The sequence below is a fragment of the Trichechus manatus genome, unplaced genomic scaffold (assembly GCF_000243295.1).
Source record: "Trichechus manatus latirostris isolate Lorelei unplaced genomic scaffold, TriManLat1.0 scaffold00004, whole genome shotgun sequence".
NCBI lineage: Eukaryota > Metazoa > Chordata > Mammalia > Sirenia > Trichechidae > Trichechus > Trichechus manatus.
Window position 1 is genome coordinate 13,934,779 of NW_004443940.1, and position 72,089 is coordinate 14,006,867.

The 72,089-nt window shown below is 40.8% G+C and overlaps 1 protein-coding gene, 1 long non-coding RNA gene and 1 other non-coding gene across 5 annotated transcripts; 1 reads left to right on the top strand and 2 right to left on the bottom strand.

The window, feature by feature from the left end:
- Positions 1-11,803: 11,803 nt before the first annotated feature.
- On the bottom strand, positions 11,804-11,924 carry LOC111821155 (small nucleolar RNA SNORA32). Its single transcript, XR_002824614.1, has one exon. It is a non-coding gene; the product is annotated as a small nucleolar RNA SNORA32 (small nucleolar RNA).
- A 13,450-nt stretch (positions 11,925-25,374) lies between these two features.
- On the bottom strand, positions 25,375-59,998 carry LOC111820944 (uncharacterized). Of its 3 annotated transcripts, XR_002824444.1 has the most exons (4): positions 54,510-59,998; positions 31,527-31,665; positions 28,270-28,348; positions 25,375-27,287 (listed from the first exon to the last, which is right to left on the bottom strand). It is a non-coding gene; the product is annotated as an uncharacterized LOC111820944 (long non-coding RNA). The 3 variants fall into 3 exon arrangements; XR_002824443.1 differs by lacking the exon at positions 25,375-27,287 and having other exon boundaries at positions 27,939-28,348; XR_002824442.1 differs by lacking the exons at positions 25,375-27,287; positions 28,270-28,348 and having other exon boundaries at positions 31,463-31,665.
- On the top strand, positions 44,535-52,823 carry BMP10 (bone morphogenetic protein 10). Its single transcript, XM_004369249.2, has 2 exons — positions 44,535-45,764; positions 51,303-52,823. The coding sequence occupies exons 1-2, from the start codon at positions 45,431-45,433 to the stop codon at positions 52,241-52,243; spliced, it is 1,275 nt and encodes a 424-aa protein (XP_004369306.1). The 5' UTR covers positions 44,535-45,430; the 3' UTR covers positions 52,244-52,823.
- Positions 59,999-72,089: the final 12,091 nt, after the last annotated feature.

Below are 72,089 nucleotides of genomic sequence, written 5' to 3' on the forward strand. Positions count from 1 at the left end.
GACTGGTGCAGGGATTGTTTTTATTGTCTGTGCAATGGAACCCACTAGAAAGTTTTAGAAAGACTTTTTCTGGCTCATGAGGAGACTGGATTAGAATTCAGTAAGAGCTTGGTTGCTAACCAAAAGGTCGGCAGTTCAAATCCAACAGCTCCTCCTTGGAAACCCTATGGGGCAGTTCTACTCAGTCCTATAGGGTTGTTGTGAGTCAGAATCAACTCGACAGCCATGGGTTTGGTTTTTTTTTTAAGACTGATGTGTGGGGACCTGTTATTTCCAGGTGATGAGGTTATGAAAGGGGGGGCTGGGTTCCATGAGCTGCTAATCAGATTTATCCCAGGCCCTTGGGAAGGGGATGGGTTATTGCTATTTTGTCTCTTAGAGTTGGGCAGAGTCGGCAGACTCTGGACCTACCTAATTTCAGTTAATACAGGCACTTACCTCGAATTGCTGAGTGGGTGAGATCGGAGTGGTTGCTTGATAAAGACAAAGCTTATCAAGGGGGATTTCTGAGCCCTTTTCTATATCAAATCCATAGAGGTGTTAATCCTCAATCTAGATAACAGAATCATTCAATTGCAAACTTTGGCTTTAAACCCCACTGCAGATTACCAACTGTCAAGGACTTCAGCCGTCAGCAGACAGGCCTCCATGATGAAGAATGTCAGACTCTCTTGGTGGGGAACATGGAAATTCCAGGCCAGCCTCTTCCCCTAGGTGGGCATGGAAGGAGGGTGGATGGATAACACTCAGTGCTTCATCATCTGCCACCATCATACCCTAGAAGGCAGGAAAACAATGATTTTGTGCCAGACTGTAAGGTGGGAGCTCCTGGCCTCATCTAGAAAAAGAGATTGGCAGGCAAGCAAGCGTCATCAAAAACAGTCTTGTCCTTTTAAAAATAAAATTTTAAACAATATGACAACAGTATTAACCATCTTGAAAATAAAGCTTATCCTTCTACTCTTTTCAAAGCTATTATTCTTGTGTTATCCCTCCTGGAATTTCCCCATGGGAATTCATATATTAACATAGTTTCTATAAACGAATGTGCATATGATATTTATTATTATGTATTTTAATTGATTATCCACACTCTGATAGATGAAGAGTTTTTTTTTTTTTCTAATTACATGCATAACATTGCAATGAACATCTTTGTGGGAAAACATTTCTTTCTTTTGTATTCTTTTCGTAAGATAAACTCTCAGAACTAGACCTAAGTCAAAACATTTGAAACACATTATGATTTGTGGTACAATCTGTCAAATTGCTTTCCAAAGGATTGTATTAATTTGCATTTTCACCCATAATGTGGGAGCCCTGGTGGCACTGTGGTTAGGTGTTCGGCTGCTAACCAAAAAAAGGTCAGCAGTTCGAATCCACCAGCTGCTCCTTGGAAACCCTATGGGCAGTTCTACTTGGTCCTGTAGGGTCACTGTGAGTCAGAATCAACTCTACAACAACAGGTTTGTTTTTGTTTTTGTTTTTTTGGTACTCAAAATATATAAGCATACAAATTTTATAGTAATACATATTATCTTTTTCTTAAATTTTGTAATTTATCAAGTATGACATTTTATCTCATCTTCGTTTTAATTTTATCGCTGATGATATTGAATATTTTTCCTAAGATTTTTTTTCTTTTTTTGACTAGTTGTTTACTATTCGTAATTCTTGTATGAACCTCAGCTTCCTCTTCTGTAAAATGGGAATATCAGCATGTCATGGATTGAATTGTGTCCCCCAGAAATATGTGTCAACTTGGCTAGGCCATGATTCCCAGTATTGTGTGATTGTCCACCATTTTGTTATCTGATGTGATTTTCCTATGTGTTGTAAATCCTACCTCTGTGATGTTAATTAGACAGGATTAGATGCAGTTGTATTAATGAGGCATGACTCAGTCTACAAGATTAGGTTGTGTCTTAAGTCAATCTCTTTTGAGATATAAAAGAGAGAAGTGAGTAGAGAGACAGGGGGACCTCATACCACCAAGAAAGCAGCACGGGAGCAGAGCACGTCCTTTGGACCTGGGGTCCCTGCACTGAGAAGCTCCTAGACCAGGGGAAGATTGATGACAAGGACCTTCCTCCAGAGCCAACAGAGAGAGAAAGCCTTCTCCTGGAGCCGAAGCCCTGAATTTGGACTTCTAGCCTACTAGCCTGTGAGAGAATAAACTTCTGTTTGTTGAAGCCATTCACTTGTGGTATTTCTGTTAAAGCAGCACTAGATAACTAAGACACAGCAGTATTACTGTTATGGATTGAATTTTGTTCCCTCAAAGAGATATTCTGAAGTCCTAACTCCTTGTACCTGTGAACATGACCTTGTTTGGAGTTAACATGAGGGCATACTGGAATAAGGTGGGTCCTAATCAAATATGAGTGGTGTCCTTATAAAAGAGGAGAAGTTACACATACAGACAGACAGAGGGAAGATGGCTATGTAATGATGGAGGCAGAGATTGATCTACAAGCTAAGGAATGACAAGGATTGCTGGCTAATACCAGAAGTAGAGAGACAGTATGGAACAGATCCTCCCTCAGAGCCCTCAGAAAGAATCAACATGGCCGGCACCCTGATTTTGGACTTCTAGCCTCCAGGAACTGTGGGACAATAGATTCCTTATAAGCCACCCCAGTTTGTGGTACTTTGTTACAGCAGCCTTAGGAAGCTAATACAATTACTTTATTAGGTTATTGTGAGGATGTGTTAACGAAGATAACTCTCTTCAAAGCGATGTTGGGTAGGCTTATGAGCTTGAGCTGGGATGTCATCAGACTGTCTGGCTTTGCATGCTGGCTCTACCATTTGAAAGTTGATGGAGGGTGGCAAGGTCAAACTGCCAAGAGTGGGTAGGATGGGAGATATGGCTGAGGCCATCTTTGGAAAAACTATCTGCCACATTAATTATTTGTTCTTTAAATGTTTCTAATTACACAAATAGTGCATCCTATTAAAAAAATTAAAGCATGAAAGGTAACGCTAAAGCCCGTTTTGACCAACACGTCAATTCCAGTCTCCTCTCCAAGGCAACCACCATATGCTATTTGGCGGTTTTCTAATAGAACTTTCGGAATGCACGTACACGCATGCCCACACACGTAGAGAAAATCTGTTTTTGTGTTTCACATAAATAGTATCAAACTGTATTTCTTTTCAGCACGTTTTTCACTGAATATGTCGAGATTGTACTAAGCCATACACTGAGATCTACTTTCTCCTTTCACATTTGTGTGGAGTAATTGCATAGTACAGATATGACATAGTTTATTGAGTGATTCCCCAGTCCCCAAGACAGAATGAGTGTCCTTCTTTTCACACTGTCATCAACAATAATAGAAAACATTTAAAAATTTCCAACCACCTTGGAGAAAATAAAATGATTATGGTTTTACTTTGCATTTCCTTGGTTGTTTGTGAATATTTACATTTTTTTCATACATTTAATGACCATTTGCTTTTCTTCTGTTAATTGCTTCCTTTTATATCTTGCTCCTTTTTCGATTGGGTCATTAAAAAAGTGAATTTATAGAAGTTTATATAGTATTCCTTTGTTGCAAGAATTTTCTCTCATCCTCTCATTTATATTTTAATTTTCCTTACGATCTTTTATTGCCCAGAATTTTTGTTTTGATGTAAGCAATTTTATCATTAGTTTTCTTTAACGCTTAGTTTTTTTTAATTGTGTTTAAAAAACTTTTTTACCCCACAACATTTTCTTTAATGCCTATATAGTTTTATTTTGTAAATTTAGATCTATAGTTAATTTAAGATTTATTTTTGCCAATGTGTGACTTAGGTTTTAATGGTCAGTTAGTTGCTCCAGTACCATGCGTTGAATTCTTTCCCTGCTGATTTGGAATATCACCTTTAGCATATGCTGAATTCCTATATATACTGATCTGCTTCTAGATTTTCTATTGAGTTACATCAATCTATTTGCCCTTTCCTGTGACAATGCTATAGTTTTTATAGCTATAAGCTTTCTAATGTATTTTTCTCCCCCTCTTCATTCTTATTTTTCAAATTGTCATGGATATTCTTGGCCATTTATTCTTCAATATGAATTTGAGAATCATCTTATCAAGGGGTTCTAATTGGAATTACACTGCATTTATAAACTACTTTGGGAGGACCGAACAAATCATTTCCTACTTGAAAATTTTCAAGCCCTTTTCTCTTCTTCCTGCATCTCCTCCTCATCTTTTAACTGCAGCATGTTATTTGCAAAGCAGCCACAAGGCGGGTGTAGGAGCAAAGGAGGGGAAACTCAGACAGACCCATTTTAGTGCTCCTGAGAGATCTGGTAGAGGGTCAGAAGGGAGAGGAGAATGAGCCTGGTGGATAAAATGAGGTTGCAATTATCTGCAGATTTAACATCTACACTTACTTTGCATAGCTTACAAACATTTCATAGCCACGAAATTTCATATACTTGAAGATTTCATATTCATTTCATTCTTTTGCTTGGAATGGGTGAAGAAGGTGACGTTTTTGCATTTTATAGATGAAATGAAGAAATGAAGCCCAGAGAGAGTAAGTGACTCGTCTATGATAAGCCACCAGTCCGGGAAGGACTTGTCCTCCCTTGTCAGGTCGAATGTTCTCCCTACTAGGTCCCACTGCAAATTTCAGATTTCCCTTCTCTAGGCTCTACCAGAGGAATAAAAAAGTACTGGAAACTAAAATCCAAAGCAACAGCAGGAAAATGTGTGCAGGACCATCATCCCTATGCTCAAAATCTTGGCATCATGTTCTGTGTGTTTTTCACCTCCACTCGCTAATTTAGGTAGATACCAAGCCTATGCGTTTTCTCTTTTTAGTATATCTCAGTCTCACATCTGCTTTTCTCTCCTCCCCACATCATCCTCATCTCATTTCTGGATGGCATCCCTGACCCCAGGTTGCTGCTCCCAACCATCCCCTTCACTACGGCCCTGGAAATTGTTTTCATTGGTTAGAGATAGAGAATATGGGGACAAACAAGACTATTCCTTCAAGGTTGGGGTGATTGGGGTTAAATGAGAATCTAGTTGGCTTTAAAAAACATAGACCTTCCGAGTGGGTTGATGCCCAAGATGCCAAGGGCATGGAGAGCTCAGACATGCTTCAGGTAATCATCTATATGATTACCTTGGGTGGTATGAACAGTTAATGCATTCACCTGCTAATTAAAAGGTAGGAAGTTTGAGTTCACACAGAGGCACCTCAGAAGGAAAGTCTGGCGACTTAATTGCAAAAAATAAGCCATTGAAAGCCTTACGCAGCACAGTTCTACTATGACACACATGGAGTTATCATGAGTTAGAATTGACTTTACAGCAACTGGTTTACTCGTAGGGCTTAGGGGTGAAAGATGCAACCAGAGACAGGTTAGGGGATATCCAAAGTTAGGCAGGCATGGACCTATGGTTTTCCAGGAGATAAGATCATACCTCGTGGGGGCAACAGGACACCAACCACCCTCAATTCTCCCCAGGATTTGGAATCATTTTGTTCTCTTGTTATTGTTGTGTGCTTTTGAGTTGAGTCCAACTCATAGTGACCCTATATGATCTAGGCCATGCTAATCTGGGCCACCTCGAACCAGTGACTTGGTAGCTCAGCAGCTGTGCTGCTCTAACTCTGTTTCCTGGTTCTTGCTACTGAGCTCTTGTCACATTCCTCACGATTGGGTCTGGTCTTTACTTCATACCCTGACCCAATAATGTTCTTGTGCCTGAACAGCTGACTTAGCTCTGAGCTCAGCCCCACAGTACTTCCAGCTTCAGAGTCCTGACTTGTAGATCTTCTCAGGGTCTGCAGTCCTGGTCCTAGCAGCCTCACAGGCCCCCTGACTCTGGCCATCTGCCTCCGTGGATCTCCACCTCTTTTCTGTCCCCAGACTCACTGCCATCATACTGTGCTCAGGCCAGGACACCTCCGCTATCATCCCTTACTGGACCTTCCTGACGCTGGACACCTGCCCTGACCCACTGGGCTCTGCCTGCCTGACTGTACAGTCTCCCATCCCCATCACCTGCTGTGGAATTTGCCCAAAACACCCCTCTTGGTTCCACCTGGGTAATCAAGAAGAAGCCACCTTCTCTGTGACCTCAGAAAATCGGCAGAGCAGGCAAGCATGTTGGGACAAGCAGTAGGCAGCACAGAGCAGCACTGGGCAGCCCCTTTGTGCCTCTCACTGGGAGGCTGCTGGGGAAGGAACACCCTCATCTGGGGCCTGTTTTCCAAGATGACTCTCCCTGAGTCACTGTAGAAATGTGACCCTGGATGATGTCCCTCAGCACCTGCTCTTTTTACTTCCCTAGACTTATGAAGAGAAATTAGAATCCTCAGTTATGTCTTCTAAAGCAATTTGGGGCAATTCTTTGGAAGGAGTGGCTGTGACACAAGGAGGCCTGTGAAGAGAGAAAGAAGAGGCTGTGGTGCAAGCGCCAATCAGCAGTTTGCACACAGACATAAGCGGTGCCTTGGCCTTCATTGTGAGGGCTGGGAAACGGGATAGGATTCCTTCACCCATTACTCATCTCACACATACACACCTAAAAGCTAAAGCTCCCTTTTTGTCTTTTGTAAATTATTTTCCTCTTAAACTCCCAGAACCTGAATACACTGTGCGATATCGGGGGGTAAATGGGGGAGATTTAGCTCCACCCTCCAAGAGGCAGCTCTGCATGAACTGTGCTTCTAAAATGAAAATAAGATCTAAGAGTCCATCTGGAGAAAAAATTGACTTCATTCTACTTGGATTGATGTCCGTGGAAGCAGCAGTCAAGAAATTAAATTACATGTTGCATTTGGGTGAATCTGCTGCAAAAGACCTCTTTAAAGTTTTAAAAAACAAAGATGTCAAACTGATAACCAAGGTGTACCTGATCCAAGCCATGGTCTTTTCAATCACTTCTTATGCATGCGAAAGCTGGACAATGAAAAAGGAAGCTAGAAGAAGAATTGATGCATTTGAATTATGGTGTTAGTGAAGAATATTGAATATACTGTGGACTGCCAAAAGAATGAACAAATTAGTTTTAGAAGAATACAACTAGAATACTCCTTTAGAAGGGAGGGTGACAAGGCTTCAGCCTATTTACTTTGGACACGTCATCAGGAAAGACCAATCTCTAGAAAACGACGTCATGTTTGGTAAAGTAGTGTGTTGCTATAATGCTGGAAGTTATGTCGCCGGTATTTCAAATACCAGCAGGGTCATCCATGGTGGACAGGTTTCAGTGGAGCTTCCAGACTAAGACAGACTAGGAAGAAAGGCCTAGAGATCTAGTCTACTTCTGAAAATTACCAATGAAAACCCTATGGATCACAGCTGTCAATAATCATGAAGATGACACAGGACCAGGCAATGTTTCCTGGGATCTGTTGTACATGGGGTTGCCATGAGTCAGAGTCAACTTGATGGCAACTAACAACAATTTTGTTCTTTGCCCAAGCCCTCTTGTGGCTCCTTGTTAGTGTGTTCTTCCTCTACCCTCCTCCATCTCCAGGACTGCTAAGTCAACCTTTGTACCTAGTTAGTGTCCTTGTTTTAAAGGATGCTGTTTAAGCCCTTCACAATCACCTACCTACTGCCCATGACCTACAGACTAATTGCTAAATGGAACAGTTAATAAGATGGAAGGAATACCACCAACGTGGATCACCAGCTATTAACCATAAAACTCTTCCACCTACCTTATCATGACATCCCATTGTGCCCACCCAGCCACATCTCCCCTTTTCTAGTGTTAGGAGGCATGATAGACTATGTTATTGCATTTTATCTCCCTCCCCACCCCCCAGTGACAACAGTTTTGCTTATGTGATTTGGTCTGGCCAATGAATGTGAAAGAAAGTGAGGTGTGTCACTTCTGGGCAGAAGTTTCAGGATCCAGCATTTACTCCGCCATATTCCCTTTTTCCTCTATCACCATGAACAGAGATGTTAGACATGAGGTTATTCTGTCTTCCTGGGTCCCAGGGTGAAGATGACAAGGAGTAGATCTACAGCTGACACATATGTAATGGACACTGTGAGCAAGAAACACACCTTTGTTGCTGTAAGCTTTTTGGGTTGTTTAATACTACAGCATAATAGGCGGGTGGAAGCACTTAACTCCCACTTTCCATGTAGCTGTTATTGTTATTGCTGTTGTTAGGTGGTATGATGGTTAAGATTGTGTGTCAACTTGGCTGGGCCATGATTCGCAGTGTTTTGGCAGTCATATAATGTGATCACTTCCCTGTTGAGATTTGATACATGATCATTCCCATGATGGGATCTGCTGTGAGTAGCCAATCAAGTTGAAGGGGAGTTTCCTTGGGCGTGTGGCCTGCATTGAGTGTGGGAGGACATTGAGGCATGGCTCCGGGGCTTTTGCTTGTTCTGGATCCTGCAGCTGGCTCCTGTTCGTCTGACCTCTGGTTCTTGGGACTTGAGCTAGCAGCTTACCTGTGGTTCTGCCTGCTGGTCTTGGGATTTGTTGATCTTCACAGCCTGTGAGCAACAGCTGTGCTCCCTAGTCTGCTGATCTTGGGTTCGCCAGCCCCTGTGGCTACATGAATCAGAAGGCTGTTTCCTGACCCATAGACTTGGGACATTACAGCATCTACAACTGCGTGAGCCATTTCCTTGATATAAATCTTTCTTTCCATACATATATTTATATGCTTTACTGCTTTTGTTTCTCTAGAGAACCCAGCCTAAGACAGGTGGCATCGAGTCATTTCTGACTTATAGCCTATGTACAACAGAACAAAACACTGCTCGATCCTGCACAATCCTTACAATCATTGCTATGTTTGAGCCCATTTTTGCAGCCACTCTGTCAATACATCTAATTGAGGGTCTTCCTCTTTTTTGCTGCCCTCTACTTTACCAAGCATGATGTCCTTCTCCATGGACTGGTCCCTCCTGATAACATGTCCAAAGTATGTGAGATGAAGTCTCACCATCCTCGCTTCTAAGGAGCATTCTGGCTGTACTTCTTCCAAGACAGATTTATTCGTTCTTCTGGCAGTCCCTGATATAATTTATATTCTTCACCAACACCATAATTCAAAGGCATCAGTTCTTCTTTGATCTTCCTTATTCTTTATATCCATAGAGGGGAGGGTATTTCCTCCATTCTTCTGGAGGAAAACCACGTGGCAGAAATACTTGCAAATTTTCTCCACCTCTCCTCCCACTTTCCTAGAGGAGGAGATGTGCCTTATCTGATTGGTGACTGGGGAGAGGCAGCTGATCTAGGGAGCTCCCTCCTTTAAGTTTCCCACTAGGACCGTCTGCTCAGAGAGCCAGCATCTTCTGCACACAGCTGTATAGCAAGCTCCCCAGGCAGGCCCTGTGGGGGAGGCCTGGAGTTGTCCAGTGGTGCCAAAGAATTGATTGGGAAGTTTTTCTAATATGAGAGTAAAATACTAAAAAGTCCATTATGGACAAACATCTAAACCAATCCAGTTTTTATTATAGATAAAGATGACATTTTGGTCTCCATACCTAACTCCCATGTCTAACTTTTAAAACAGTAGTTGGAAAACAGTAGTGTTATTTATTTTCCCCTTAAGACTACATCACACATCTACATCATCTAATTTCATTCCCCAATCGTATCACAGTGCATCAGAGACACTCTCAAAGTTGTTCCTGGGGGATCCATGGGCCATCCAGAAAGACTAGAGGCACAGCCTGGCAAGCCAAAGATGATACAAAGAGGCCGTCACTGCGTTGATCCTAGGAGAGAAGAACTCACCTGAGTAGGAGGTTAGTGGACTGCTGCTTGTGCTACAAGAAAGTTCAGAAGCCATTGCTCATCCAACTCCATCTTCTCTCCATGAAATCAAACCAATTGTCTTCAGCTCTGTCTCTCTGCTCTGCTCAACCTACTGAGTCTCCATGCCACTCCTCAGTGATCTGCTTCAATGATCTAAAACAGGAACTTCAAATATATGGTTGAAGAGGTCCTGGGTTGCCAGAGATACAATTACTAGCTCCTCAGAAACCCTCCAGAGTTTACCAGGGCCTACTCTAACTTGGGGAAGCTTCATGCCTCCCCTCAACAACCACAGATGGTATCTATCAAGAGCTGTTCCTCTAACCTCCCCTACCAAGCCCATGGTCTCTGGAGAAGGAAATGGGCTAAAGGTTTTGACAACTACTCTCTCTCTTGTTGTTGTTAGGTGCCTTCGAGTCGGTTGCAACTCATAGTGACCCTATGTACAACAGAATGAAACACTGCCTTATCTCTCTTAGTGTCAGGAATTACTCCAGACCTGCTCTCCATGAACATCAAAACTTCTATCTCAAATACTCCCTTTGCCTCTGTCTGGTTTGATTCCATACCTAGTTATTGTTGCTGTTGTTGGGTGCCATTGAATCTGTTCTGACTCATAGTGACCCAATATGACAGACTAGAACTGCCCCATAGGGTTTCCTAGGCTGTAATCTTTACGGAAGCAGGCTGCCACATCTTTCTCCCATGGAACTTCTGGGTGGGTTCAAACCACCAACTTTTGGCTAGCAGCTGAGTACTTAAACTGTTGTGCCACCATGGCTCATTTCTGTACCTGGTACACATTGTTTTTGTCCAGGTCCGTTCACTTAAAAGATTCCACTTGAGTTATCTGCCTCACTCATATCTGACACTCCTCACCCCCCCTCCAAGGAACTAATCCAGGCAGATGGAGGGGGCAGTGATGGTGAGAATGGACCACTCCATCCCACCCTCAACTCCAAGCTACTAAAGCTATGAGATCAGTATAGCTGGCTACACCAGGAAGGAAAAATGGCTCTCAATAGACTGTTAAATACATGTTCCAAAAGATTCAGAACTGAGTCTTAAGAACCAAGATACCAAGATGAGTCTACTTAATAACCGAAAGTGACTTAGAAGTGATTTAAATATTAAGAGAGTTTGGAAAAGGAAAGTTTATCAAGGCACATTCTATTATAACAGCCATTTTATGGATACGAAAAATAAGAAGAGAGTTTATGTAACTTGTTGAAGGCCACAAAATAAATGTTTCTCTGTCTCCTTTCAAACCAAATAATAATCAAAACAGTAACCACTTCCTGAATGTTTTTTTATGGGTTCAACCTCATGCTAACACTTGGCCATATACATCATCTCATTACTTCTCACACTAGCCATGTGAAGTGGGCATTATTATTAATTTAAGAATGAGGAAACTGAGACTCAGATAATTTTTGTAACTTGCTCAAAATATGATTTCATAATTGATTCTATTATCCAGTCTATACCAAAAAAATAAAATAAACCAAACCAAACCGGTTGCCATCGAGTCAGTTCTGACTCCTAGTGACCCCACATGTTTCAGAGTAGAACTGTGCTCCATGGGGTTTTCTTTATCTTTTTTTTTTTTTTTAAGCAGGCTGAGTTTCTGTTTATTATGTGTAACATTAGGCAAAAATTATTTGTTAATAAATTTTATTTAATGAGTTTTACATGAGTCTTTCATTCCCCTGCCCACCAATCGAGGTCACCTTAGTTCCGCCAAAGCTTGATTCATCTTCAAGATAGCCCTTTTTATTAGAACCCATGCTAGTCCACTGCTATTGTCAATATAAAGTTAGATTTCCAGAGATCACTGCACAGTAATCAGGAAGTTTTCACTTGGATTGACTGTGCTGTCCAAGCCACTATCCAGACCAGATCTCAGACTTAGCACAAAAAAGAGAAAATTCTCTTTTAGTGAGTATAGATGATAAAGCTTACAGAAAATGTGTGCCATAACTTACATTTCTATTGGTGCTGATCTAGGCAATGGAAATAAAACAAGTAAGAGTATAAAATGTTCCCAGTTGGTTGAATGCTAGCAAGGTAGCAAAACAGAAAACCTAGTGGGAAGTTTTTTTATGGTCAAGTCCACAGCAAATCAGAAACTGCATTCTAAAACCTTGCGAATGACCATTTCCATGGGGTTTTCAATGGTTGTAATCTTACGGAGGAATCTGTAAATAGTGACTACTAGCCGAAAGTTCGGCAGTTTGAATCTGCCCAAAAGCGCCTTGGAAGACAGGCCTGGTGATCTGCTTCCAAAAGGTCACAGCCTTGAAAGCCCTATGGAGCAGTTCTAGTGTACACGCATGAGTCTCCATGAATCGGAATTGACTCAATGACGACTAATAACAACAGCAATCTTACAGATGCACGTCGCCAGGCCTTTCTTTTGCAACTCCACCGGGTGGATTCAAACCATTGACCTTTCAGGTGCAAACTGTTTGTGTTACCCATTCTATACAGCTGTATTACAAAAGTCAGTGTTCAAATACTGAGCCTGAGAGATATTCTCAGTATCTTACATGCAGTAATTCAGGTTTTATTCATCCAAAAAGAAATTTGAGGATGTTAGAATGTTAGAGCTAGAAGACATTATCAAGTGTCTGCCTTCGCTAGACCCCCACACGAGCCCTTCCTTCTCTACCATCTCCCTGCCTCCAATAAACACACACACACACACACACACACACACACATACACTTTCAGTGTCAGCTACCATAGAGAAAAAGATTCATAGGAGGCCAGCTATAGTCCCACCCTGTTCCCACACCAATCATTACACCGGAAGAAAAGGTCTACTCCAGTTGACTCACTGAATTGAGGCAAAAACCAACCACCACAGCTAGTTAGCTTCCATTGGAGTGTCTCGTTTTAAAAAAGATTAACAGTGTCAACCTACTATAGTCTCCTCTCATGCCTTTGTTAACAAGGTAAATGCTGGGACACTCACCTGTCAGGGGCTTTCACTGTTCAGAGGAACAACACAAAATCGATAAAGTAAGTTAACATCCCATTTTAATAGTCTCATTTGGCGGGAATGATGCCTTCACAGTGTAAATTAGCAAGAATAGACAGAACAGAATATGTCGTACATTTTGTCAACAAATCAGCACCAGTTCCACATTACTTATTTATAATTTATTTTTATTTGCAAACAATTACAAACTTATTAAACAGTTGCAAGTAGAGTAAAAAGAGCTTTTCTTTGTTTTCCCCCGACCCATTTGAGGAAGTTGTCAACCTGATACCCACTGCACCTGAATTCTTAATTGTATTTTCTACAAACAAGGAGGAGTCCCTGGGTGATGCAAACAGTTAAGAGCTCGACTACTAGGTGAAAGTTCGGTAGTTCAAAACCATCCAGGGAAGCCTCGGAAGACAGGCCTAGTCATCTGGTTCTGAAAGGTTACAGCCCTGAAAACCCAATGGAGCAATTCTGCTTTGCACACATGGGGTCACTATGAGTTTGAATCAACTCAACAACAACAAACAACCAAGGGCATTGACCTACATAACCATGATGTAATCAATGAAATCAGGAAACTAACATGGATAATCATTACCAAGGAGCCATTGTGGTACAATCATTAACAGCTCAGCCGTTAAATGAAAGGTCGGCCATTTGAACCCACCCAGAGGCTCCCTGGCAGAAAAGACCTGGTGATTTGCTCGTGTAAAGATTACAGCCTAGAAAATCCAATCTGGCAGTTTCACTCTGTCACATGGGGTTGCTATGAGTCGAAGTCAACTTGACGACACCTAACAACAACAACCAAGATTGTTACCACCTAATCGTTAAAAGCCCCAATCAAAGACTCAGTTCAGAAACATGAGTTACATTCAACTGTCATGTCTCTTGAGTCTCCTCCAGTTTGGAACAGTTCCTCACTCTCTTCTTCACTTTAATGACCTTGACAATGTTTGGAGGTTATAAGCCAGTTATTCCGTAGAAGATCTCTCAGTTCAAGTTGATATAACGTTTCCTCCTGGCTAGATTCAGGTTCTACATTGTTGGCAGCAGGATCAGAAGGGACGCTGGGTTCTTATCACTGCATCCCATCAGGTGGTACACAATTCTGATTTTTTCTGTTATTGATGATGCTCACTCTGATCACTGGATTAAGATGGTTTCTGCCAGGCTTTTCCACTGTAGTTAGTCTTTTTCTCCTTGTACTTAATAAGTAGTTTGTTGGGAGATACTTAGAAACTATGTAAATATTCTCTTTCTCATTAAATTTAATTAATTTATTTTTATTTATGTCTGAATAGACTCATGGTTTCCTATTTTATTCAATGGGGTGCAATCCATTACTGTGTTTTATTTTGATGCTCAGATTGTTCCTAATTTGGCCAGAAGGAGTGCTTCACATAGGCATCTGTTTCCTTTTGACGTACCCCATCCTTCTTTAAGCATTTCCTAATTTTTTGGCACAGCAAGATATCCCAGGCTCATTTTGTAATCTTCTTGCTCCAGCCCTGGAATCAGCCATTTATCCAGGGAACTTTTGTTCCTTTGACAGAAGAATGGTATCCAGAAGCCAAGTTCTGGGTTCTAGATGTACTCATTGTATTACTCCCAGCCTTCTCAGTGGACAGAAATAGGGAATACATATGTGTGTTATGGACTGAATTGTGTACCCCAAAAATAAAACTTGTAAATCCTAAGCCCTATACCTGTGTTATAATCCCTTTGGGAATGGATTTCTTTGTTATGTTAATGAGGTAGTATTAGTGTAAGGTGTATCTTAAACCAATCTCTTTTGAGATATTAAAGAGTAGATTAAGCAAGCAAGCACAGAGGGGAAGATAGACACCACATGATCACCAAGGAACATAGGAATAGAAGCTGAAAAGAGGCAAGTACCTTCCTCCAGAGCAGACACACACACACACACACACACACATACAGAGCCTTCCCCTAGAGATGGTGCCCTAAATTCTGACTTCTAGCCTCCTGAAATGTGAGAAAATAAATTTGTTTGTTAAAGCCACTCACTTGAGGTTTTTCTGTTATAGCAGCACTAGATAACTAAGACAGAATTTGGTACTGAGGAGTGGGGTGCTGCTGTAACAAATGCCTAAAATGTGGAAGTGGTTTTGAAATTGGATAATGGGAAGAATCTAGAAGAATTTTGATGTGCTTCATAGTAAGGCTCTAGATTGCCCTGGAGAGACTGTTGCTATGGACATCAAAGGCAATTCTGGTGAGGATTCCGAAAGAAGTGAAGAGAGCTATAGGGAAAGTATCTATAGTCTTAGAGAATACATATGGCACCATCAACACAATGTTGCTAGACATGTGGATATTAAATGTGCTTCCGGTGAGGCTTTAAAAGGAAGTGATGAACAAGTCATTGGACAGTGAAAGAAGAGCAATGCTTTTTATGCAGTGGCAAAGAACTTGACTGAATTATGTTCAAATATTTGGTGGGAGGTAGAAGTTGTAAGTGATGAACTTGAGTATTTGGCTAAGGAGAATTCTAAGCAAGATCTTTAAGGAGCTGCATAGTTTTTCCTTGCTGCTTATAGTAAAATGTGAGAGGAAAGAGATGGACTTAAAAATGAACTGTGCAAAATGAAAACAGAACTTCAAGATTTCAAAAATTCTGTTGTACAAAGTAAGGACAGGTGTCCTAGAACCAACGATATAGCTACGCAATCTTTTGTGAAAGAGTGTAGGCTTGTGACTGATAGATCTAATCAAACACCACAGCAGAAAACCCATAAGCTTAGGCTAAAGGGGACAGAGAAAGGATGAAAGGAAGGAAAGCTGTCTTTCTTTTGGAATTCTACAGGCAGGAAACAAGTCATCTGTTGTCCTCCAAGAAAAGAAAAGGACCAACTCTGGAGTAACTCAGACCTCAGCAGAACTGTTGGAAGGAACACGGGAAGCAAGGCTGACTCAGATTCAAAGGTGGATCCATAGCCTCCTAGGTTTCAAAGTGTGGAGCCAAGACCACCACCAGAGTTCAAAAATGTGGGGCAGCTGTTCATATGGGCCAACAGAATGGAGCTGCAGTCGAAAGTTGAGGGGCTGCCATTCCAAAGGACCAGAAGAACGGGGCCCACACCCACAGTTGAGAGAGTAGAGCTGCCATAGCCAAGGGCCAGGAACATGAAGTCACCTAGGGCCGAGGGGCTAGGGTCACCACTCAAGTGGACCAGGAGAATAGGGCCAGCCAAAGCTGAGGGGGTGAGGTTTCCATTCTAGCGGGCCTGGAAGGTGGAGCCCCACCCAGAATCCGGAGAGCATGGCCAATACCTAGAGTCTAGAGGGCAGGGCCATTGCCTAGATGGTCCCAAAGGACAGAGGATTATTTTCAAGCCTTGAGAGCTAACGTAATGTGTTCTGCTGGGTTTTGGACTTGCTTGGTGCCTATTATCCCTTCTTTCCCTTCGATTTCTCCCATTTGTAAGGAAATGTCTATCTTGTGCTTTTCCACCATTGTACTTTGGAAACAGATAACTCGTATTCACACGTTCACAGATGAAGAGGAATTTTTCCCCAGGTTAAAATACACCTAAAGTCTCTCACCCATATTTGATTTAGATGATTCAGAAGATGAGATAGTGGACTTGGAGTTGATTTGAGCCTCTTGGGATGATGTGATGGGGTGAATGTGTTCTGCATGTGGGAAGGACATGAACCTAGGAATAAAAGCTGAAAAGAGACAAGGACCTTTCTCCAGAGCAGCAGAGACAGAGAAAGAAAGAGAGAGAGAGAGAGAGCCTTCCCCTACAGCAGCGTCCTGAATTCAGACTTCTAGCCTCCTGAACTGTGAGAAAATAAATTTCTGTTTGTTAAAGCCATCCACTTGTGGCATTTCTGTTAGAGTAGCACTAGATAACTAAGACAATGTGTATATACATATATACATTTATATACGTTTAGAAATATATAACTACATATAGATGTAATTGTGTCACATTTTTATATCTATATAGAGATAATGTATTATCAATTTTTCTATCATTTATTTCTATATCTAATCTATCAACAACCATAGTTCACACCAATATCTCCAATTTAAATCTAATACCACAAGATTCATTTTAGTTTCTCACTTTTTTAAGTTTGTTAACTCCCTTCTCTGACAGGAAGAAACCTGGCTCCCATTGTCCTTAATATATTAATTTACTTATTTGATCAATCACCTGCATGGACCAACCCCCCATCTCCACTTGCCCTTGTCCTTCACATGAATGACCTCCTCACCACACACAGGTTCTGGTTTCCTACATGGGGCTGTTGCCCTCTTCCCATCATGTGGGAACCCTCCTCATCCTGCTCAAGCTCTGAATCCCTCTCCTCACCAGCTCAGACTCAGACATGCTGCTCTGGGCTACCATGGTTCCTGCTCTCACCCCACCCTCCCTGGCAAGGATCTACTTTGCTTTGCCCCACCTAGTGAATTTAGGGTGGAATTGTTACTAAATTGTCAGGAAGGGAAGAGAAGAGGCTCGAAAGAGCATATTTATTTAATATAAGATCAAGGAGGGGAAAACTCTTCCACCATAGCACCATATTATTTGAATGTAATAGGGACTGGTTTCGACTGGTTTAAAGTGGAAGGAAATAAATCTGGAAATGATATCTTGAAAGTTTTGCACCAAAAGGCTCTTCCAAGTAGATAATCTTTGTTCAAGGACATCCTCGACAGGCAGTGATGACCTAACCCAGAAATGAGAGGAGCGATTTGTGAACAAGAGCCCTGAGAATATCTCCGTGACTTCTCACTCACCCCTAGACTCATGTGGAGGTAGTGGGGAGTATATGGGTGGTCTTGAGCTGGGAGTCAGCTTTGGGTTCTGATCTGGGCTACACAACCTATTCATGGAGTGCCACGAGACAAGTCCCTAACCCACTGGGTGTCGGTCCTCTCTGAGTGAAACTTGCTAATCTCTGGGTCCTCTTACTGTCTGTAAACCCACAGCCCTGTGTACATTTATATCATTGTCCACCCCTGCCCTCCTCCAGGGTAAGTGCTGGGCCTCACTCATCTCCATTGTGACCACTCAGGTCTGCAGTTGTTGGCATTCCATTGGCCTTGTGGGTGAATGAATGCATGACCAATGGCCCACATGATCATCAGTCTCTGAGAGCATCCACTCTTCATCACAGACAGAGCTCCTCCCAGATGGTATTGCTGAGAAGTCATGCTTATTAGGACTGCTGTAGCCTGCAAGGGCTTACACCCACCCCATCCTCATAAAAAGCTCCGATTCCTCGATAAGGGGAGGAAGTGACTGCCATAGGAATTTGATCTGTGATAACCCGTTCTGCCACTCTTGGTGGACTGTGGTGTGTGTCTGCAAAGTGCGGCCGCTTGTCGCATGAGGCAGCAGCCACTGCAGGCTCTAAAAGAATGTGTGTCCAATCTTTGGTGCTGAAAGGCTGGAAGGAGAAGCAGAACCCAGGACGTGTCAGTGAGGATGATTCATGGTGATGGAAGGGGTGTGATTCCCATGTGGGCAGCAAGTGGAGGACAATGTCGTGGGGAAGAATGCAGAATTAGGAGTTCTGGCATCCCTGGGTCTAATGTGTTTTTTTAAAAAAAAATAAAATCTATTCTTTTTTTTTTTTGAACATTTCAGATGTTTCTCTTTAATCTTTCTAACCTGGCCTCCCTTAAAGTTGAGTGTTTAATCAGCTAGAAGTCGACAGTGCTTCTTGTGCTCATTCATGAACTGTGTAAAGAGCAGCGTCCCTTTGGAGATGAGGAAATAGACTCATCTTATCTTCTGTCTCTAAAGCAGCAGTCAGAGGGTCCCAGATTTTTCTGCATAGCAAGGTGGGGAAGGCACATTTTCAGAAGTAAAACTCCAAGTGGCAGACCCCTATTCCTGGAGGAGGAAGGGAAAGCTTACACTGCTCAGAAATGCCCCTGACAACATTTCACCCCTTCAGCAGGCCGTGTTGTTAGTGGAAAGAGCCCTGGGCTAAATGACAGAAGAGCTAGGCTCTAGCTCCAGCTTTGCCACTTGTGGTTCCGGACAGGAAAAGGAAGACTCACCTGAGACTCAGCTTCTTCATGTGCACAATAAGTATCATGCTACTGTGTGGCTCTGATGTGAAAATGGCTTTGTACAAGGCAAAAAGTCTTAGATGAGATACAGCAAGAATGTTCTTAGAAGCAAGGAGGTGATACTTCAGCTCACTTACTTTGGACCCATCATCAGGAAAGACCAATTGATATAAAAGGGCATCATGTCTGGTAAAGCAGAGGGTCAGCAAAAACAAGGGAAACCCTCAATGAGATGGATTGACACAATAGCTACAGCAATGGACTCAAACATACCAATGATCATGGGGATAATGCAGGACCAGGCAACATTTCATTCTGTTATGCCTAAGGTTACCATGAGTTGGAATTGACTGGATGACAACTAACAACATTTTCATTGGCAATTTCATCTCTTTTAAAACACACATGTTCCCAGGAGGATTAAACCTGTTCTCATTCACACCTTAGTGTTAACTGCATTAACAGATAGCTTTCTCCTAATTCCTAAGTATAATGAATAGTGGAAAAAAGCAAATTTTGAGTCAATCCAAGTTCCCACCCTGCCTTAGTTATCTAGTACTGCTATAACAGAAATACCACAAGTGGATGGCTTTAACAAACAGAAATTTATTTTCTCATAGTCTAGGAGGTTAGAAGTCTGAATTCAGGGTGCCAGCTCCAGGGGAAGTCTTTCTCTCTGTGTCAGTTCTGAGGAAAGGTCCTTGTCATCAGTCTTCCCCTGGTCTAGGAGCTTCTTAGTGCAGGGATCCATGGTCAAAGGACGTGCTGCCCTCCTGGAGCTTCTTCCTTGGTGGTATGTGGTCCCCTGTCTCTCTGCTCACTTCTCTTTTATATCTCAAAAGAGATTGACTCAAGATACAACCTAATCTTGTAGACTGAGTGCTGACTCATTAACATGACTGCCTCTAATCCTACCTCATTAACGTCACAGAGGTAGGATTTACAACACGTGGGAAAATCACATCAGATGACAAAATGGTGGACAATCACACAGTACTCGGAATCATGACTAGCCAAATTGACATGCATTTTTGGGGGGACAGAATTCAATCCATAAAATACCCTCACACTAGAAGTTAATGAGGAGAGGGGTTCTGGGTCTGGGAAGTTGCAGGAACATACCAGAGATAAGGGGTTAGCTGTGGGATGCCCATGTGATATGGTGGAAAATGTTCTGGACTCAGAGTTGGGTTCAAGTCTCAGTTCTGTTAGAGACTGAATATGCCACCTGGAGAAAGTCACTAAACATCTTTACGCCTAAGGTTTTGCATACAATATGAAGATGCAGAGCTTCAACAGATAATCTTACAGCTCTGGCATTGTTGGATTCTATGGTTTAAGTTATGACAGTAAAATACACCTTGTAACACTAAGTACTGTCTAGTATATTATATAGTAATATTCTGAATTACTACCTACATAGAGTTAGGAATATTGCCTGTGGAGCCATAAGTCAGACCTGAGCTAGGGATAGATAATTGCTGTCATTTATAGAATCCTGGAAGCCCTAGTGGCATAGTGGTTAAGAGCTACATCTGCTAACCAAAAGGTCAGCTGTTTGAATCCACCAGGCGCTCCTTGGAAACCCTGTGGGGCAGTTCGACTCTGCCCTATAGAATCACTGAGTCGGAATTGACTCGACGGCCACAGGTTTGTTTTTTTTTTGTGGAATCTCCAGCACAAAGCACAGTGCCTGTCACAGAGTAGGTGTATGTGTTATATAGACATGTTTGAACAATGCAAGCCCTCAGTGTAATGCAAGGACAAGTCAATTCATCTGCCTGTTCCACTGATAGTTTTTGTGTTCATTCAGTCTGCTTATCAGGATTCTCCCAGATAATTTTTGTTTTTAGGTACAAAGAAGAATTTTTAATAGGGAAACGAGTTAGATATACAATAATAAGAGATTGGCTAAGCAAATCTATGTATATTCAGTTCAATAAAGTGCTATGCAGCCATTTTTAATAAAGATTATGGAAATGTACACTGATATAAAAATATATTCAGGCTATACTGTCATGTTTAAAAAGCACATCACTAAATAGCATGCATAGCATGGAAAAATGTCCAGAAGGTTACACATGAAAATGTTTGCAGAGGCTATATATCTTGCTCGTAGGATGAAAGGTTCTTTAAAATAAATTCCTTCCTCCCTCCCTCTTTTCCTCCCTCTTTCCCTCCCTCCCTTCCTGTCTGCTTTTCTTACCTTCCTTCCTTCCTTTTTTCCTTCCTTTTCCTTCCCCTCCCTTCTCCTCTTTCTTCTCTCTCTTTCTAAACAACTTTATTGAGATATAGTTAACATACCATATAATTCACCCATTTAAAGCATGCAGTTCAATGGCTTTTGAATATACAAAGAGTTGTGCAATAACCACCACAATCAATTTTAGAACATTTTCATTACCCCAGAAAGAGACCTTACACTCCTTAGCCATCAGTCTCCAGTCCTCTCTCCCACCATCCCCTGGCAACCACTAATCTATTATCTCTTTCTAGATCTGCATATTCTAGACATTTCATATAATTGGAATCATACAATATGAGGTCCTTTGTGTCTGGCTTCTTTAACTTTGCATAATGTTTTTGAGGCTCATCCACGTTGTAACATGTACCAGTACATCATTCCTTTTCATGGCTGAATAATATTGCCTTGTATAGATACACTGTATTTTATTTATTCATTCATCAGTTGATGGATATTTGGGTGTTTTCATTTTGGGGTTATTATGAATAATGCTACTATAAACGTACGTGTGTAAGTTTTTATGTGGAAATATGTTTTCATTTCTCTTGAAATCTAGGAATGGAGCTGTTGGATCCTATGATAACCTTACATTTAACTTTTTGAGGAACCTCCAGGCTCTTTTCCAAAGTGCTTGCACTATTTTATATTCCCACCAGCAATGTATAGTCTGATTTCTCTACATCCTCACCAACACTTGCTATTCTCTGACTTTTTGAGTCTAGCCATTCTAATGAGTGTAAAGTGGTATCTCATTGTGGTTTTGGTTTTCAAGTCTATGATGACTAATGATATCGACTCTCTTTTCACGTGCTTACTGGCCATTTGTATATCATCTTTGGAGAAATGTCAGATCAGTAAATTGAGTTCTTTGTCTTTTTATTACTGAGTTGTATTTCAACAGTTCTTTATATATTCTAGATAGAAGATATCTGATTTGCAAATATTTTCTCCCATCCTGTGGGTTATCTGTTCACTTTCTTGATAGTGTGCTTCAATACATAAAAGTTTTTAATTCTGATAAAATCCAACTTATCTATTTTTTCTTTTGTTGCTTTCACTTTTGGTGTCGTGTCTAAGAATTCATTGCCAAATCTGAGATCATAAAGATTTACTTCTACGTTTTCTTTTAACAGTTTCATAGTTTTAGCTCATACATTTAAGTTTTTGATCTATTTTAAGTTAATTTTGTATATTATGTGAGGTAGGGGTTTAACTTCTTTTTTTTGCTTTTCAGTGTGGAAATCCAGTTGTTTTGGCATCGTTTGTGAAGAGACTGTTCTTTCCCCCATTGAATTGTTTTGGCATCCTTGTCAAAAATCACTTGACTGTAGATGTATGGTTTTATTTCTGGACTCTCAATTCTGTTCCATTGATCTATCTGTCTACCCTTATGCAAGTACCACATTGTCTTGATTATTGTAGCTTTGTAGTAAGTTTTGAAATTGGAAAGTGTGAGTCCTCTGACTTTTTTTTTTCCCCGAGACTTTTTTCGACCATTCTGGGTACGTTGCAAGTCTATATAAATGTTAAGATCAGCTTATTGCTGTCTGCAAAGAAGTCAAATGGGATTTTGACAAGGATTGTGTTGAATCTATAGATCAATGTGAAGAATAATGCCATCTTAATGATATTAAGTTTTCTAATCCATGAACATGGAATGTCTTTCCATTTAAGTCTTCTTTAATTTCTTTCAGTAACATTTTGTCATTTTCAGAGTGTTAGTTTTATATTCTACTTACTTTTTTAAATTTATACCCAAATTTGTATTCTTTTTAATACTGTCTTCAATGGAATTCTTTTCTTACTTTCATTTTTGGCTTGCACATTGCTACTGTATAGAAATATATTTGCGTTTTATATATTGATCTTGTGTCCTGCAACCTTGTTGAACTCATTGCTTAGTTCTAACAGTTTTTTAGTGGACTCCTTAGAATTTTCTATGTACAAAATTGTGCCATCTGCAAATAGATATAGCTTTACTTTTTTCTTTGATTTTACTTTTTTATTTAATTTTCTTGCCTGGTTGACCTGGTAGAGCATCTGCTGTTGTTAGGTGCTGTTGAGTCAGTCTGACTCATAGCGACCCTATGGACAACAGAACAAAACACCGCCTGGTCCTGTGCCATCCTCACAATTGTTGTTATGCTTAAGCCTATTGTTGCAGCTACTATGTCAATCCATCTCGTCGAGGGCCTTCCTCTTTTTCACTGACCCTCTACTTTACCCAACATGATGTCCTTCTCTAGGGACTGGTCCTTCCTGATAACATGTCCAACGTATGTGACACGACGTCTTGCTGTTCTCACTTCTAAGGAGCATTCTGGCTGTACTTCTTCCAAGATAGATTTGTTCGTCTTTTTGGCAGTCAATGATATATTCAATATTCTTTGCCAACACCATAATTCCAACACATCAGTTCTTCTTTGTTCTTCCTTATTGATTGTCCAGCTTTCACATGCATATGAGGCAATTGAAAATACCATGGCTTGGGTCAGATACACCTTAGTCCTCAAAATAATATCTTTGCTTTTTGACACTTTAAAGAGGTCTCTTGCAGCAGATCTGCCCAATGCAACATGTCATTTGATTTCCTGACTGCTGCTGCCATAGGTGTTGATTGTGAATCCAAGTAAAATGAAATCCTTGACAACTTCATTCTTTTCTCCGTTTATCATGATGTTGCTTATTGGTCCAGTTGTGAGGATTTTTGTTTTCTTCATGTTGAGGTGCAATCCCTACAGAAGGCTATAGTCTCTGATTTTCACCAGTAAGTGCTTCAAGTCCTCTTCACTTTCAGCAAGCAAGATTGTGTCATCTGCATATTTCAGGTTGTTAATGAGTCTTCCTCCAATCTTGATGCTCCATTCTTCTTCATATAGTCCAGCTTCTCGTATTATTTGTTCAGCATACAGATTGAATCAAGTATAGTGAAAGGATACAACCCTGATGCACACCTTTCCAGATTTTAAACCATGCAGTATCTCTTTGTTTTGTTCAAACAACTGCCTCTTGGTCTATGTACATCTAGTAAAATGTTAAACAGAAGTGGTAAGAGTGGACATCCTTGTCTTGCTCCTGGTTTTAGGGGGAAAACGTTTAGTCTTTTACCATTAAGTATGCTGTTAACTGTGGATTTTTCATAGATGCCTTTTATGAGGTTAAGGAAGTCTCCTTCTATTCCTAGTGAATTTAGTGTTTTCTTCATGAAGAAGTATCCAGCAAATTTTACAATTAAAATTTAGGGAATGCAATTTTATAATTTTAGCTATAAACTTTTGGGAATAATGCCATATGCCTACTTCACTTTACCCAATTTGTACATTTCTTAAAAGTTGTGTATAACTGTAATGTTTATAAATTGAATTATAATTTGAATATCATAAGACTATTATTTTCAATCTTTAAAAATATGAATCTATTTTTGAAGAAGTGAAATCTTAGGCCAAATTCAAATATATAAAACTCATAAAAGATGGACTATTCTGATTAAAGCAGGGAGTGGGGACACAGAGCCCATTCAGCTCTCTATTGCTGGTTCTCATTCCACTCATCTCTTGTATTATTCGCATCTAAGGCACTCTATGCCATCACTGAGTTCCAGGGAGTACAGTTTGAGAATACCCTTGTCTTAGACTGGGTTCTCTAGAGAAGCAAAACCAGTGAAGTATATAAATATATATAAAACAAAACAAAACAAAACAAAAAAAACTGTTGCCATTGAGTAGATTCCAACTCATAGCTACCCTGTAAGACAGAGTAGAATGCTCCATAGGGTTAAATTCAAACTGCTGACCTTTTGCTTAGCAGCCATAGCTTTTAACTACTGTGCCACCAGGGCTCCATAAAGATATATACATATAGAGAGATTTACATCAAGGAAATGGCTCACGTGTTTGTACAGGCTGGAACGTCTGAAGTCCGTGGGTCAGACTGGTGCCTTCTCCTGATTCAGGTAGCCACAGGGGCTGGCAAACCCCAGATTGGCAGATCAGACAGCAGAGCTCTGGCTCACAGGCTGTGAAGACTGATGAATCCAAAGATTGGCAGGCAAGAAGGCAGGTAGCTACTAGCTCAAGTCCCAAGAACCAGAGGTCAAACAAACAAGAGTCAGCTGCAGGATCCAAAGTGAGCAAAATCCGAGAGTCTTGCCAGAAAGTCCACTTATATTGGATTCAGGCCACACCCCCAAGGACACTCCCTTTCAACTGATTGGCTGCTCATAGCAGATCCCATCATGGAGGTGATCACATTATATCAGATCTCATCATGGAGGAGATGACATCATCATATGACTGCCAAACTACATCATAACCACCAAATCACTGAGAATCATGGCCCCACCAAGTTGACACACAACCTTAACAATTACAACTCTCTAGGAGCTCTCAAAAAGAAATGAGGAAAATAATCATTTTATTAAATTGAAGAATATTTTTCAATGCAAACACTTAACCTCCAAAATTATGTTTTAAATTCACATTTACACTTGTCAATTTTGCTTTTCGGTGTAACTCATCTGAAAGCCTATCTTTTAATCATGCATCAAAATAATAGTCACATAACTGTCTCCTCTGGGCCTAAATTAGAGAGAGAGTGAAGTGGTATCTATAACTATGCGTGGTTTTTAGGCCTGGCAGTACTGCTGCCCAGAGTGTGCGCTGGAGACCTCAAGCTTCCTTGGGCTGCTCGTGTTGCTCTCATTCCTGGCTGGGAAAGGCCTCTTGTAACCTCTAGCTCCTTTTATTGCTGACATGATATCTCTTTTCATTTTTTGAAAAGGGGCAGAGATATGACTGAAACCATTACCCTTAACACCCATTCCCATGTTTTCATTTGCAGATGCTTGCTTTCATCAAGCATCACTGGTTTCAAGTGAAATGGTTTATATATGACAGATCTGGTTCCCAAACTCAACAAGGTCAACCAAAGTCATAAATATTTGCTTTTCATGCTTTTGAAATGACTGTGTCAACTTGATCTTAGGAATCAGATATAGAATTTTATAGCCAAGGAAAATGGAGTGATTTAGAGAGAAAAAAAAGTTGACATATTTACATGTATGAATTCAGTGCCGCAGTATTTATTAATCATCTCCTATATGGAACCCTGGTGGTGCAGTGGTTAAGAGCTATGGCTGCTAACCAAAAGTGCAGCAGTTTAAATCCACCAGCCACTCCTGCTCTGTCCTGTAGGGTCTCTATGAGTCAGAATCGACTCAAAGACAACGGGTTTTTTGGTTTTATATGAGTAGCCTTGAGTTAAGTGCTTAATTATACAAAGAAGCATAAGATACCAGTCCTGACTTAAATAAACTTATTCCTGGACCTCTTTGAATATCATGGGTGTTTCCTTATTTACACAGTTAAGTAGATAGATCTCCTTAACCCTGCTGGCAACAACTATAAGCCAAAAGAAAACAAAGCATTCATGAAGTTTAACCATATGAAACCATATGAAGTTTACCAATATTCTACCATTTTGACATACAAAAACAGCAATTTCAATGGTTCATTCTAATAAGAAGAACAAAAGGTGCACTAAATAAACATAGTAAATGCTTACTATTCACCAGCATTGGGCTTAAAACATTTTACAGGCATTATCTGATTTAGCCTCACAACAACTCCATGAGGTAGGTAATATTATAATCTCCATTTTACAAATAAGAAAACATCTCAGAGCATTTCAGTAATTAGCTCAAGGTCACATGATCAATAAGTGGTGGATCCCACGTCGAAGGGCACAAAAAGACTTTGCTCTTAAATATTGTATTAAATAAAACATTAGAGGAATTAGAGAGAAGGTAAGGTTACAGGGACGTTCTTAGTCAAGTATCCAGCATACAGTGTGTACTTAGCTAAACACTAGAGGGATACACAAGCAAGAGACACAAGTCGATTCCAACTTATAGGGACCTTATAGGACAGGACGGAACTGCCCCATAGGGTTTCCAAGGAGCAGCTGGTGGATTCGAACAGCTGACCTTTTGGTTAGCAGCTGAACTCTTAACCACTGCACCACCAGGGCTCCCACAAGCAAGAAAAGAGAATGACAAATACTAAAGAGAAAGCTCAAGCATTCAATCCTTTCCATGCCCTTCTTTTATATTCCAGAGGAAACAGAACTCCCCCACCCCCAAATTGTTACATCTCCTGTTGGGCCCCATCTCTACTCAATTCCCTTTAAATCAGTCATCTCTGATAATTGTCATGAATCTTCAACCTGTTGGACAAGAATCACATTTTCACGTTATGCTCCTCTTTTTCCAGTAGACCCCAAGGAGTCCCAGTATCCAACGATAAACTAGTTAGGAGATAAGAAATACATCATGATAATTGAATATCAATACAAAACATCAGTAGAAGATACATATGCACTATGAATGGGTTCTGTCCTGACTAATATACTCTGGTCAGAATTGGTTGTGTCTATGATTTGGGCAAGCTTTGGGAAGAGACATTCTGCTGCATAGGATACCTCTGAGTTTACTAACAACAGTCAACAACTGATAAAGTGCCAATGTGTTAACCACTTGACTCCATCTTGTGATGAATACTCTTTCCCAAAGTTCTGTCACTGCAATCCACCACCCTATAAGTTTTGCCTGCAAAATGTGTGCTGGCAACTGCCTCTGCAGCTATTTCAGAATCCTGATATCTATCAACGCTCTTTGGGCAATGGAATGAGACAAGTCGTTGTCATAAGTCATGGATACCAAAGGGCAATGCTAAGTCCTCCCAAAGCATTCTGGGAAGGCATCATGAAGATGCCCATAAACGCTATCAGGTACTGCCTGTGCGTGAGCAAACTATTCCGTGAGAGGAGAGATACAGAGGAGCATGATGGGTGGGGTTTGGGGGTGAGGGGGGTGGGGTGAGCAAGTGCAGGATAACTAAAATTAGTTTCCAATCTGAGAGCCTCATTTCTGCCTTCTCTGGAATGACTTTCATCATCTACATTTTTCCCCATACATGGCCTATTCTGAAATAATTCCCATTCAGAGGCCAAAATGTCAACTGCTACTGAAATTCTGATGATGAACGAATGTGTAACATTTCAAACAGACACTCCATGGAATCTTGTATCACCACTGCCAGAAAAGCAGCCACGAAGAGAACCACGGCCATATATTGAAGAAAAGCCTCATTTCTGGCCTTGTAAAGCTGTGTCTCAATTATACAGGAGTATATTTGCAGGTTGATACCTCATCCCATTGACTGATTTCCATCTTGACCTGGAGTTCTCCAGCCTTCCCAGTGTTGCCATGCGGGAAGCTCCATTCCCTGAGGAGGTCAGAGATTGGACTGTTAAAATGGACTGGTAAAAAGGCAAATGGAAATACCACCTTTCCATTCTCCCAAAGTCACAGAGGTTGGTGCCCTTCAGAGACTAGCTGTTGTATACCAAACCCACTGCCATCGAGTCAATTCCGACTCCTAGTGACCCTATAGGGTTTCCAAGGCTGTAAATCTTTACAAAAGCAGACTGCCACATCTTCCTCCAGTGGAGCCGCTGCTGGCTTTGAACTGCCAACGTTTTTGTTAGCAGTCTAGTTTATTAACCACTATGCCACCAGGGCCGTTGTATAGACTCCATGAAAGGAAAGGATTTCCCCCAAAGTTCTCTTTCAGATAAAACGAATCACTTATATTTAAGGTCTCACAAAATCTCATGCTATCAGTATTCTCTCAATTACTTTCTTTTGACTAATAAAGTACTCCTTGGGGAAAACATTAGCCCCAAAGACCTCAGTTAGATATTTATTGAACTTATCATACAAAACAGGAGGCCAAGAAACGAATCCATATTTTGTAATCACTCCTGGAGGAGTATGACTTCCCAATCACAACCATTGACTGTTACCAAAAAAAAAAAAAAAAAAAAAAGTCATATAAAGATCAGCTTAAACAGCAATAAAGTAAGTGGCTACATTAGGCAGGTCATAAATATGCACCTCAGGACTACTGAAAAAACTAAAAGCTAATGTTACACAAATGCATATTTTTGCTTACGAACAATTTTTCAGGGAAAGGCTGTTGTTGCAAATGTCTTAGATGTGAAGATGGTAAAGTTTAGAAGCTGTGCTAAATGACTCAAAAAAGGCCCAAGAGATGATACAGACACTGATGGTGAGGATTCATGTGAAGGGTCCGAATACAATTTTTTAAGTAAAATGTGAAATTGGAAAAAACTCTAAATTCCTATTTTATTGTATATAACATAATTTTAAATATATATGCAATTAAAATTATAAATATATATGACTTTATATATATATAAAATATAAATAGACATTTGACTGTTTCATCTATATCCCTAAACGAAAAACCAAACCCAAACCTACTGTTGTCGAGCTGATTCCAACGCACAGTCACCCCGTAGGTAGACATTCAAGATGCTTCCAAATCTCTCTCATTTTTTAGTCTTTCATAGGGAAAATGGGAAATCTCTTATTGGGAAAATCACCTTATATTTGGGAATGAATGAATGGAACTTAAATATTTGTAGATTCATATAGAGAAGAATCAGATGTCATATACATGAGAGAGATTGAATGTCATTGTGTCGAGTTTTGCCTGGACTTTTGATTGTGATTCAACAAATACTGTCAGCAAGCATTCTGTAGAGCTTTAGAATCTGTATTAAGTATCTAAAATCATGAAAATCATTACCTAATCTACTAAATTTATTGTGCAGATGCTATCTAGTCTATTCTCTATTAAAAAAAAAATTGCCTATTTCCTAGTTCACTTTAGCTTAGACCTAGTGTAACTTTTAGATCTCAGTCCTGATTTTCAAGACCACTGTAAGGGATGTTTGACATGGACGTTCACTGGGAAGAATCATTTCCCTATTTGTATAAAAAAAAATTTTGTCTGCCCTGCTTATTCCATAGGATTACTGTGAAGTTCTCATGAGGTGATGGACATGAAAGTGAACTCTTCAAAGAGTAGTGTCAAGGTTTCGTTCCCTACATATACATAACAAATATTATATAATATATATAGAAGGCATATATACATGTATGTGTGTGTGTGTGTGTATATATATATATATATATATATGTATGTATAAGTGTGTGTGTGTGTATAAATTAACAACCTGAAACACCCACAGTCGATATTTAGGAAGGGGTGGAGGGAATATTGAAGGAGGCAGGTAAGGGAAGAAAGAAAGAAGGTGGAAAGGAATGAAGGGAGGGAGAGAGAGAAGGAAGGAAGGGAAGGAGGGAGGGAGAGAGGGAGGCAGAGAGGGAGAGAAGGAGGGAGGGAGGGAAGGAGGAAGGAAGGGAGGAAAGGAGGGAGGGAGGAAAGGAGAAAGGGAGGCAGGGAGGGAGGGAGGAAGGAAGGAAGGGAGGAAGGAAGGACACAGTAAATGAATTACTCATAACCCACATTATCACGGCTGTGGGCTTCTCATTCTCTTCCTCCTTTCCTTTACTTCTATTGGCTCTTTGGTCATTTCATTCACATCCACATGTCCACGAGAGGACAGACTGGAGGATCCAACATGTTTCTCCTGGTTTCGCCCACTGAGGTTTTTTATTAACCTTACTTTGTTTTCCTTTTGTGGACACAGTTTATGGGGACTTCGTTGGAGTTTAAGGTTTGACTTTCTTTTGTATACAGTATTCTAATAGCTACATTAGCCAGCATAAATCAAATCAATCATTCCAACAAACAAAACTTTCTCATTCAATGAGAATTAACAGTGTATTCATTTAATCATTAATTTAAAAAAAATTTCCAAGTAGTTTTCAAAATGATTAGAGCATGGTTAAAGATATAGAAGATACTTAAATGTTAAAACAAGATTTTATCTAGAAGGGAGAATAAATGGTTTCAAATCCTGGAGCTGAATAGATCTCTACATTCATAATAATAATTATCAGTATTGACCCTTATTATGCCAAGCATTGTTATCCCTGCTTTACAGATAATAAAAGTAAGGCTTTGAGAGGTTAAGAACATTACTCGATTAGAATTTTCTGGCCACAGAGCCACATGCTTAACAGTAGAAAATGCTAGGCTAGACTATATCTCATTTGACAACACATTTTAAATCATATGTTCACGCTATGAATGGGAAAAGAAAAATATCCAGAGGTTTCTCTTTTTTTAAAAAAAATTCTTTGGCATAAAATGACTAGAAATTTATCTGTAGATTCAATTCACATCTGAAGTAGGAATAACACTTTGCTGTCTGAGTAACGAACCTTAAAAATGCCGATTATAGGGAGAACCCTAAAAGACTGAATGTTTGTTGAGAGCCTGTGGATGAAGTCCTTGCAGATGTTTCCTTTTATGGATTATGAAAACGAGTGTGCCAAGTGTGTGCATAGCAAGAGAGGTTGTGAACTTGGCTGACAAGTGACAGGGAAGAGTTGATTGAGTGTCCAAGAAACATTGTAAACTGGTTAAAAGAAAAAAAAAAGGTGAAGATCATGTTCAAGAATTTTACCAAGCTACTTGAGGCATTTATGAGTTTAGTCAAACACTGGAGTGGATGACATTGGCACCTGACATCTTCAACAGCAGCAATTCAGCAAGGGAAGAGGAACTTCTTTCAATGGAGAAATTCGTCTCTCATTGGCTTTGTACTGAAAAAAAACAAAAAACAAAAACAGTAGCAAGCAGCAAAGGAAATAAAGGAGGAACCAATCTTTATGTTCTCCTAAAAAGACCTCTTAATTCTCCAAAGTTCGTCCCTCTGGCCCTTGGTAACCTTTTTCACAGTCCTCCTCCTCATCTTCTTTTCTTAACTCACTGGCTATTGCCAGTGATGAGTTGGTCCCACCGCCTCTGGCTCATCAGTCCATTTACACTAAAACCTGTAAAAGCTGGAACCTGTGTAAGGCGGAAACCTGTCAGAGAAGGAAAACTCAAATATTTTCCACTAATAGAGAACTATAGAAAAGTTGTAAGGCTGCTCCCTGTTAAAAGCAGAAAACTTTCAAAACCTGGAAAAACAAGGCAGTCCTATTGAGTCCTGGCTCTCACAGGTTTCACTGTATTTGTTTTTTTCCCCGTACTGTCAATTTATGTCCCACAGTCACCCATAATATCCGCCCTTTGGTTCTGTAGATCCAGTTCACCTTACTATGGAACTTTAAAATATTCTTTCAATATTGCTGAAATTCAAAGTAGCGTTGACTTCAATAACTGTAAATGGCTTTAGTCCTGCATGGATAGACTGAGATTCTAAAAGCGATTGCTTAAAATTTGTCATGTTTTGCTATATTTTATAGGGGAAATTATATCTTTTAGCATATTCATAAATATTAGGATTTATGTATGTCTTGAGTTGTATCGCTCACTAGCAAGTAGAAAATTTCCACTCTATAATGTGTCATATGCATATGACATATTGTTACTATTAAAAGTCTATGCCTAATTTCACCAAATTTCCAGTTCTGCATATCAAACTACCTCCTTGACCTGTTGGCCTTGCTGTCCATTTTCAGTTCAAGCAAGCTAAGCTAAAAATTTCCTCTACAAACCATTTCTCAGATCACCACTTTTTATCTTTGAAATGAAAAGTAAATCGAGTCGTCTTTTTGCACATTCCTGGTTGGTTTCTTGCTTTTCCCTCTGCAGTTTGTTCTCTGGAGTCAGACTGGTCAGATTGCCTGGGTGAAAGCCCCAGTTCTACTACTTAGTATGTGTCCCACAATGAGCATGTTACTTGACTTCTCTGGGCCTTGGTTTCCTTCAGTGCAAAATAGTACTCATCTCATGGAATTGTGAGGCTTAAAAGTAATCACAAATCTAAACATATTGATGCACTGTCAGATACACAGTAAACTAAATAAATGTTCGCTGTTATCATTATTATTACTTCTACCCAATGTGTATACTCATTCAGCTCATCAGATGACTTTGCCTCTTACTTCACAAAAGAAGTTGAGGCTATGCGGTATAAAATTCCTCAGCTTCTTCTCTCATCATCTCAATTGTGGCTGTATCTCCACTCAAGTCTTTTCTCCTTCTCCCGTTACAGACAAAGGTGTTCCCTTCCTATGACTTAGGGGTCCCTGGGTGGTGCAAATGATAAAAATGTTCAGCTGTTTACAGAAAGGTTGGCCATTCAAGTCTACCCAGAGGCACGTCAGAAGAAAGGCCTGATGATCTGCTTCCAAAAAATCAACCTTTGAAAACCCTATGGAGCACAGTTCTACTCTGACACATCTGGGGTCACCATTAGTCAGAGTAGATTCGACAGCAACTAGTAAGTGGTCATATACCTTATCCTGCTCTCCTCAACCTGTGTTGCCAGCCATGCCTTCACTCCATCTAATAGGCCACTCTTGAGGATGTAGAGAAATGTGTGAGTGACTGGGTTTTGGAATTGAAGAGACTTGGTGTCAGTCTTGGCTCTTCTTCTTCCTGGCTTTCTGACTAGCATCTACATCTGTAAAATGGAGATGGTGATAGCACCTATACCATAGGATTTCTGGGGAACATTAGATGAGATGATGACCATAAAGTGTGCTGCTCCATTCCTGGTGCAGAGTAGAACCTGAATAAATGGCAGCTTTTTACTGTCATTATTATGTCTTTTAGCATCATCTCTGCCGTGCCTTTCCTTGCCAGCCTAGTGCCACTGTGCATTACATATCGTAGGTGCTTAATAAACATTTGTTCTAGTGGTGGTGGTGAATGATGAATTATTAGCTGTGATAAGTTGCATCTGGCTGGAGCTCAAGATTCCTGACTCCTCAAAGAGCTGCATGACCTCACCATCACAAGTTCCAGAGAGTAGCATTTATGTAGAAGAGGGATGCTTCAGGCAAAACCTTTTATTGCTATGAGGATTTTGCCCCAAACCCAATGTATTCTTCTGGTGAGCTAGGCTGAACTGGTAAGGTTCAAGTTTTGGAACCCAAGAGTTCCAAGGCCCAAAAGTCTTTGTCCTAGGACCATTTGAGAAGAAAGTCAACCCTAAGGAAAACACAGTCAGGCAAAGAAGGCATTTAGAGAAGTTTCTCCCATAAGCCTAAGGAAGGGAGCAGTGGGTTGGGGAGGATATGCCCTCCTAATTGGAATATACCCAGATCCCTCTAGTCTCATCAACCACTTGAAGGCCTCATATTGGCAGGATTCATGCCACTGACCAGTATTCCCAAAACACTGAATCCAAAGAGAAACAGCCAGAGAGAGAAACTCAATATTTTCAAAGGAGATCCCAAGCAAGTCGAGTAAGGAACGGGGGTGGGTGCGGGCAGACAGAAGGTGGGGTGGGAAGAGGCAAGAGATGTGATTCCTTTAGGGGTTAGAATGCACCAGCAGTTTTGAGGAAGATTGTGACATTTTGGAAGGTGAGTATCCTTAATTTAAATGTAGACTCCCATGAATAACTTTAAGCTTAATTCTCCGTGTAGTACTACATAAAACTCAAAGCAGATAAATATGTAACGGTGCCATATCACAAATGCACTTCTTTGTTTATCAGTTCATTGAGAATGTACTATGTGCTAAGCTTCACACTAGCTTCCAGGTATAAATACCAAAGAAACCAAACCCGTTGCTGTCAGAGTTGATTCCAATGCATAGTGACCCTACAGGACAAAGTAGAACTGCCCCATAGGGTTTCCAAGAAGTGGCTGGTGGATTTGAACTGCCAGCCTTTTGGTTAGCAGTTGTAGCTCTTAACCACTTTGCCACCAGGGCTCCTCCAGAGGATAAATGAGTGGAATACAATCCCTGCCCTCAAGAAGTTCGTGGTATTTGAGAAAGCAGGCATTCTAGCCTTATCTCAGGGAAGCTGATACAACTCACAAGTATGTCAACCACGCAACAGAGAATGGCCATTCTTGTGCCTGGAAAAACAGCTTGGGGATGCAGATTTGGGGTTCTTTTTATCACAAATTTGGTCATTTGGCTTTATTACAGAATTCATTCAGATGTTTCTTCTTAGCTAAGCCAATGATTGCTGTGTGGCGAGAGCGGCAGAATCAAGGTGACTACAAAAATCTCCTTACAAAAGTTCTACATTTTTTCTAAAATTCAGCTATCCAAGCTCCTTTAAGCTGTCTGGTTGGCTATTTTAAGAATTCTGTTATCCTCCACTAGAATTCCTTTTAGGTGCTGTTATCAATCCCAACTGCACAAAATCCCCAGGGATAATTAACCAATGAGTCCTAAACACCCAGGCCCGATGGATAATTCACTAATAATTTTGGAGGGCACACGAAGGATCATACCAATGGCTTAGGTCTCCTGGACTTCCACACAGTGTAAACTGCATCAGAACAAGCTTAACTGAAGGCATTCATCTAAAATTCACTTTGTCATGTCCCAGTCATATATTCACATTACTTTGTAAGGATTGCTTAAGCAGAATTGCTGTTCTATGACATCATGTGATTAGATTGGAACTTGACTCTTGTATCCTGACCTTTTTCCATTGAAGGGAAGAAATAAAAAGAGATTTTCCTGGGTGGTAACTAACACTTTTAAGGCAGAAGTGACTATCCTTTCCTGTTTAGGAGCCAGAAGGATGATTCTGTAAATAAATTTGCCATCCTAACATTACCTAAAACAGCAGATTTCTCAAGGCTTTTAGTTTCTTTTTTCTTTTCTCTCTTTGTTCTGTGCATGGCATTTAGTGAAGATAGGTCACATGTAGACTCTGATTTCACAAAGAAATGTATGATGCTCAGCACCACTTAGGCTATCACTCTGATACGGAAGACCTTCTCCAAGAAGCCCTTCTGGCATGCAACCTGCTGAACTTGTCAAGTGAAAGTAGTCAGAAAAGTGGCTACCCACTGATAAGGCAGATCCCAGTTATTTCTCCCTCCTTCCTCCTCTCTTCCTTCAGAGTGTCACAGGCCAGCGGGCTGACCTCTGGTGTTCCTTCCAACTTTGAGAGTCGATGACTCTCAATTATAGAATTAGCCTTATTATTCAGTGGTTTGTGGAACTGAGGAGTAAAGAGGCTACTTTTATAACATTCTACATCATTATACAAAGAAGCCCTGGTGGCGGAGTGGTAAATGCTCAGCTGCTAACTGAAAGGTCAGTAGTTCAAACCTACCAGCCACTTTATGGGAGAAAGATGTCGCAGTCCGCTTCCATAAAGATTCCAAACCGGAAAACCAAACGTGTTACTGCTGAGTGGATTCTGACTCACAACGACCCTACAGGACAGAGTAGAACTGCCCCATAGGGTTTCCAACGAGCAGCTGGTGGATTCAAACTGCTGACCTTTCGGTTAGCAGCCAAGCGCTTAACTACAGCATCACCAGGGCTCCCCATAATGATTACAGACTTGGAAACCGTAGGGGGCAGTTCTACTCTGTCTTAGAGGGTTGCTATGAGTGGGAATTGACCTGTCGGCAATGGGTATGGTCTATAGCATGGTATATCAGCATACAGTTTCAGACTGTGGACATTCGCAAATTGATTTGGGCTGAGATGAATCTTTTCACAAAACCACATTCCTTTTTCTACCAGGTGTCTATCATCTTCTAAGTCACCTTCCAGGTTCAGTATCATGAGTGTGGTTTGCCTTGATCTTGCGGCTCTCTGAAAGTCCTGGTGGTAATCACTTGAAAGACAGATTGTGTGTGAATTCTACAGAGATTGTGACCATCTTTTCTTAATGAAAGAATGAAAGGAAAGTCATTATTTTGCCTGTCCTTCTGGGGAAACCAGACAGAATATCTGAATTTGAAACCACCGTAGGGAATCTATAAACATTATAGGATTTGTTCAACCTCCAGGGAAACCACCATTAACAGCTAGCACAGAGAAGTCTGTCACTCTATGCCTGATTTATAATCATATATCCAGGGTTTTATATCATGGCCTATCCACCTTCTCAGAGTCCAACTACATGGACTGTAAGCCTAAAAAGACTGTTTAGAGAATTAGGAGGGAGCAGTGGCAAGAGTGTGTGTTTGATTCCAAGTTTCAAGAGCTGTGTGCCTTGGGGGCAATTCAATGAACCGTTTGGTCCTCAGGGTCATCTGTAAAATGGGAAAACTAATGCAGAGTGTGGCTCGGATTTAAAAAGTTGCTGTGGTGGCGACTCTGACCCATGAGGACCCCATGTGTGTTAGAGTATAAATGAGTCCCATAAGATTTTCAGTGGCTGTTTTTTCAAAAGTAGATCACCAGGACTTTCTTCCGAAGTGCGTCTGGGTGAACTCGAACCTCCAACCCGTTGGTTAGCTGCCGAGTTACTGCTTGCACCACCCAGGGACTCCGAGGCTCAGATCCAAACCAAAAACCGAAACTCGTTGCTGTTGAGTTGATTCCGACTCATAGTGACCCTATAGGGCAGAGAGAACGTCCCCATAGGGTTTCCAAGGAGCGGCTGGCGGATTCGAACTGCCAACCTTGTGGTTAGCAGCCGAGTTCTTAACCACAAAGCCACCAGGGCTCAGATAATGTGGGCAAAAGGGCTGACATGAAGTGGGATTCCATGTAGGGCTCAAGTCCCCTCGCCACTTCCACATGAACATGTTTGGAAAACGTAGCACTGTGAGAACCATGCTCTTGATGGCTCCTCCTGGAACTGGAGTCCAAACAACTTGAAATCTGCTCATTTTCTTCACTGAAATGATAGCGCTTATTCACGTCTCTTAGTTTTTCCTCTCAGCTGCTTTCCAGATTTGAGTGTCTCGTGAGGCGTGAATGGCAGCTTATCTCACTGAGAGTGTGGAATAAACCCTTAGCAGCCTCTGGTGTTAAAGGGCTTGACTTATCTCAGTGCAGTGGCTGAGCGCCCTGGCTGGGTTTATTTCTTTGTCTTTGGACTCGGTGTCGTTGCTTAGCGCAGCTGTCAAACACCTCTAGTGATTCTGAGAGCACGCTGATGGACCTATTCCACTCCTAGGATATCCTAGGTCAGTGGGCATTTTCGTTTTTAGCATTTACTACTTAAGTAGCATATGCAAAAATAGTTGGTTACTCTGACAGGGATCACAATAGAGAGTCCGGACAGAGCTGGAGAAAAACATAGACTCACTAAAAAAGACCAGATTTACTGCTCTTACAGAGACTGGAGAAACCGCGAGAGTATGGCCCCTGGACACCCTTTTAACTCAGTACTGAAGTCACTCCTGAGGTACACCCTTCAGCCAAATATTAGACAGGCCCATAAGACAAAAATGAGACTAAATGGGCACACCAGCCCAGGAGCAAGGATGAGAAGGCAAGAGGGGACAGGAAAGCTGGTAACTGGGAACCCAAGGTCCAGAAGAGGAGAGTGTTGACACATCATGGGGCTGGCAAACAAGGTCACAAAACAATATGTGTATTAATTGTTCAATAAGAAACTGATTTGCTCTGTAAACCTTCACCTAAAGCACAATACATTAAAAAAAAGTTGGTTAGCTTAAAGAACTATGAAAATGTTACTTAAAATACAGATAATGTAGTCTTATGTACCACATAACAATTGCCTCACTCTATGTTATAAATGTGTTTTTGAAAGGACAGTATGTGCAACAAACACATCTCGAAAAGTGAGATGAAAAGCTTAGGGAGTAATGACTTTATGTTAATGGTGGTAGAATGATTTGGGTAGCGAGACAGGTTATACAACTTGAAGGACGTAAACAATGTCAGAGTGGTCCATGTAGAATTTGTTGAAATCGTGTATCCTTTGCTGTGCATGTTTTCATAAAAAAAAAAAAAAATTATTTAAAAAATGTAATTGGGGAACTCACTATTCCAAAAAATTCTTGATGGAGTTTTTTTCTAAAGGTAATAATAATAATAATAATGATAATAATACTGTTTTGCTAGTTAGGAGTTTTATAGATAATATTGATATCATTCTTCTAAATGTGGGCTAACTTTTCTTCCTTTTTTGAGAAAAGGGGGATAGCATGATAGCTTATTTCCCTGTCATCCTCTAGGATTGGAGATAGCATATCAGGTATCTGTTCTTAGGGTCAAGAATTCCCCCCACCCCCCCAAACTAGGACTTCTCCCAAAGGCCTCTATATCACCAAGACAAAGGTGAATTGGTCTTTCACAGAGACAATCAATATTTATAATAAATAGTCCCAGAACTTATTAAACAGTTCATCCTTTCCCCACTGATCTGCGATGTCAGCTGTTACATATCAATATTTCATGTCTGTGTGATTCTTTTTCCAGGCTCTCTGTTCTGTTCCATTGATCTCCTCCTCCAACACCACCACACTGTCTTGTCAGGGCTATTGTCAGACTTGGTCTTTTCCTCTCAGTGAGTAGAGGAACAATGATCTGATGTAGCAGGATCTGGCTGCCATGTTGAGAATAGACTGATAGGAGGTGAAGGCAGAGGCAGGAGCCCAATTAGTAGCTGATTCCCACAATTCATGCAAGAGGTGATGTGGCTCAGACCAGAAGTCTCCACGGGTTTCTGAGACTGATGGTATTCTATGGAGACTGACTGTTACTTGACTACTCTGCATTTTCTCTTTCTCCCACCAGATTTCAAGTAAGCAAACATATTGTTACGGATTAAATTGTGTTCCCCTAAAAAGATACGTTGAAGTCCTAACCCCTGTACTGGTGAAAGTGATCTTGTCTGGATATGAGGTCTTTGTCTGAAGATGTTGTCAGTTAAATTAACAAGTTCATACCAGAGTAGAGTGGGTCCTAATCACTTCTGAGTGGTATCTTATAAAACGGGAGAAGAGACACAGAGATAGGTTCCCACAGGAGGGGACACTAGGGCTACCAGAAATTGGAAGAGACAAGAAAGGATCTTCTCCTAGAATCGACAGAGACAGCCTGGCCCTGCTGACCCCTTGAATTTGGACTTCTAGCCTCCACAACTGTGAGGGAATAAATATCTGTTCTTCGAAGCCAATCAGTTTGTGGCCCTCTATTATGGCAGCCCTAGAAAACTAAGACAAGTGCCGTCAATTTTAGAATACGTTGGCAGTTATATTTCAAATCTACATATTCAATGTTTCTACATTTCAATAGAATTTTAAGTTTTTCTGGACTACTTTAAATATTCTCTTACAGGGCTATGAAACATCTACCAAATGGAATTAGGTAATTACTGTAATTAATGGTTATGAAGACTATGTGGTAACATGAAAAATCCTTAGGATGGATTCAGTGAAAAAAAGCACAAGGCAAAATCGTGCATTTGTTGAATATGACTATTAAAAAAAAAATCATGACATCGTAGTTGGTCCAGCCCCTGCTTACTCTTGGACCTAATCTCCTGTAATTCTCCCCATTATACAATTTTCTCCAGCCACCCTGACCTTGTTGATGCTTAAAGCTCGCAAGCATGCTGCTGCCTCAGAGTTTTTGCACTGTCTGTTCCCTCTTCCGCCAACACTCTTCCTCCTTGGGCCTGCATGGCTGACACCCTCACCTCTGCCATGTTAAAAGAAACCCTGTCCCTTAGCACTTCCTATCCCCTTGCTTTGACTTGCTATTTTCACTACACACATTGGCCTTCATTTTATTTGTATATATTGTTTATTATCTCTCTTCCTTCAATTGGAAAGTAAACTCTACAATTTCAGGGCTTTGGTCTGTTTTCTTTAGGTTTTGTTTTTGCATGGTTCCTGGGACATAGTAAGTTGTTGTTGTTTTTGGGTGCTGTTGAGTCGGTTCCGACTCATAGCAACCGTATGTACAACAGAACGAAACACCGCCCAGTCCTGCGCCATCATCACACAAAATAAATCTTTGTTGAATGAAAGACTGTTATAAAAGCTTGACTATTTCTTATTGCTATCCTAATTACTGAGGATAACTAACATTGTACGCCTTATTATAGAGTCAAAGGATCACATGGAAGCTCACGAAGGGAAGGAACTAAGAAACTATTAAAGCCACATACATCCAAGAAGCTGGGGTGAGGAGAGGAGCTCTGCGTGTTGGTGCACGAGAAACACTGACAAACTAGTAAGCCACAGGTGAGCAGGGACCTAAATGCTGAGGGGTCAGTAGAGGCAAGGGGATACTTCCCTACTGAAAATGCGGGCTCTGAAGTTGACTATAAATGCCATTGTCAAGGTGACCTTCAATCCCAGAGGGAGGTTCTGGGGCAGATGATAGCACAGGGGACAAGCAGGAGCTCTCCTTCCCATCCTTGGGACAAGGATGCCCCCAAATGGTTTCCTAGGTCTGGGTACAGTTGGCAAGATCTGGACTGGAGAATAAAAGGGCAACCAGAGAGAAGATGCTAGAAGCAGGCGAGGGAATGATCAGTGCAGGATGTCTTTCCTCTTGCTGAATTTGCTAGATCTAACAGTGTGTAGAGCCCTGGTGGGGCAGTAGTTAAGAGCTCGGCTGCTAACCAAAAGGTCAGCAGTTCGAATTCACCAGCTGCTCCTTGGAAACCCTATGGGGCAATTCTACTCTGTCCTATTGGGTCACTGTGAGTCAGAATTGACCCAATGGCAACAGGTTTTTGTTTTTTTTTTTTTTTGGTTTATATATAAAAAGTGAATATAAGTCCTGCCTAAAATTCCTAAGTCAGAACCTTGCAAGCTACACACTATTATCTGTTGCCATAGGGTTTCCAAGGAGCGGTGCTGAATTTGAACTGCTGACTTTTTTTTAGCAGCCAAGCTCTTAACTACTGCACATAGTAATTTTATATTGGTTGCTAAAATATCTTCGGTAAGAGTTTGTAAATAGTTGCTGCCCAGCCCCTCCTGCAGGATCCTAATCCTATTTCCTCAGGATCCTGAGCTCAAGAGGTAAACCTTGGGGCCTCCAGAACCCTGATCCAGCACTACAGCTGGTATCTGTTCTGATGGACTGGAACTCTGCCAGGTAGCATGCTAAATATTTTTATTATCATGCCTGGATTGAGGAGGTCCTGAAAATTTGTGAGTAGGTAGAAAGAGGTAATCCAATGCTTCTGAAGTAAGGTCCAAGGTGGAGGGCATTCCAAGAACCTAGAATCAAGTTCAAAGACATCAGACGTTATTGGCCTCTTGTCAGCCAAATGAACTGTATCAACTGTATTTACTCAGGGTCTTCCCACTACTCACAGGGCACAGCAGGACTCATAAGAATGTTGTGTAATGGACCCCAACCCTGTCTGGATCTGTCTCAGATCTCTTTGAGAATCTGAGGGAATTCACTGTTAGATCCTTCAAGTTTGTACAGTTATGGGAACTAGGCTTGAAAGCTGGCTCAGAACATTGCAAAGTAGAAGCTCCTGTGCATTTTGTAGTAGAATTGAAAAGCATGATGTGTAAATGATAGTTCATCTTCCACACAAGCAGTTTCTCTTAAAACGTCTAAACATGCCTTTTATATCCTTGGCTCAGCAAAGTAATGATCTTCAGTCTACTTTGAATGAAATGTCAGACATCCCAAATGAGTCGGATCCAAAATAATGTTGTTGTTGGTGGTGGTAGATGGCGTCGAGTCGATTCCAACTCATAGCAACCCCAGGTACAATAGAATGAAATGCTGTCTGGCCCTATGCCATCCTCACAGTCATTGCTATGTTTGAGCCTATCATTACAGCCACTGTATCAATCCATCTCATTGAGGGTCTTCCTCTTTTTCACTGACCTTTTGCTTTATCAAGCATAATGTTCTTCTTCAGGAACTGGTCCCTCCTGATAACATGTTCAAAGTACGTGATACAAGTCTCGCTATCCTCGTTTTTAAAGCTCATTCTGGCTGAGCGTCTTCCAAGACAGATTTGTTCTTTCTTCTGGCAGTCTATGGTATATTCAATACTTTTTGCCAACACTATAATTGAAAGGCATCAATTCTTCTTCAGTCTTCCCTATTCATTGTTCATCCTTCGCATGCATATGAGGCGATTGAAAATATCATGGCTTGGGTCGGGGGTACCTTAGTCCTCAAAGAGACATCTTTGTTTCTAAGGCTTTAAAGAGATCTTTTGCGGCAGATTTGCCCAATGCTCTATGTCTTTTGATTTAACTGTTGCTGCCAAATTAGGCAATTACTCATGCTGCCCAAATAATGAGTGATAGAATCAATTGTGTCTAAAAAATTCACGACAGGGGAAGGAATGTAGAGGTATTTGAACACTTTACAGTCAGATGAAATTTACTAAAAGGTTCTAGAGAAAATCATGGGGATACAGATGTCAAGTGTCCCAGACCTAGAAGAGGGGAAGCTTTTGTCCCCTTCCTCCATGCTTGAAATCCAGGTGTGGGGCTTAAGGACATTTACTAAACATGCATTTCAAAAACCTGTAGCCATTGCAATGTATTTATTCCTATTCTAACTTTTAATCGGCCTAAGGCATAAACATTTTGCTGGAGAAACCCCATAGTTCCTCTAACACCAGATAGAGGGAAGCCAACGAAGTCTCAGTCACCTGTTTTAACCCCTGAGAATGTAAAGAATGAGAACGCTGCAATGTGGGGTGCCCCTTTCTGCTCCTGAACTTTGAAGCCAGTGTCCCGGTTATAAGTACCAGCACTTACTCTGCTGTCCGGCAGCAGGGACACACACATGCCTGCCATTCAGAGTTTTGGAGTGTGCGATGACATCTCTGTGCGTGTGAAGATAAGCAGGTGCTGGTCTTGATGCAGGGCGTGATAGGTAGGCCTTGGTGGTATGCTGTCAGAAAGTTCCTGCTAAAATGCATCACCCACAGAGTGGCTGCCGGCCCTTGAGCTCACTTGTGGGCCTGTTCAGGGTATAATCTATTTTCAGTCCACAATTGTCTTTTTAAAATAGGAGCAGAAACTTTAAGTAAAGTGAAATATTGAATATAACTCTTAACCACTGAACGAATGGATAATTTCTAGGAAGGGTTTTTCCTCAAAGTATAATTCTTTCTATGGTAATTCAATACATTGCTATAAAATTTTGCATTTTTGGCTGGGAATGAACCAGAACATGACTACAAACCTTAGAGAATCTGAAGAGGAAAAGCAAAGCGAAGATGTTGTCATTAACCTGTTGGGGTAAACGTAGGGGAATTTAACTCGAAAATGAAGAGGGTATTCCAGTATACCAGATATCTAGACGTGCCCTTTTGAACACAGCACCAGGGTGTCTCAGTAACTGTACCAGCAGTGGACTGAGCAAGTCAGGGAGAACCAGTCCCACTGCCTCAGTATGAAAAGCAGCCCTTGGAGTTGTCCCCAGAGCCACCGGACCACATCAAGGTTGCCACTGCCACTAAGTAGCGTTAGAAAATAAGGTGAAACTGATTTGTCTTTTGTAAACTAGACACAACCAGTGCTACCCTTTTTCTCAGTCCTAGGCATGTTCATCGGCCTTATAATGTTGTTTGCCGAGCTTTTGCTGGAGCCATTTCATGATCAATTTGATTTAGCCAGAATGGAGCTGGCAGAGATTTGGGGCATATTAACAATTCATTGCATGGGCTGCAAATTGCTACCTCCCTCCTGGCGCTGTGGACTGCCTGGCTCACACATGGCCTGGTGATTCGTTAACCTCCCAGCACTGCTGCCCACACCCTAGTCTAGTGGAATAGTGGTGGAGAAGTATTTTTTTTTTTTTTTTGTCTAAGAGTCAGACTGTCTGAGTTCAAATCCTGGCTCTATCACTTTGTAACTCTGTGACCTCTAGCAAGTTATTTGACCTTGATGACTCATATATGAAATGGGAATAATAATAGAGTTATTATTAGGAGCACATTACATGATTTATTTAAAGCACTTAGCACAACAGCTGTTTGTAAGGAAACACGTAATAAATTTTAGTTGCTATTATAATTAAGTACTTGCAACGATTTCTCAGAAGCCATTTTAACCAGATCAAATCTGTGGGAAAAAGGCTATTGAGCACAAAGTTTAGCTTTCCTGTTTCTAAAATTGCACTGCTTAAAAAACTTATATACATGGATTCATATCTTATTAACTTGGAGATGTTGGGTATTTGGTGTTCCTTCAAAAATGTTTATGCGTGGGTGTAAGTGACACCCCTTGAATAATATGTATCAGCACCTATGTGGATTTTGTCAATTCTTAATACCTATTATACTGCATGTGTGAGACCGAAATGAATAAAAGCAGAGCTTAGGCATTCCTGCCAAAGGAAGTGAGTTGAAAGGAGGAGAAGCAAAGCGTTTGCGAGAAGAAAATTGTCCTATCTCTCAGTCAGTGTCAGAATGTGGAAATGTTTACAAAATGCTCATTAAAAGAAAAAGGGATTTCAAGATAGAAACAAAATCTGGTGCACAAGTTTACACTAGAGAGATAAGAAAGGTTAGGCCCATATGGGGGATTTTGTTATCCAATTACTGCAACCTGACTTTTGGGGGGAGAGGAAGAGTGGTAGGGGGAGGGAGAGAGAGCGAAAGAGTTTCCAAACTTGTCAACTCTGATGACATGAGACATTTACGCTCCACCAGATAAAACTGCCACTTAGAGCGCAGGAGAGCTAAACCTTCCTGGTTGGGCTGGGGGCTCCAACGGAGTCATGGGTTCTCCGGCCCTGCCGCTGTGCGCTCTCTTCTGCTTGGCGGCTCACTTGGCTTCTGGCAGCCCCATCATGAGCCTTGAGCAGTCGCCTCTGGAAGAAGACATGCCCCTCTTCGACGATGTCTTCTCAGAGCAAGATGGTGTCGACTTTAACACACTGTTACAGAGCATGAAGAATGAGTTTCTCAAGACGCTGAACCTGTCTGACATTCCTATGCAGGATTCAGCCAAGGTTGACCCACCAGAGTACATGTTGGAACTCTACAATAAATTCGCAACAGATCGGACCTCCATGCCATCTGCCAACATCATTAGGAGTTTCAAAAACGAAGGTAAGTTTACATTTTCACCAATGAAAATTGGCTTGGGTTTTTAAAGAAGCGCTAAGTAAATTTGTAATGCATGGGAATGATATACACAAGGGCGAGAGCATCTACAATACAGATTTTGGTCTACACATACCCTTATATGGTCATTTCAGAACCTAAAAAGATATTAAAGAAAATCTTTTAATCCAAAGCCATAGAAAGTCTACCATTTTGACCTCATAATTGGATCTTTTTAAAATTTTAATTTGGGCACCAAGTAATAGAGAAAATTAATGTTAGCCTTTGTCATTTACCAGATGGGCCTCAATTTCCATTCTGGCTTTAAATTGACTACAAAATTTTCAACTTTGACTTATAACAAAGTTATGAAAACAGACAAAACCCAAAAAGTTGTGATTTGCGTTTCACTCAAACTCTGGGTGCGTTTCCGTTTTGTGAGTTTATTTCAGGAATACCCAAAACTGGATGAAAACTTACATTTTGGAGATTCTTCCTAAAGTTTGGTTGTGTCTGATGGGTCATGCATATTCTTGAACACTGTTTATAGTTTCTGGGACGTGTACGTGGCCCAATTAATGATCCAGCTTATCATTTCTGTGTCTTTATGAAGGACAATGCACAAGGCTTTACAACACTGGTGGGAAAAGTGCTTCATCTACCCAGGTCTTTGAATTCAGTAACTAAATCTAATGGGATAGCAAATTAATCCCTTGTTTAATGTGGTGCTAATTGGCCAATTCCCTCCCCCGCCAATATCTAGGTAGAAGCGGTGAGTCTAGGGAAGCTGATTCTTTAATATTTGCCAATTATGCTTTTATAGTCATTAAGCACATATAAAAGAGGGTTTAGACTGACAGTGGCCAGATGTTTTTGAAAGCAGGAAGGGCAGTGGCAAAGAGATATCTCAGGATTTGGAATTTTGAGAGCTGGTTGACTTAGTAGCTGTGAAGGATTAGCTTAATTTCTCTGAACCTTAATTTCCTCATTTGTAAATTGGGGATAATAATACCCACGTCACACAATTGAGCAACTCAAAAGAGGTAAGAAAGTACTCCATTTGCTATAAAGTGCTGAACAAAGTTTGTTGTTGTTGTTAGGTGGTGTCCAGTTGGTTCTGATTCATAGTGACCCTGTGTACAACAGAACAAAACACTGCCCGGTCCTGCGCCATCCTCACAATTGTTGCTGTGCTTGAGCCCATTGTTGCAGCCACGGTGTCAATTCATCTCATTGAAGGTCTTCCTCTTTTTCGCTGACCCTCTACTTTACCAATCATAATGTCCTTCTTCAGGGACTGGTCCCTCCTGATAACATGTCCAAAGTATGTGAGACAAAGTCTCGCCATCCTCCCTTCCAAGGAGCATTCTGGCTGTAACTTCTTCCAAGACACATTTGTTTGTTCTTCTGGCAGTCCATGGTATATTCAATATTCTTTGCCAACACCCTAATTCAAATGCATCACTTTTTCTTTGGTCTTCCTCATTCATTGTCCAGTTTTTGCATGCATATGAGGCGACTGAAAATGCCATGGCTTGGGTCAGGCTCACCTTAGTCCTCAAAGTGACATCTTCGCTTGTAAACACTTTAAAGAGGTCTTTTGCAGCAGATTTGCCCAATGCAATACTTCTTTTGATTTCTGGACTGCTGCTTCCATGGTTGTTGATTGCGGGTCTAAGTAAGACGAAATCCTTGACAACTTCAATATTTTCTCCGTTTATCTTGATGTTGCTTATTGGTCCAGTTGTGGGATTTTTGTTTTCTTTATGTTGAGGTGTAATCCATAGTTATTATTAATGAATTACTTAATATTCTAACATTAGAGTAAATTTTGAGTAAATATTGCTTAGTACCTGAGATACCATTTGCCTATAAATTTTAGCCAACCTCCAAAATTTGTAATAGCAACATATTTCTAGTGGAAGTGGCCAACTGGCTTTACAGGTTCCTTTTGGAGGTGAGTCTGAAACAAAAATGAACCACTTCCTTCTGTGGGAACCCTTCCTAACACTTCCCAGCACTAAGTGCCTGGCTCAGGGTGTGAGTGGGAAAATGGTGTTTGCATGCCTTGGAAAAAATAGGACCATTTTCAGTTCTTACTTCTCCCGAGCAGGATTTGGTTGATCCAGGTCAGGATGTGGAGTTTGCAGAATTTGTTATTACTAGGGATTACCAAGGGCAGGAGCATCTCTCTCAATGGAAACCCAGCTGCCGCACCTCTGCTAGTCTGTAAGTGGAGTCTGTGCAGTCCTGGGGGCCAGAATCCTGCCCTAGGCCCTCCCCGTTGGCTGCTATGGAGTCTCTTCTGACCCTTTGGGTCTGCTCAATGCAACTCCCCTAGAAGATTAGGACAAAAAACTTCAAACCTAACTAATTAGTATCTACCTCCAAGGTGGCAAAAGCATGCCTTGGATTCCTAGCACTGCTATATCTTTACTTTGTGATCATTGATCTCTGCATTGAGGCTCAATGTCTTCCAATGTAAAACGAACAGAGCAGCAATACCTGCACTTTAGGGGTCACGGTAAGAACTAAATAAGACAATATTTGCAAAGTACCTGGCATATTAAATCAGCTCAACAAATGTTTGTTCCCTTGCCCTGAAATTCAACTCCCCCAGTGGTACAGAGGTTAAGAGTGTGGCTGTTAACCAAAAGGTCAGCAGTTCAAATCCACCAGCTGCTCCTTGGAAACCCTACGGGGCAGTTTTACTCTGTCCTATAGGGTCGCATAAGTTGGAATCGACTTGACGGCAACAAGTTTGGTTTTTCAGTTTATCTATTACTTTCTCCATTTTCATATGCACAGAACTTCACAGTGAACTCATTTTTTTAAAACGGCTTTTTTGCAGTATAATAGACATACAATAAACTGCACATATTTAAAGTGTATAATCCGGTAGGTTTTGATATATGTAAATACCTGTTGACACCACCACCACAATCAAGATAGTGAACATCTCTATCACTGCCAACAGTTGCCTTGTGCTCCTTTGTAATCCCTTCCTCCCACCATGGTGAACTTGCATTTTACACTTCCCTTATTCATGGAACAACTAGTCTCCTCCTCCATCTTTGGTCTTCTCATGTTCCCTGTTCAAGGAGGGTCAGTCGGCTCCATTCTTATAGTGGGTGGAAAGCTCCCAAACTATTTCTGCTTCTTAACCAAGAGCTTGATGATATATTAAGGACGTACATCAAGCCCCTCAATCGATTTGGTCTGGTGTCCAAGATCATCAATTAATCAATATTCTTAAAGCACTGCCTCTGTTACAGGCATTGTTATAGGTTGGAGGCATAAAAGGAAGTATAAGCAGTGGTACCTGATGCATGATGGCAATTTAGTTGGGAAGATCCATTCATAAAAAGACAACTGAAATACAAGGATGTAAATTTAAAAGGTCAAAGGAGAGATTTAGAGAGTAAGTGCGAAAGTCACTGAGAGGGGAATGAACTTCCAGATAAGGAAGTGAGGGAGGGATCGTGGAACAGGGAAGGATCAGAGCTGGGTCTTGCCATATACTGGATAAGTGGAGATGAGGCAAGAGGGCTTTCCAAAGGGTCAGAACATATCCAAAGATGTGAAATACAGTAAAACAAAGGAGTGTCTTGGCAAGTGGTGAAGAGCGCAATCTCTTGAAACAGGAGGGTTTACAAATTCATTCAGTCATTCAACAAATATTAACTGAGTAATTGCAGTGTCCCATGCACTATAGAGGATGAATAGGATCTATGGCGGATCAAGAGGTTAAGACTTATCAGTCATAAATTATGGAACTGGGAGGGGCCTTAGAGATTATGTGGGCAAGCCCTCAGTTTTCCAACTAATGACTAGCCATCAAATGGGACAAGTTAACGAATTTGAATTCATTCCATAGGCCAGTATTGAGAGCCAAGCTAATGACTTTAAATACATTCCATTAGCCAGTATTTCCCTCTAGCAGTGGGAAAGATGATTTTGGGTGGTACCCAGAGGAAGCTGTCTTATTTAAATCATTCTATATTTTTATTAATGTGGATTAGAAAAAAAAACACAAAACTATCACAATCACATCAAACCTCTCATTTCATGAATTCTGTTGATTAGGGCAAGTGTCAAAGAGATAGTAAATGTAAAAATAATCAGATCAAGCTACAGAAAAATATTAAAGAGTATAATCTAGAACAGGGACCCAATAAAAGTCATGAATTAGGTATATAGTTGGAGAAACACTGCCAAGGATGACAGAGAACACCTTGATTGGTGGTCCTTAACACACTGGTGTCATGGATCCCTTTGATAATCTGATGACAAATGGCTTCAGGGAGTCCTTGTAGACATATTACCTGAAACAAATGCACAGGGGCTTTGGACTTAAAGAAAAATTATCAGATAGAAATTCAACATGATAGTATATGAAAGTGTGCTTATAAGGTTAAAGAACCTTTAAAAGGTTATTTAATAAACATTCTTGAGTGTTTTATATGTGCCAAATTCCATGTCGGATGCTAGGGGTATAATACTAAGACAACCTATCTCCAAGGTTTATTTTCTCCCATTCTACCTTATAGAGGACCACACACCCGAATATCAAATGCTGTGACCTCACTGGTTTATGGTTGTCTTGTTGACCTTGTTAGGCTTTGTTTTCTAGAGCAGAGGTCAGTAAACTGTTTCTATAAAGGGCCAAATAGTAAATATTTTAGGCTTTGTGGGCCATTTGTTATTTATTGCAACTATTTAACTCTGCCATTGTAGCACAAAAACAGCAATAGATAATGCAGAACAAATGGGCTGGGCTGTGTTCCAATAAAACTTTATTTCGAAAATCAGGTTGTGGGCAAGATATGGCCCATGGGCCATAGTTCGCCAGCTCCTGGTCTGTTGATATTGTTAGGTGCCATTGAGTCAATTTCAACTCATAGCAACCCCATGTGACAAGACAGAACTGCTCCATATTGTTTCCTAGGCTATAATCTTTAGAGGAGCAGATTGCCAGGTATTTCTCCCTTGGAGCCTCTGGATGGGTTCGAACTGCCAACCTTTCAGTTAGCAGTCGAGTGTACATGGAAGTTTTCAGGGAGATCAGTGTTCAGTCAACTGTGTGGGGATCTCCACCCCTTACAAATACATGTATGAAAAGCCAAGAAGTCTTCGTCACTGAAAAGCTTCAAGAGAAGAGCACCCATCACATTTCCCATTTTATGGTTAGTCACTGGTTAGAAACCGGGGGGCTTGCCCTCACAGTCTCCAAGGTCCCTCCCAGTTCTGCAATTCTATGACTGATAAGCTACTCAAGCAAGACTGGATGAGTTTCTTCTTACCCATTAGCCTGACATTTTCCATTTCAATGTTGGCAGCCTAAGTCAGTTCAGCATTGTACCATTGACCATTCGGTATTTTATGTATCAGAGGATGCTAACATTGTGTTTGTTTTCGTTGATCTTCTCCCCTCCTCCTTCTCTATTAAGCTTCCTGCATGGATAGGCCCTCTTATTACATAAATAAGCAGCTGTTTTTCTCGGAAACATATTGAAAATCTAATTTTTGTCTTTTTTTGGACAGATCTTTTTTCCCAACCAGCCAGTTTTAATGGTCTCCGGAAATATCCTCTCCTCTTCAACATGTCCATCCCTCACCATGAAGAGATCATCATGGCCGAGCTCAGGCTGTACACCCTGGTGCAAAGAGACCGCATGATATACGAAGGAGTGGACAGGAAAATTACTATTTTTGAAGTACTAGAGAACAAAGAGGACAGAGGAGGTGAAAGAAACATGCTGGTTTTGGTGTCCGGAGAGATCTATGGAACCAACAGTGAGTGGGAGACTTTTGATGTCACAGATGCTATCAGACGTTGGCAAAAGTCAAGCTTATCCTCCCACCAGCTGGAAGTCCATATTGAGAGCAGACATGAAGAAGCCGAGGATCCTGGCAGGGGACAACTAGAAATAGACATCAGTGCCCAGAATAAGCATGTGCCTTTGCTCATCGTGTTTTCTGATGACCAAAGTAGTGACAAGGAGCTGAAAGAGGAACTGAACGAAATGATCGCTCATGAGCAACTTCTGGAGCTGGACAGCCTGGGCCTGGATGGTTTTTCCAGTGGCCCCGGTGAAGAAGCTTTGCTGCAGATGAGGTCAAACATCATCTACGACTCCACTGCCCGAATCAGAAGGAACGCCAAGGGAAACTACTGCAAAAGGACCCCACTCTACATCGACTTCAAGGAGATTGGGTGGGACTCCTGGATCATCGCTCCGCCTGGATATGAAGCCTACGAATGCCGAGGTGTTTGCAACTACCCCCTGGCAGAGCATCTCACACCCACAAAGCATGCGATTATCCAGGCCTTGGTCCACCTCAAGAATTCCCAGAAGGCTTCCAAAGCCTGCTGTGTGCCCACGAAGCTAGAGCCCATTTCCATCCTCTATTTAGACAAGGGTGTCGTCACCTACAAGTTTAAATATGAAGGCATGGCAGTCTCTGAATGTGGCTGTAGATAGGAGTCCTGTGGCTTATTTAACAACTGTAAATGTGTATATTGTGTTCTTATTTAATGCGATTATTTAATGAGGGTGTACAGATAATATAGGCTTACTGCCTTAGGGGAAGGGACAGGTCAGTTGGCTGTAGGAAATGCATATTTTGCTCTACACTCTGGTCCCTTCCAATCTGTTTTTCTTTTGACTTGCCGTTTTCTGGCAATGTTGTCTCTCACAGCAAATGGCAAGCCCGCTCTACTTGTCCTCTATGTAAATTTGGAAATAACAACCCCTAAACAGAAATATAGTATCAAAAGATAATATTTGTATATGTATATGTGTACATACATGAATTTATAAATATCTTTTGGTTATACATAGGCCGATTAGACCCATAAATGTAGATGACTCGCTCAAACGTGTGTAGATTAAAACCCAATGGTATGATCTCAATCACCCCTTCTCTGAGTAGGATTTATGTCAAGACTATTTGTACCAGGTATTTAACCACCCAAGAAGCCCTGGTGGCACAATGGTTAAACTCTAGGCTGCTAAGTGAAAGGTCGGTGGTTCGAACACATCAGCTGCTCCGAGGGAGAAAGATGTGGCAGTCTGCTTTTGTAAAGGTTACAGCCTTGGGAACCCTATGGGACAGCTCTATCTGTCTTATAGGGTCGCTATAAGTTGGAATCAACTCTACAACACACAACAACAATTTAACACCCTATACTGAGTTCCTAGGTGGTGCAAATGGTTAAAGTGCTCAGCTGTTAACTGAAAGGTTGGCAGTTTGAGTCCACCCACCTCGGAAGAGAGGTCTGGCAATATGTTTCACAGTCTGCTCTGACACACATGGGGTCATCATGAGTTGGAATCAACCCACTGGCAACCAGTTTGTTTTTTTTTTAATGGAGTATTACATATCCTAAATACTGTTGGAAATGTAGCTTTTGCCAGTTGAATTTCTGCCATTGCTCAGAGCAGCAGGGCTTGGTGAAGGATGCTGCATGTTTGAGGGGAGGTGCTCTTTGATACAGAAACCAAACCCCTTTGAGAGGCAACATGGGCCTCAAAAATACATCAGCAAGGAGTGAACCCACAAAGGACCAGGGTGTTCTAGAGGGCAGAACCTGGTCAAGAAAGGAAAACAGGGACTTCAGGATGAAATCTGTTCCTGTGACAACAGGAAAACAAGGCCATAGTGTTGGCCTTTATTGCTGCAGAGGGTAGAGGAGGTTAGAGGGGGCTCGAAGGGAAGAAGAGGCAAAGGATATAGATACCATCCTCAGATATGTTTGCAAAATTATAATCAGTTCTGACCAGGGAATTCAATCTTTTGGACAAAATAAAATTATTCAAGGCCAGGGGGAGGAAACTTAGAAGGGACCTGTTTGTTAGACTATGCACTTCTTAATATTTTTCTTCACTTCTTAATATTTCTCTCTTGCCTCTGCACCTCTGCTCTTGCTCCTTTTCCTTGTTTCCCTCTCTTCTTTCTTCTTTGCCCTAGTGCCTCTTGTCTTCTTCCCATTCCTATGCCCCCGTCTTCATTGACTTCTACTGCCCTTGCTGTGGGCTTGAAGGGGACACAAAAGAAGCTGCTATCAGGATGAAATGGGTTAGTGTTCTAATTTCTAGATTCCTCCTTGATATTTAATTTGATTTGATTTTAATACTATCCTTTATGAAATACTTTGCCCATGAAGAACACAAGTAAGAGAAAAAGAAAACCAAATCTTAAAATAATGCATTTAAACAAACAAAAACAAATAAATGGACTCGCAAGCAAATGACTCGACAGTGAGGCCTGAATTTTGGTATCAGGTTTGCTCCATGGTCATATTTACTCTGCAGCCTTCCCATTGGGGGAACTGGCCCAGGCTGGGGTCTGGGAAGTGTTAAGTGTTCCTGGCAGGAATGGTCTGATGGTGTACACAACAGGCGGGGGGCTGTGAGGACATTGAGACCCTGGCTCCAGCCCTAGCCCCACCTGTGGCAGGGTCAGGGGCTTTGTGCCAAAGGAACCAGAGCAGAGCAGTTCCCAAACATTCCCACATCTCCAGGAAGGCAACAAGGATGGTTCATGCTAGACTCGGGAATGTGGATTCTAATTCTAGTGCGTTGTCCCCCACTCATCCCAATGAATGTTTCCTTAAGAAGTCTTGCACTTTTATTTTTCTTTAAACCTGGGAAACTAGCAGCCTCCCTTTCACAAACCCCTTGGAGTTACAACTCATACTGAACTAGAAATTGGAGACGAGGGAAACTATTTTGAAGAACATTTTACCTTATTTTGACCTCAGCTCTGTACCTTCATTGCCCACTGGTGTCCAGAAGTAATGTCCCGGGGGAATTCAGTGTCCCTGGAAGAGTGGAATTTCAACCATCAGTATGTATACAGAAACTGACAATTTGGGATGGCCAAGGAACTCGGAATTGTTCATTTATGGAATAGCCTTCATATAAAATAACTTGTGTGTGTGTGTGTTTGTGCAACTGGCTTTGGACAGCCAAGCTTAGCGCCCTCAAAGGAATGTGGTGCATCTTTGATAATTCATGGTACACGATGTATACTCTACGGTACTTCTTATCCTTTCAAAAGGTACTGTAATAGATATACAGTAAAACCTTGGCTGAATAGGCTAGCTCTGGTTAGATAAAAATCAAGTAAAATTTTCTTTATGTTGAAAATATAAGAAAGGGGTGTGCTGGTAAATGTTTTCCATAGTGCTCTGGGGGGAAAAAAAGCCTTGATTTGTAGGTTTCAATGACGTGAATATTCCCATTTGACATCAAAATTCATGGCTTATCTCAAGTACCAATGAGAAGTTGAATGGCTTGCAAAATTCCTGCAAATTTAATCACGGGCTCTTGAAAACCCATTTGAGCCAGCACACCACTGACATGCACACACTGATATTAGAACACAAATACCATGCTAGCCTTTGCTTCCCCCAAACCCTCTGTGGGCTCGCCAGAGCGCCCAGTCAGCGCTTGCTGTGAGCACCTATTATCACTATACTGTTTAAGAGAGGTGAAAATCTAAGCTATCGACGATTAGGCTGCATAGCCTAGATGTTTCTCCTTTTACCATAGTCCAGACGTAAACCTGTATTTCTATAATTTGTCTCCTCTGTATGGAAAGTGAATGTATAGAGCCCCATATTGGTTATTCAAATGTTACTAGTTACATCCTTTTTTTTTTTTTTTTTTTTTGCTTTCTCCTCATCAAAAACCAGAAATACATAAATCATAAAGAGAATTTTCCCTGGTCTCCTCCAACCCATCTCCTATCAGACCCCTCACAGTACATCTGCAAGTCCTCTACCCCACTGCATTAATAGTAAACTATAAAATTGTCAGATTCTCAGGAAAGTAGAATTTACCAAGGTCTTCCTCTGGCCATAGACCCTCCACTAGGCCTCACGGCAGTCTTTTACAGCAGAGTTATCATCACTGGAATCCATAAAGCTAAACAATCCTTGATGGGAGTTGGAACAGAGGCTTTGGCAGCCAACAACCCAAATATTCATGTGAAATTTTCTGGGCTTCCTCCTATTTATTGATCGCTGTATTTATTTTTGTAATATAGTGTAGAATACCAGATATTTTATTTTTATGTTTGTAATTCCCTCTTGGATAAAATATTCTTCTGTGCTTTTCAGATAGTATCCTTTGTCAAAAATATGGCTCATTTACAATAGATGGCCTATATTTTCATCTCTGTGCCTGTACATTTCCTGTTATGTTAAGGAGCCTTGCCATAAGCTTGCCATAACTTTGTATATTTGTGTCTTGTAGGCATGCTGTGAGTCCCTTAAGATATTTACTGATTTGTACAGTGTTAACTGAAATGTAGGCATTCCGAAAAATATTTAACCAGTAAATGATCATGTTCTTGCATAAACTGACATTGTCATTTTATTGTAGGCCCCAAACATTCAGACAGGGCATATCCATGAGAGGTAAATATTGTAAGACTTTGAGGGAATATGAGTACTACTCAGGGAACTGGGTCAGTATTTAACTGGGTCTTTTTGTCCTGCAAAGTGAGCGCGTCCCCCTCTATCCATTGTCTTCACTGACCCTGTCAATTCAGAGGTCCGATTGGGCAAATCCATTTAAATTTACTAATAGCTTTACAAATGGCCAAAATTTTAATTTAGTAATTTCTAAAAAAGTGAGACTCCATGTGTCTAGCTCTTTCCCTTTGTATAATTTTTGTTGCCTGGGAAATTAATGGAAAAAACTTTTTCCAGAACTGTTAAGAAATGTTTTGGTCTTCTTTCGAATCTGTATTCTTAGAGAAAAAGTTATTTTCATATGAAGAGATTTTACATATTACTTCTTACTGGATTCATCAACAGACCCAAAAGCCAAGCAACACTTCTGGGAAAAAAAATTTTTTTCTTTCTATTTATCTGCAACATAGAAGGGACGTTGCCCTTTTTAAAGACTGTGGATCTTTTCACAGAGTCATCATTGGTAATATTTAGCCTTCGCGGTTGTGCAAGCCCACATGAAAAAGGAAATGTCATACATTTTACTGCCCCCAAACAAGGACATTTAATGTCACACATTAGCCAGAAGGGAAGTAGACAACATTGTACAATAACAGCAAAGGAAGGGTGTTTCTAGGTGCAGAAAGGTTTCCCTAAGTTAATGACCCCATCAAAAATAACTGTTTGCTGTGGTCAGCACGTTTCTATCACTCATGAGCACTGGTTTTGTGAGCTCATGGCCTGATGGTCATGGGGGCAGATGTGCTAATGCCCACCTAATGAACTTCCACAAAGCCTGGAAATCACCTAATACCATGGACACACCAAATTAACCGAAGCCCACGCATGTTCTTGTGTAAAGCATGTCCATTATCTATGTCTAAATTTATGTAGTGATCACTAGACTAAAATGAAGATGGAAATAAATATTTTACTCTGTGTTCATAAAGCAAATGCGTACATTCAGAAAGTCATCTTGTTCAATAAATGGAAAAAATTATTTTGATAATATTTGCAAGTTAATTTTTCCTTGAGTTGAAATCTGAGTTTTGCCCTTTGTTTTTGGTTTGTTTGTTTTTTTTACATTTCCCCTACATAGTATATCCAGATGGAATAAAACTCCCCAATTTTTGTTTTGCTGCATTAGTAGAGCATGACCTGAAGAAATAATAAGTTGTTTTTAGCTTCCAAGTGGTCTCACCAAGTAGCCCTGGAGTGTGGGATTCTGTTGATGTAACAACATCAAGAAACATGTAAGGTTCTCCCATTTTACACGACTTTGTATGAATCCCATGAATTCTGGGGACATACATAGAAAATGAAATTGACTCTTCTTTGTCAACCACTGAGAAACATTTCTTTGAATTCTGAACAAGACAGATTAGCGAGCAATTACTTTAGGAAAAATACTCAGGCAAAATTTCACTAACATTTGATTATTGACCCTCATAGAATCTCAGGCTTAGAAGGGATCTTTAAAAATTATCTCGTGTGCCCCACTTCCTTCAGCAGCCCACCGAAGTACTTTCAGCTTTTCTGCAAATATTGGTAGTGAGAAGGTAACTTGCTACCATTTTAAGGGCACCTATTACATTTTTAGAGGGCTCTCGGGTACTAACCAAGAGGTCGACGGTTTGAATCCACCAGCTGCTCCTTGAAAATCCTATGGGGCAGTTCTACGCTGTCTTATAGGGTCGCTGTGAGTCAGAATCAATTTGACTGCAATGTGTTTTGGGGTTTGGTCTCGACTCTACTCAGTTTAACAAGTCACTGAGGAGAGATAAAGGTAAGCAGAGTAGTTAGAAAGTTCTTCCTTCTATGGAGCCCAGGTCTCTCATGGAGTCCCTCCTGACTTCCAGCTCATAACTCTTGGGGCTGCACTTGAATGTCTAATCCCCCATCTTCCTGGCTGCCCTTCCTGTGTGCAGGCAGCTCTCTTCTCTCAGCGTCTCTGTTCCCACAGTGGTGTGTGTCTGAGGACATGGCCAGGCACACTGGGCTCTTCAGCCAGATGGAAACAGAGGGAAGACCTGTACCTGGGCTAGACCTGCCACCTGAGGGGTAGAAGACATGGTGGACAGGCAGATTCCACTTGCTGTTCTGGAAGAAAGCTCATTCTCATAGCAGAATGTAGGATTTGAAGAGCATAGAGAGAGCTCCAGGTGAACTAAACTTCCTTCAACCAGATAGCCATCTTGCACCTCTTTTGGAAGAAATCTTCCAATATCTTGGCTGCAGACTACGTTTGCAAATGTGTCGGTAGGGGAGCACAGCCCTTGTCATGGGATGAGAACTGATAAGGGAGAGACAAGAGTTCTAGTCATAGAGGAACGGGAGCGGAAAACCCAAGATGGGGCATAAGACAAAGCTAAACTAAAAAAGTCCAAAAAATGAATCTTATGACTTGATTTTGAATTCTTCAGCAACTTACCCATTCTCTCCTGTAAATTATTGCATTTATGAATGGCTCTCAACACTCTCCACGTATGGTCTGACCAGGCAATATTTGCAGATTATTTTGACGATATTTGTTACCACAGTGACACAGGACTCCTGCCGCCCTTGTTCTGGGAGGTTCCATGTCTACTGATGCAACCTGGGATCAAGTTGGGCAGGCATAGCCTGCTAGTTATTTTGGGGAGAAGACTGTCTACAAAATAAGAGAAAAAATTATCTTCAAAGCTCAGATTATACATTTAAAAAACACATTTCCAGTTCTAATAATGTTCCTAATGGGAATTGATCTTTGTAGTGTTGTGGGAATATCATGTCATGAGACTCACTGCATTTGACTCAAGTCACAAGGGCGACAGCCCACTTTTAAGGGGAAGTGACTATTTGTAAATAAGGGGCCTATTTGGAGAAGGTGCGATCTTGTTAACTTGGATGGTTATAAATGGATTATGTGATTATCTCCAACTCACTCCCTGGAACTGTCAGTTTACAAGAAACAGCTCCGGCCCTCTCTTAACCTTCCTCAGACCATTCACACATACCCAAACAGCTCATCTCCTTCCAAGAAGAAAACCCAGAAACACATGGGCACCCCAATCCATTTTTACTCTTAAATGTGATGTTGAGAATCTTATGAAGAATTTAGGCTATTCAGTTCAAATTAAGATTCTTTGGTGGGAGGCATGAAGCACTGTTCTCAAACCAAGTTATTGCTGTCGGGTGCTGTCAAGTTGATTCCGACTCATAGCAACCCTATAGGACAGAGTAGAACTGCCCCATAGGGTTTTCTAGGCTGTAATCTTTACTGAAGCAAATTGCCTCATTTTTCTGCCTGGGAGTGGCTGGTGGGTTCAAACCTTTTGGTTAGTAACCAAACGCTTAACCACTGCACTACCAGGGCTCCTTACCTAATTACAAGGAAACATCAGATGAACCCATTTGAAAAACATTCCACAAAGTGACTATATTACGCTCATTAAAAACATCAATAGAAGGCAAAGAAGGACTGAGAAACTGTTATAGATTAAAAGAGACTAAAGAGATACGACAACTAAATTCAATGTGCAATCCTGGATTGGATCTTATACCTGACCCTAATCCCCCCAAAATGGTAAAAAGGACATTATGTTCATTGTTAAGCTCACAGAGTCCCTGGTTGATGCAAACGGTTAATCTGCTGGCTGTTAATCCAAAGGATGGCACTTCAATTCCACCCAGAGGTGCCTAGGAAGAAATGCCTGGCAATCAATGTTATGGATTCAATTGGGTCTCCCAAAAACGTGTGTCAACTTGGCTATGCCATGATTCCCAGTATTGTGTGGTTGTCCACCATTTTGTCATCTGCTGTGATTTTCCTGTGTGTTGTAAATCCTGCCTCTATGATGTTAATGGGAAACCCTGGTGACGTTGTGGTTAAGCGCTACATCTGCTAACCAAAAGGTCAGCAGTTCGAATCCACAGGCATTCCTTGGTTTTTTTAACAGTACGATGTTAATGAGGCAGGACTTGATCTACAGGATTAGGCTGCATCTCGAGTCAATCTCTTTTGAGATATAAAAGAGAGAATCAAGTTGTGAGGAGGGGGATCTCGTGCCACCAAGAAAGATGTGCCAGAAGAGGAGTGTGTCCTTTGGACCGGGGGGTCCCTGTGCTGAGAAGCTCCTAGACCAGGGTAAGATTGATGACAAGGACCTTTCTCCAGAACTGACAGAGAGAGAAAGCCTTCCCCTGGAGCTGTTGCCCTAGCCGCCTAGACTGTGAGAGAATTAATTTCTGTTTGTGAAAGTCATCCACTTGTGGTATTTCTGTTACAGCAGCACTAGATCACTAACACAATCAGTTTCTGAAGAATCAGCCACTGAAAACCCTACAGAGCACAGTTCTTCTCTGACGCACGTGGGGACGCCAGGAGTGGAAGTCGACTCGACGGCAGCTGGTGGTGGTGTTTAAGGCCACTGCTTCTTAGGTGGTAGAGTGTCCAACCTTGTCAACTGTATACTGTCAAGTAACATTCATTTTAAAAGATCTTCTGCATGGTTATTGCCGTATTCCTGAATCCGTGAGAAATCATGCAGGAGGAGCAGCTAGGCTTTTTGCCCAATGCCGTGTCTAAGTAGCAAGCAAGTAGCAATACAAATGAGACCTTTGCCCAGTAGGCAAATTCAATGGAACAATCAGAGCTGAGGGGAAACTGCTCACCAGCGTGGCAAGCCTGGTGTCAATAAACGAGCTGTAACAAAATTTAGTCAATAAACCATCTGTTTCAACTATTTAGAAAACGGAGCTTCAAACACTGGTAATTTAAACTTCCTTATACCCCAGTTCAATATTTGATAAGAAAAGAGTGCTAACAGGATGGGAACTGAGTTACTATATTAAGAAACCCAGCCAGAACAAACACCAGCCCCTGCAGTTATTTTGTTTATACTCCAGACCAATCCGTCTTAATTAACATAATATTTATATGAGATCAGCTCCTCTTACATCTTTGCTGCAACTGTCGTATGTTTTGTTCTTCAATTTTTTTTTTTAGTTCCTGCAAAAGCAAAATTGCAGACTATCTTTGGGTGAAATGTAAACAGTGGAATCACATTATAGCATTTTAGTTCCCAAGGACCAGGTCCACCTGTTTCGTGCAATTTGTGGTCAGGTATTAGAATGTCAGATAAAATACAGAATGCCCAGTTAAATTTGAATTTCAGATAAACAGTGAATCCTTTTTTTAGCGTAAGTATGTCCCAAATATTGCGTAGGTCATATTTACACTAAAAAAAAAAAAAAAAAAAAATTGTTTATCTAAACTTCAAATTTCCCTAGGCATCTTACTTTTTATTTGCAAAATCTGGCACCCCTAGTCAGGTATTGCTCAGAAAGGTTAATTGAGAGGAAAGAGCTGGATGAAAATGAAGTAGATCTCCCTTCCATTCCAAAAAAGGGGTAGTCAGAGGATCACAAACCAAGCCTGCTGGCAGAGTTCATTGTTGAAGGACAGACAGCTTCTTTGAGACTCGAAGTTGACATCCACTAGACCATGATACTTAACTGTGATTACTAAAAAACAGGACCAATACCTAACACATCATTATCCCCATTTTACGTGTGAGGACGCTGAGTCACAGAGGACACATCAAAAGACATACCACCAGTCAAACGTGGAGCTGGGATTTGAACGCAGGCAGCTCACTTTCAGCAATCAAACACTTAACCACAATGCCATGCTCCCTTCCACTCAAAACTACTAAAGTATTGAATTTTCATACCCATTTTCTTATTAAATAGGTCTGCCCACAAACTGGAATCTCCCAAGCCATAGGGAAGAGACACCAAGTGGGTCTCTTGCCTCAGGTTCCAGGCCACTTCACAATCCCAGGTAAGACCCAACATTATCTTTCTTCCATCCCTCTCCCGGGGCTCCACTTGCCTGCTTTCCTGTCCTCTTCTGAGCTGCCCTTCACTACTCCATCCTGGCGAATTTTCTCCCTGCAGCAGAATAGGGCCAGACTCCCTCCCTCTGCCCCTTCTTAACATATAGGCCCTTTAGTTTAAGAGCTCACTGAGGATTCTGCATAGAGACAGACATGGAGTGATGAAAAGCACAAACGTGGGATACACACATGTGGGACTCTCGTTTGTCTCTGAGTCCTGCTGGCCCATCATCAGAAGTTTCTCTTAATGTTGGGAGCCTAGAAGGTGTTAGTGCAGGACCAGATGTTCAGCCCACAGCTCAGGGAGGAAACTGAAGTTGTCAAAGATTTCCTTCTATTTGGATCCACAATCAATGTCCCTGGAAGCAGCTGTCAAGCAATCAAATGACATATGGCCCCTGGACACCCTTTTAACTCAGTACTGAAGTCACTCTTGAGGTTTACCCTTCAGCCAAAGATTGGACAGGCCCATAAAACAAAACGAGACGAAATGGTCACACCAGCCCAGGGGCAAGGATGAGAAGGCAAGAGGGGACAGGAAAGCTGGTAATGGGGAACCCAAGGTCGAGAAGGGGAGAGTGTTGACAAGTCATGGGGTTGGCAACCAATGTCACAAAACAATATGTGTATTAATTTTTTTTATTATTTATTCACTTTTTAAATTTTTATTTGTTGTTGTTGTTGAGGATATACACAGCAAACATACACCAATTCAACAGTTTCTACATGTACAATTCAGTGATGTTGATTACATTCTTCGAGTTGTGCAATCATTCTCAGCCTCCTTTTCTGAGTTTTTCTCTCCCATTGGCATAAACTTACTGCCCACTTTCTAGGTGCTGTTGTCAATTCGATCCCATATAGATAGTTATTAAAAGAGCTAATGCTTAAGGTAGACTTATTTTTAGTAGTTAAGCTAAACTATTGTTTGATTTTAAGAAGACTTCACGGGAGATTTTTGGTTTAAGTTTTAAAGATTATCTCAGGACCATAGTTTCAGCAGTTCATCCAGCCTCCATAGTTCCAGAAAGTCTGGAGTCCAGGAGAATTTGAAATTCTGTTCTGCATTTTCCCATCTAGATCAGGATTCTTCTATAGAACCTTTGATCAAAATATCCAGCAATGGTAGCCAGGCACCATCCAGTTCTTCTGGTCTGATGGCAAAGAAGGTAGCTGTTCATGGAGCCAGTTAGCCACACATTCCATTTTGTCCTCCTATTCCTGACTCTCTTTCTTCTTCTGTTGCTCCAGGCCAACAGAGACCAATTGTTGTGACTTGGATGGCCCCCTTGCAAGCTTTTAAGACCCCAGGCATTATGCACAAACTAGAAGGTAGAACAGAAGTATTAAACATTTTATTAGGCCAATTAACTGGGATGTCCCATGCAACCATGACCCTAAACTTCTAAACCAAGGAACCAAATCTCATAAGGTGTTTGGTTGTGCATAAACAGCCTCAGTAGCTACTCTTTTTTTCGTTTGTTTGTTTTCATTGTGGTAAATGTGTCTATCACACAACTTTTGCCAATTCAACTTTTTACAGTTGTACAACTTACTGACAGCACTTAGAATAATCGGTTGTGCAACTCTACCCTTGATCAGTTTCACCGTAAACTGAAACACAGCACTTCATAGGCAATAACTCCCCTTCCCTGCTCCCTCCTGCACCTGATAACTACTAATAAACTTTGGTCTCTATACATTTGCCTTTTCCTGTTTTTATATAAATGAAGTCATACAATATTTGTCCTTTTGTGATTGATGTATTTGACTCAGCATAATGTCAACAAGTTCCATCCATACTGTAGCATGTATCAAGATTTCATTTCTCTTACTGGCTGAGTAGTATTCCATTATATGTGTGTACTACATTTGTTTATCCATTTATCTGTTGACAGTTGTTTCCACCTTTTTCTTTCCCCCTTTATTTAGATTTTATTTGATTTATTTTTCACCACATTTTTGTAGTTTTTGTTTTTTTAATTGTACTTCAGGTGAAGGCTTACAGAACACGTGTATTAATTTTTAATGAGAAACTAATTTTCTCTGTAAACCTTCATCTAAAGTACCAAAAAAAAAAAAAAATCAAATGACATACTGCACTGGGCAAATCTGCTGCAAATACCTCTTTAAAGTTTTAAAAAACAAAGATGTTACTTTGATGATTAAGGTGCTCCTGACCCAAGCCACGGTCTTTCCAATTGCCTCATATGCATGTGAAAGACGGACAATGAAAAAGAAAGATCTAAGGAGAATTGACGCATTCGAATTGTGGTATTGGTAAAGAATATTGAGTATAACGCGGACTGTCAAAAGAACAAACAAATCAGTCTTAGAAGAAATACAACCAGAAAGCTCTTTAGAAGCAAGGATAGCAAGACTTCGTCTCGCTTATTTTGGACATGTCATCAGGAAAGACCCATCACTAGAAAAGGAAATTATCTTTGGTAAAGTGGAAGATCAGCAAAAACAAGGGAAACCCCCAATGAGATGGACTGACACAAAAATCACAACAATGAACTCAAACAGACCAGTGATTATGAAGATGGCACAGGACCGGCAAAGTTTTGTTCTGTTATACATAATATGAGCTGAACTCGACAGGGCAGCAATTAACAACAACGAACGACAACTTATCCTTCAGCCTAAATGTCGCCAATCTACTGCACCTCACTGTCCAGCTGGCTTCAAATTTCTAATTCTACATAGTGTGTTAAAGAAGCAAGACTCATCATAAAAGCAAACTTGATGGTTCTCCCACTTTCAATTTAGCAGGGGAAATAGTAGTCCTTACCCTACTTATAAATCCATAAACTCATTGCCTCTGAGTCGATTCCGACTCATATAGCAGGTGCTATAAATTCTCTGGTCACTCTTAGGGAATGGTAAGTTCTAGAGTCACTCTAAAATGGTTATAAACAGAAGCTCAAGTCAATCATTAAAAGTTCCCACTCCCAAGTAATAATGAAAACTTCAACTTAAAGTTTAAATTCCTCCCCTCCCTCGGCCGCAGCCTCAGACAAGCTGGACATTTCAGGCAAGTGTCTCTTCTCTTCACCTGGTGGCGTTGTCTCCTGTCCTGGCTTATTTTACCCCTATTTCCAACCCTTCCAGCACTGAAGTCAAGGGAGGGCTGAGAAGTAGAGGGAATAAGAAAGCTTTTTTCCCTGACTGGTACTGTCATAAGCCAGTTTCATGCTCTCTGTGCCTGGAAGAACTTTAAAACTTCACTCCCTCGTGAGTTCTCTGAAAACCTCCACTTTTGCATTTGCCTCTCATGCTGCAGCTCCCGTGATCTCTGCAGCTCCCACAGCGCCTAGGGAACCAGGAGTCTCTACCCAGGTTTTTGTGCTCAGGTCCCATTATGCCTTTAAAAAAAAACAAACCCATTGCCGTCGAGTCCGTTGCAACTCATAGAGACCCTATAGAACAGAATAGAACTGCCCCATAGGGTTTCCAAGGAGTGGCTGGTGGATTTGAACTGCAGACCTTTGGTTAGCAGCCGAGCTCTTAACCACTGCATCACCAGGGCTCCATTATGCCTTTAGGCAGTCTGATTGGATTATCCATCTATTCCAGTTATCCATTGCTGGGTAACAGACCATCCCCAACAGTGGCCTTGAACAGCAACAATCATTTATTTTGCTCGTGAATCTGGGGAATGACTGGGTTCAGGAAGAAGATTCTCTCTTAGGGTTTCTCACACAGTTGCAGTCAGAGGGTGGCTGGGGCTTGGTCATCTCGAAGGCTTCCTCAGGCTCATGTCTTGCCCTGGGCTGGGAAGGCTCCAACCACTGGGGCTCCTTGGACAGCTGTCTCGCTGTGTAGTCTCTCCACATGGCTACCTCACAGGGCAACGGAACTTCTTATATGTGTCAGGAGTCTCCTAGAGCAAGTGTCCCGAAGACCCGCAGGTAAAAGCTGTATTGTCTTGTATTATGTAGCCTCAAAAATCATGCAGCATCACTTCTACCACATTCTATTTGTTAGAAGTGAGTCATGAAGGCCCGATTATAACCATAGACTCCACCTCCTGAAGGTAAAGTCCCTGGGTGGCACAAGCTGTTTGTGCTCGACCACTAACGTAAAGGTTGACAGTTTGAACTCACCCAGTGGTGCCAAGGGAGAAAGGCCTGGCTATTGCTTCCATAAAGATTACAGCCAAGAAAACTCTACAGAGCAGTTCTAGTCTGTAATATTATGAGGTCACTAGGAGTTGAATTGATTGGATGACAAGTGGTTTGTTTTTTTTTTTTTTCTGATGGGAAGTGTTGATGGATTTTCAAATATCTTTTAAAACCACCACAGAGAGTATCTAAGAAGATTTTCCCTCTTCTGTCCATTGCCCATACTGGGTCCATGGGAAGCGGGCCTGTCCCTGCATGCAAGCCTCTCCCTATTCAATAATAACTTCTCTTCTCCACTTCTCCACCAGAGCAGGTCACCAGCCTGTCTCCTGACCTCAGATTTCCTAGGTGGGAGTCAGACATGAGTCCTCCAGGCCCTGCCCCTGACAAGGGTAGGAAACACCAAGCACTCTGCAGGGTGCCATTTGAAGCCACTCACACACTTGAAGTGAAGGGCAGATACTCCCCTTCCTCCTCCTAGTTCCAACAGGAAGAACTTGGCTAAGAAAATTAAGATACATTAAAAAATGAATTAATAGTAACCAAATCAAGTTTTAAAGGATATTTATAGGCATGTCAAATATTTCCTTAAGAGGAAAATACTTATTCTTAAATGAAGTCAAATCACGAAAGCTTTGTAAAACTTGGTGACCCAAGATAGTTAAACAACATGTTGAATGAAGCTAGAGCCAGAGACTTCTTTCAGTTCTTTCTGCACATTAGCAGCTTTTCAAGCTATATTTGGAATTCTTGCTCTTTGGAGAAAGGAATCAAAAAAAAATTAAGTAACTTAATTAAAGTTACTTAATCAGTCGATGAAAGAATTAGTCACAAGTCCTAGAATATCTCAGCTTCTTGTATCAGGATTCAACTCCATGTGACCAAGATGTTTTAGTGAAGTTTTATCCTACGATCTCAATCTCTCTCTCTCTCTATATATATATATATACTTTTTTTTTTTTTTTTTTTGCTTTAATGAGGCAGAAAACAAACAAAAAGGAAAAACTTATGGATCCTAGCAGATGAGAGTCTGCATTTTTCAAACTTTCCTAAATGTATTTGAAAAAAAGCCAGATTTTAACAAATAAATACTGCCAAGCAATGTTGTTTCCTAAGCAGGGATCCACATACTGTGGCTGAATGACATTTGTTTGAGGAGTTGCAAAGTGAAAAGCAAAGTGCTTCTGAGGCAGCCCAGGGCATGGTGTTGAAAAGCTCCCTGGAGAGTTAAGTAAAGGCTAAAGGCAGTGTGGATTCACACGGCGAGGACAGTAGCCGAGTCCCGTGATCCATCACCTTTGGGTTTATGTTGTCTTTCACCATGACAACTGCTTTATCTTTGGTAGATGTTTTTGGAGCCACAGTTGACACTTGAGAAAGTGACTTCTCTTAACTGGCTTGACAAATGAAGACCAAATATGACAATTCAGCAACAGAGCAGCAGATTTCCATATGGAGGAAATTGTGGGATTTATTACATATAATTGCTCTTTTTTTCATACTCTTTATTTTCTTTTTAGTAGTTTTAGATTGACAGAAAAAGTTCAGAGAAAGTACAGACTTTCCATACACCTCTTCCCCCTTGCACTTTCTCCTATTATTAACATCTTTTATTTGTTACATTTATGAACCAATATTGATAAATTATTATTAACTCAAGTTCATAGTTTATGTTAGGGATCATTCTCTGTGTTGTACAGTTCTATGGTTTGGATAAATGCGCCCCGGTGGCACAATGGTTAAAGCAATCGACCGCTAACCAAAAGGTTGGAGGCTGGAAACCACCAATGGCTGCTCAGGGACAAAGATGTGGCAGTCTGCTTTTGTGAAGATTTACAGCCTTGGAAACCCTATAGGGTCGCTATGAGTCAGAATCAACTTGATGGCAGTGGGCTATATGCCCACCATTACATGGAGAGTGGTTTCACTCCCTTAAACTGTCCCGTGCTTTGCCTACTCACCAACCCCTTCACCTCAGCCCCTGGCAACAACTGATCTTTTTACTGTTTCTATAGTTTTTCCAAGGAGCCCTGGTGGTACAGTGGTTAAGTGCTCAGCTGCTAATCAAACAGTTGGTGGTTCAGACCCACTAGCTGCTCCTTGGAAGAAAGATGTGACAGTCTGCTTCTATAAACACTAGATCCTTGGAAACTCTGTGGGACAGTTCTACTTTGTCCTGTAGGGTTGCTATGAGTTGGAATCTACTCGACAGCAATGGGCTATAGTTTTCCCATTTCCAAAATGTCATATAATTGGAATCATACGGTATGTAGCTTTTTCAGACTGGCTTCTTTCCCTTAGCAATATATATATAAGGTTCCTCCATGTCTTTTCATAGTTTGATAGGTCATTTCTTTTTATCCCCGAATAATAATACTGCATTGGATGGATGTACCACAGTTTGTTTATCTTGATTGCTTCCAGTTTTGGGCAATTATGAATACAGCTGCTATCAACATTCATGTGCAGGTTTAGCTGTGGATAGAAGTTTCCAACTCATTTGCATAAATATTAGCAGTATGAATGCTGGATCATATGGTACCCTATATTTAGCTTTGTTAGGAACTACCAGACTATCTTCCAAGGTGACGCTACCATTTTGCATTCCTACCAGCAATGAATGAGAGTTCCTGTTGCACCACATCCTTATCAGTATTTGGTGTTGTTAATACAATCAATGAAAACTATGTGCATCACAACGGTCTGATCCTGTGCATAGGGTCCCCATGAGTCAGGGGCTAACTGATGCCAGTTAACAACAATAACGATAGGTGTGTTTTACCTATTATTGTTATAATTGGAAAATCCCTAATGACATACGCTATTGAGAATCTTTTCATATGCTTATTTGCCATCTGTATATCTTCTTTGGTGAGGTGTCTACTTAGATCTTTTGCCCTTTTGTAATTGGGTGGTTTGTTTTCTTACTGTGGACTTTTAAGAGTTCTTTGTATATTTTCCACACAAGCCCTTTATTATATATGTGTTTTTCAAATCTTTTCTCCCAGTCTGTGGCTTGTCTTTTCATTTTCTTAGCAGTGGCTTTCGCAGAGCAGAAGTTTTCAATTGAAATGACGTCCAACTTATCAATTTTTTCTATCATGGATGGTGCTTTTGGTGTTGTATTAAAAATCACTGTCAAACCCAAGGTCACCTAGATTTCCTCCTATGATATCGTCTAGAAGTTTTATAGTTTTTCATTTTACATTTAGGTTTATGATCCATTTTGAGTTAATTTCTATGAAAGGTGTGAGGTCTGTGTCTAGATTCTGTTTTGGCATGTAGATATCCAGTTGTTCCAGCACCATTTGTTGAAAAGATTGTTCTTTCTCCATTGACTTGCCTTTGTTCTTTTGTCAAAGATCAGTTGATTATATTTAAGTGATGGAGCCTTGGTGGCGCAGTGGTTAAGAGCTTGGCTGCTAACCAAAATGTCAGCAGTTTGAATCCACCAGCCTCTCACTGAAGCTCTATGGGGCAGTTCTACTCTGTCCTATAGGGTCCCTATGAGTTGGAATTGACTTATTGGCAATAGGTTTTTTTGTTTTTTTTTAAATTTCTGGGTTTTTCATTGATCTATTTGTCTATTGTTTCACCAATACCACACTGTCTTGATCGCTGTAATTTTAGAGTAAATCTTGAAGTCAGGTAGTGTCAAGTGAGGACTTGACACTTTGTTCTTCTTCAGTACTATGTTGGCTATTCTGGATCTTTTGCCTTTCCATATAAATTTTAGGATCAGTTCGTTGATATCTGCAAAATTACTTATTGGGATTTTGATAGGGATTGCACTGAATCTGTGGATCATGTTGGGACATGAATTGACATCTTGATAATGTTAAATCTTCCTATCCATGAATATGGAATCATTCTCCATGTATTTAGATTTTCTTTGATTTCTTTCATCAGAGTTTTGTGATTTTCCTCACATAGGTTTTGTATATATTTTGTGAGACTTATACCTACGTATTTATTTATTTGGTGCTAATGTAAATGATGTTGTGCTTTTAAATTCAAGTTCCAACTGCTCATTGCTACTCTACAGGAAAGGAAAGTGATTGACTTTTGTATATTAACCTTGTGTCTTGTGGCGCCTTGCTATAATTGTTTATTAGTTCCAGTTTTTTTTTTTTTTTTCCCTTGTCAATGCTTTGGGATTTTCTATAAGGCAATCATGTCATCTGCAAACAATGATAGTTTTATCTCTTCCCCCCCAATCTGAATACCTTTTACATTATTTTCTTGACTTCCAGTAGGATGCTGAATAGGAATAGTGAAAAGGAACATCCTTGTCTTGGTCCCAGTCTTAGGAGAAGGCATCTAGTTTCTCACCATTATGTATAAATGTTAGCTGTAGATTTTTTGGAGATGCTCTTTATCAAGTTGAGGAAGTTCCCCGTCCTAGTTTGCTGAGAGTTTTTATCATGAACAAGTTTTGGATTTTGTAAAATCTTTTTCTGCATCTGTCAATATGATCATACAATTTTTTCTCTTTAGCTTGTTGATGTGAAGAATTACATTAATTGATTTTTGAATGCTGAACTAGCCTGACATACCTGGAATAAATCACCCTAGGTAATGGTGTATAATTCTTTTTAAATATTGTTGGATTCAATTTGCTAATGTTTCATTGAGGACTTTTGCATCTATGTTCATGAGAGATACTGGTATGTAATTTTTCTTCCTAGTAATGTCTTTGTCTGGTTTTAGCATTAGGGTAATTCTAGCCTCAAAGAATGAGTTAGAAAGTATCTCATCTATCTTTTGGAATAACTTGTAGAAAATTGGTATCATTTCTTCTTTAAATATTTGGCAGAATTCTCCAGTGACACTATCTAGACCTGGTGTTTTCTGTTTTGGAAAGTTATTTATTATTGCTTCAATTTCTTTAATAGATATAGGCCCAGTCAGATTATCTATTTCTTCTCGTGTGAGTTTTGGTAGACTCTGTCTTTGAAGAAGTTGGTCCATTTCATCAAAGTAATCAAATTTGTGGGCATAGAGTTGTTCATAATACTCCTTTATTATTATTTTAATGTCCATGGAATCAGTTTTAATAGGTCCCTTTTTATTTCTGATTAGTAATTTGGGTCTTCTCTCTCTCTTTTTTTTTCTTGGTTAGCCTGATTAAAGGTTTATCAATTTTACTGATCTTTTTAAAGAACCAGCTTTTGGGTTTGTGGATTTTCTCCATTAATTTCCTGTTTTAAATGTTATTGGTGTCTGTTTTTAGGTGCATACACATTCAGAATTGTTATGTTTTATTGAAGAACTGACCCCTTTATCATTATGTAACATGCTTTCTAGCTCTAATAATTTTCCCTGCTCTGGAATCTGCTTTGTCTGAAATTAAATTAGCTATTTCAGCTTTCTTTAATTAGTGTTAGCATGGTATGTCTTCCTCTATCCTTTTATTTTTAGTCTATTTGTGTCTTTATACTTAAAGTGGGTTTTTTTGTAGATACCATACAGTTTTTTAAAATACATGCCATCTAAGTTATCTAGTGCTGCTATAACAGAAATTCCACAAGTGGATAGCTTTAATAAACAGAAAATTATTCTCTCACAGTTTACGAGGCTAGAAGTCCAAATTCAGGGCTTCAGCTCCAGGGGAAGGCTTTCTCTCTCTGTTGGCTCTGGAGGAAGGTCCTTGTTATCAATCTTCCTATGGGTTTAGGAATTTCTCAGCGCAGGGACCCCGGGTCCAAAGGACGTGGTCTGCTCTAAGCTCTGCTTTCTTGGTGGTAGGAGATCCCTCCGTCTCTCTGCTTGCTTCTCTCTTTTATATCTCAAAAGAGATTGATTCAAGATACAGCCTAATCTTGTAGATTGTGTCCTGCCTCATTAACATAACTGCCTC

What these genes read in the sequence shown, in the direction of transcription:
- BMP10 (XM_004369249.2), top strand. Translation starts at nt 45,431, where the DNA reads ATGGGTTCTCCGGCCCTGCCGCTGTGCGCTCTCTTCTGCTTGGCGGCT. An exon ending in TAGGAGTTTCAAAAACGAAG is followed by an intron (nt 45,765 to 51,302) that starts GTAAGTTTACAT and finishes TTTTTTGGACAG; the next exon opens with ATCTTTTTTCCCAACCAGCC.